Source organism: Pinus tabuliformis, chromosome X, assembly GCF_031772625.1.
Source record: "Pinus tabuliformis cultivar Carrire ecotype Pingquan chromosome X, CPIR1, whole genome shotgun sequence".
Taxonomy (NCBI): Eukaryota; Viridiplantae; Streptophyta; class Pinopsida; order Pinales; family Pinaceae; genus Pinus; species Pinus tabuliformis.
In genome coordinates this window covers 1143297925-1143370013 of record NC_142308.1, presented here as the reverse complement: position 1 = coordinate 1143370013, position 72089 = coordinate 1143297925, and positions in this window count along the sequence as shown.

The following is a 72089-nucleotide window of genomic DNA, read 5'->3' as shown; positions in this document are numbered from 1 at the left end:
AATTTCATTGCTAGTTACATTGTTTTCTAGCATTTATCCTACTATGTATATTTTTGTATCATATGTTCTACTATGCTAACTAATTTGTAATATATTTTAATTAATCCTTTAACTCATAGAATAGGTAAAATAATATAAATAATAGGTTTATATTAACTGTAGAATAGTGATAAGATAAACCACTTGTCTTTTCCTTCGAAAGAGGAAGAGATGAAAGGATAATGGAGCCTTAAAACCAATCGAGAATCACCACCCCAAACAACTTGGGCTATTTAAAGAGCTCTGGTCTAGGTCACTTCTCCTTTCTTGACAAAGGTCATAAAACCTACATCAACAGGCCTGTAAGAGGAGGCTCATTCTTCCATGATTGAAATTTATACTTGTACATGTGGAGGAGTGAACTCTTAGTAGCGGGAGGAGGATTCCTGGATTTTGTAGTGCATACAGGTTCTTCCTCATTAAACCCCCTCTTGATGGGAAACTTCCCCTTTGTAAAATTTTTCATGCTGCCTGAGCATAATGGAAGGATCAAGAGTAGTCTAAATGGTCCAACAGAGGAATATATAGCTAGAGTATTTGAGGAGAGGGAGAGAAGTTGTTCAGGGCCACAACAAAGGAATTCTAAGAGAATACCAATATAAAATATTGTGGTTGATAAGCAATGAAGGAAGTGCAGTAACACACTCATCGGTAATTAGGAGAGCCCGAGTCCAGTTCTGAGTTCTATTGAAAAGGATTACAACTAAATCTCTTCCCATAAAGGGAAACATGCAACAATGAGATATAGAGAGGGGAAATGAAATGAATATCCTTAGCGTGGGGGGGAATTAAGATTATCACGACTTGTGAGATGATTCCCAACAAAATTATGATTACTCAAACTAAGATGGCACAAGATGAAAGTGAATAATTGAGCCAGAGACCAAATTTCATAACCTAGCAGAAGTGCCAGTGAGATGACCTTCAACATCCTCGATATTGGTTTGGGGAAATAAAATGCATGGCACAACTAAAGTAATCCCGAACCAATATGGGGGATGATGTAAACAAAGACTATAAAATAGAGCAACTAAGAATGTAATGAACAAACAAATAGTCCACAGGTGATACCAAAGTTCTCACCACTTTTTGGATTCTTTGTACAGGCTGGGCACCACTAGATTGCCTTGTAGCCCTACTAGAGAGGAGGTCGAGCATGAAGAGAAGGATAGGCTGGAGAGAGTGCTCTACTAGCAAGGATGAGCTAATGCTTAAAGACAATAGAAAATCCTCCCGAGACAGTTTCCAAAGGAACAAGTACTAACAAAGGGAGAATTAAAACATGAATTGTATTATTTTTGCTATGATTCTAAGCCCCATCCTCACACTTACAAATGTATTGAGAACTTTTTGTATTATTCCAAATTAGAAGGCTGACTAGATTTTGAGAATTGCTTGGCTACTACTCAATGGTTCACAACAGGAGTTGCATATAACCAGGTGCCGAGGTGACTACAATACATTTTATTCGCTCTCCATCTAACCAGTAAAATGGATCTGACATTGACCTTCTTCAATGCATAATTGATTGGTTTCATTGGGATGGGATGGTAGGGAGTCTTGAGTCACACGTCTATCAAATCTCCCTAGACTGTCATTTTCTTGCAAGCGATGGAGTGTTATGTCACACCGATGCACATTAATGACTTGGAGGGGCGTGGTGTCATCCCCTCCCATGTTATTGTTGGGTGGGGTGGTGGCACCATGCCCCTCCTCATGGCTGGCACATGTCACCCCATCTAGGAGAAAGAATTGTCCTTGTTACTAAAATTATGGATTTAAAATAAAAATAAATGGATGCTTGAAAAATTAGTTATGTTCTTTAAAGAAAAAGTACAAATTACAATGTCAATTAGATTTCTATAATAACCTTTAGACTTTATGTTTCAAAATTAATTTTATTTTTTTGATAAATGCATTTCAAATCAAATAAAATTTGTCATTTCATTGTCATTATCCAACGAAAATAATTGGAATATAATATTTAGAAATTTTGAAAAATATTTTTAGCATTATTAAATATTTATCTTAATACATGTATATTTTAAAACTATTATAAAATCATGGCAACAACTAATTTAAAGTTAAACCAATTTAACTTTAAAGTAATTACAATGTGCCTGTATAATAAGCTTAAAAATATTTTAATAATAGAGAATTTAGTGAAAGAAAAACATTGCATTAAAACATAACGTAAGATGGACATTAAAAATGAATAAAGGAAACCATGATAATTTTTTTTTGAACATATAAATGTACAAAGAAAAAGGTTTATACATAATTTATAAACCAAATACTGATATTTTTGTGTTTTTAGATAGAACATGGAACTCGTTCTTCCTCTATTATGTAGGAAATTGATACACCATAAAATGGTTTTGGTTTATTGAACGATACCACCCAATCCCTAGATCTTTCCCAAATTATGAATAAAACAACCACTCTCCCAATTCCAAATATCACTCCTATCCCCAATGCTATTAATGACATTTTTTCATCCACGCGATGTAGCCATCCCACTTTAACATTTTTTTCCCACCAACATCTTCCACTAATCCTATCTTATAACCTTTGCACAATCGACAAAGGATCCCCACACAAGCACTTATTCCTTTGAAATGAAGTTATAGGGAAAGTAGAAAACAATTTTCCTGTTGGTTAGTAAGCCACATAGGTTATTAGATGAAAAATTCACAATGAATAACATGGATAATTTAGAGAGGTTTGATGGAATCCATCCACTTAAATTATTTTTGGCCAAGTCTAATTGCTCCAAAGTAGATATATTACCAAGAGAAGTAAGAATTTTCCCTTCCAATTGGTTCCAAGATAAATTTAGTAATCGCAAGCTACTCAGTCTTCCTATATTAGTAGGGATTTCACCTATAAAGTTATTGTTAGACAAATCAAATATTGTGTTGGTAGGAAACTCAGATGATAGATTATACTCTATTCCTTTTATGCCAATTAGCATGTCATTATATAATGTGTTGTTTGCATATTGATCCATGAAATTTTGATTGTTCCATGATGCATTTATTGCAAATCCTTGAAGTCTCTCAATATTAGATAGTATCCTTCCAATGAATTTGTTGTTAGATAAATATAACATATATAGTTGGGTCAAATTTGTGATCCAATGAGTAATACTACTAGAGAGTTCATTATAACCAAGGTTTAGAGCTTGTAATTTGTGAAAAGATGCAAAATACTTAGGTATCTTACCAATTAATTTATTTCTTTGTAAATTCAATAATTTAAGTTGAGTGCAATTGATTAAAGATGAAGGTAAATGACCTAAAAAATTATTAGAATGAGCAGATAAAGCTAACAAAGACATTGGGTACACTATGTCTAGATGTCCACTAAATATGTTGTTTGACAAATCAAGGCTAGTTAATGAACCATATTTATGTAGGATAATATAAGGAATAATACCTAACAATTGGTTGTGATTCAAACTGAAGTATTGCAAATTAGTACAGTTTTGGAGAGTGGGAGGAATTTCACCATTTAGTAAATTATGAGAAAAATCAAGGTATGTTAGCTTAGCACAATTACCAAGAGTGGAAGGGATGTGACCATTGAACAAGTTGTATGTTAATAAAAGCAGTTCCAACTCAACTAAACGACCAAACTTTGTTGGTATGGTACCATAGGTATAGTTATTCGAAAAATCAAGGTAATATAGCTTGGTATAATTACCTAGAGTGGGAGGGATGGGACCATTTAGTGAATTATGATAAAATACTAGGGAATTTAACTTAGTGCAATTACTGAGAGTGGGAGGGATGTGACCATTGAGTAAGTTGAATGCCAAGTGAAGATGCTCCAACTCAACTAGATGACCAACCTCTAGTGGTATGGAACCTGTAAAGTAGTTATAAAAAATACAAAGGGTCGATAACTTAGTCCAGTGGTCAAGGTTTGGAGGGATCCCATTGGTCAAAGAGATGACTCCCAAGTCAAGCACTTCCAACTTAACTAGATAAGAAAAATTAGTTGGTATGGTACCTATGAAGTTTTCAAAAATGGAAATTCCTTGGAGGTTTCGGCAATTAGACAATGAATTTGGAATGGATCTAGTAAACATAAAATTAGAGCTCAAGTAAAGTACTCACAGTGCTTTAAGATGCCCAAATCTAGATGAAATTTATTCCACAAATCTGTTATCAGCAAGGTCAATACATTCAAGGCTTGTGTAATTAGAGAGAAATTTCAGAATAGATCCCGTGAGCCTATGAAATCTCAAATTAATTCCCATTGGCGAAAGAATATAATGAATGCTCAAATCAAGCACTTGCAACTTTTTAAGCTGTCCAAATTCAGGTGCAATTTCCCTGTCAAAGAATGTCAAGAAAGATTCAGATTATGCAATAAGAAGAGGTTGTTAATCGCCGACAAAAGAGTACCTATGAGATTTAATCTAGGAAGGATTATGAAAACTACCCTTTTATTGTGTTATCTGCAGGTAATACCATACTAGGAGCATGCCTCCTCCCATTTATCAGTTTTCCAGTTGGAGAGCTTTCTAGAGGGAACTTTGATATGTTTCTATTTTATTGTTCAACAACCCCCCATTTATTATATTAATAGTTAGTATTAAAATAAATAAATGGGGACCCTTTAATTTTTTTTTCAAAAAACTTAGCAAATAAGAGCTTGCCTTTTGAAACCATTTGGAATAAAACTTTGGATAAACTTAAGATATCAAACCAAGTCACTTTGTGATTAGGCATTCCCACTTTATCGCAATTCGCAGGATCCCAATTAACAAAGGATAGTCGTGAGTCAGAATCTGCGAAATGCAATAAAAGAAACCCCATAAAATACACAAAGATAGTATTTGAAATTTTTATAAAATATAAGGCTTAAGATATTCCTTAAAAGTATTCATCGCAATCACATTACGACTTTTACAAAGGGCGTAGATATGCAAACCATAAAAAACTACGAAATGCGATGAGGTCCGAACTCGACAGAACAATAAAGATTGTTATAATTTAAATAAAGTCCAACCTATCGCAAAATAGCTATTTCAGTTAAATAATCATTTGTTTAAGAAAATGCGCTTGATAAAGTAAAAAGTATGCCGCTTGTCGCAAATCACAAAATATTAAAACAACTTTAAATTGGTCTACTCCTGATTTGCGATTTGCAATTTGCGATCTTTCGGATATTGTGATTTTCAATCTTTTTGATATTATGATTTGCGATCTTTCTGATATTGCGATTTGATATTTTTCCGATATTCTGATATTGCAATTTGTGATATTGCGATTCATCGCAATCGCAAGATCGATATCGCGCATAACACACCAATTTGAAACATCATTTTGAAACCTGCGATGCGATATTTTGACAATACATAAATGAAATCTTGTATAGGCCTTAATGCATAGTTAATGAGGTTTAAATGCATTTATTCATTTAACGGCTCGAGATGATAGATATATTTTATTCGTGTTTGAAATAAAAGCTCCATTTTTACGTTCTTTTAGAATTTATTGTGCTAATTGTGTTTCCGCTTGCATTTACCGCTCAGCGTTTTTATCCTCTTTTCTCCATTTGCCCGAATTTTAGGAATTTTTGGAAGAAGATAACGCTCGTAGAAATGGTTAAGAAAGGAAAAAAGACCGCAAAGGCTATTTCCTTTGAGGAGTCAGACGTGCAACCACTCTTCTTTGATACCACCTATAACAAGGACGATATGACTACATCTTGGGAGGCAATGTATAATTTACTGGAGGAAGAAAACCCAAGGCCCCTGGAAACTAAAGCAACAACAGATGCCATGGATTCATCCGACGCTTCTTACTTCAAAGAAGCATGTTCTTTCCTACATAGGATAGCTGCAAGGCCGAAAATCTTACCATACACGGATATGGTAAGATGGATTATTGATAATGTGGATATTTTGGATAGAACGTTCAGAAACTCCAGGAAAGAAGTCATGGGGTCATTCAAACCAGACAATTTGAGCCAAATGTACCACCTACCATAGCCACAAAAGATCTATGATAAAGCCTTTATTGAGCATTTTTCCAAAGAAAATGAAGACCCAATGGACGTTATGTATAATTGGAGGTCTGGCTCCAACAAGTTTAGGTGGGAGAAAACCGGTATGTACCTTATTGCACCTCTGTCAGCCCCACACAATTTTGTAGCTGCAATGTTTTGTAGGTTATTCGGAAAAGCTGATACCACCAAGTTTTCTATTGAATGGGTTCCCTTGATTGATGAAATTGTAAATGCTATGATTATGAACTAGAGTAATATTTTGTCAGACAATCTGGCTATGGCCATTAGAGAATACAGGTGCAATAGAATTGTCTCCACTCGGGTTATCCCTCCCTTTTACATGAGTGATTATGTCATGGATGCTATATGTTTTTGCTCACATTTTCCAAACATGGGCTAGAAATGGACTTTAAAGGATCCTACACCCATCCATGTTTATCATAAAATTTTGTGGGAATCACAGTTTGGCTCCCATTTTTATAAAAATTTTCATGGCATCATGTTGCCAATTTATCAGACCATTTTTAATAAGAAATCCCCTAAGCTTTCAGAGGAAGCAAAGATAGACATATTGTCAATGGCAATATGGTTTGGTAAGGAATTATTTAGTTATATCAGAGTTTTTAGGAGTATTCCAACTCCCATGTTCTTCCATATTATGTTCTAGATAAATTACTAGCAAGAGAGATTGCTTATTAGACAGTGGGTGATGGTATAACAAAAAATCTTAAAGAGCATAAGAAATCCATCTGGCCAACCTTCCTGTTGCAATGTGGCGCTTTCACATTACATGATCTTGGGCATATGACACAAGAAATATAGAACATCATGTCTCTAAATCTGGCTACCATGCCAGGCATATGATATGACCCTAACAAGATCACCAAGAGTTTCACTGATATGGTCAAAATCAGGCAACTCATTCATGAGGATGATGATTTTCATGATCTCTTTGAGCAAGCTAAGACATTTTCACAATTTTTACATTTAGCATCAATAAAACTAGACCCAACGGACCTCAAATAATTCCACATATAAATAAATAAAAGGCTTGAACAGGTCCCTTTGAACCTTTTACAAATCAAAGAAGTAAGAGAACCTACTCTCAACGTAAGCCTGGAGGGGAGTTCCAAGCACAATTCTGATGAGGAATCACAAGAAAAGTTAGTTCAAGGTGCATAAGACTCTGAACACAAATCTGAGAATAAAGAAGGAAGCCTTGAGACAGACCTTGAATAGAACACATAGGAAAATATTGAAGAAACAAATGAAAAGGTCTCAACTGAAGAGAACATAGAGACTGGTTCCACACAAGTTCAAACAAAAAAGATGCCAGTTGTCAATATGGAACAGGAGTGGGAGAAATTTAATAAAAAGCTCCAAACAAAGACTGACCTTAAAGGGACTTTTGGATTCTAGACTCCACAACAAACTCAGCAGGTTATAAATCTAGAAACAATGATACAAGAAATTGTAACTACTCAAGATGTCAAAGTCATCCTGGCACACCCAACTTCAGAAATGATTTTGAAGATTGAGGAAATACCACCAATGGACATATTCTACAACCCAACACATAAGGTTGTAGTAAAAAGGCAAAGGAAGAAAAGAAAATTGAATTTATCGGTAACAGCAACTCTTGGAAGTGAATCAATGGAGGTAGTGTGGAAAGACACCCCCATTGATCCATCAGAAAATCTTACAAAGCTATCACAATTTGTAGGTGCCTATGCAACTGCAACAATTGATAAGGCAGTAGAAGTTCGACTTTTGCTTAAAGAAAAAGAAGAAAGAGTTCAACTGCTTGAACAAAAACTTGAGCAGGAAAGACAGAGCACCAATAGGCAAGTAGAAATACAAATGGCACAACTTCAACAAGATTTTGAGCAAATGATAGTACAACATCAGACAGACATTGCAGAGAAGAATGCATAGATTCACCAAATGTAGGCTATACTAGATAAATTCAAAGATAATCCTCAAACAAATGAATTCATTAAAGAGGCACTTGAATTAAATTATCTTTTGGCACAACAACATGAAATATTCTATCAAAGAATCTCATTGATCAATCCCTATTGTGAATCAAGTGATAAATTAAACAATCAAGTGATTGATCAAAGATTAGAATATGAAGAGCTAAATAAGAGGATATCAGAATTCATTTCTTGGCAAGAATCTGAAGAAGGAAAAAAGGCCGATCTACCAAAGATCGAGGAGTCCCACAAGGACATCTTATTTGCAGATTGGGACATATAGTTAAAACAAGCAGAAAGGGCAGCAACAAGAGCAGCTAGTACAACAAACAACATCATTGAGGTTGTCAACAAAAACCTCCACACTGCCAATATTATCAAAGAATGCAGGCCAAAATCTCTCCTAAACATTAAACAGTTAGAAGAATAGTGGAAAGAAATTGCCAAAACAAATGCAGAGGCAATCAAGCAACTGTCTAAGCTTGACTGGGAAACCTGCCGACGATTTTTGATAAAACCACACAGTCATTGGATGACTCTACATTGTTTAACCAATTCTTCTCAAAAGATGGTGCCACCTCTCACTGATGTTGTATTCATGGGACAATTGAGATCTAAAATTGGCTAGCCTCCCCAGGTTAAGCCAATGATAGACATCTGTGAGCTCAAGGAGCGAATGGTTTAATAGGACCATTCAATTTGAAGAAGCTTGTCATCATTTTATTTTTATTTTCACTTATTCCAAGGAAGGTTGTTTGAAACCACCTCAGCCTTTTATGTAATAATCTATATTTCATACATATATGTATTATTTAAACTTCTCGTGCCTTTAGAGAGAGGTCCAAAATTTTATCAAAAACACTTTGCAAGAGCTCACATTTTTGTAATTTTATGACTGTTTTGATGAGATAATTGGAACAAGATCTAATTTTCTTAGAGAATGAAGCATACTCTACTGAATTTGCATTTCTGTACTCTTAGAGTATATTTAGTTGAAAAGAAACAGATCAATATTACTAATCTCATGAGTAGGACCTTACATATCTGGTACTTCTATACTTATGATTGTGTTATTTTTATGAATTAGCAGTAATCTTTCTTATATTGTGTTATGTATGAAATCTGAGTTATAGTTAAACATCAAAGAACTTTTGTATAAATGTTTCAGCTGTAATTCTTTATTGAATACATGATCAATTGATATATGCGATATATTTTCCATAATTATTTTTCCTAACTATTTAGTCAAAATAATTATCTTTAAACAATGTCTTATCTTATAACAATTGAATGATCTTTCTTACCTTTTGCTTTAAGACATCTTTGTAGATCACATGATTTGAGTTATTCCGGGGTATATAATAAGATAATGTTAGAATCGATAGATGCAAGTGTTTTAATGTTTAAATAGATCATTTTAGTTAAATCATTTTTCATTATATATTATATCATCCCATTATCATCATCATATCAATTCTTGCTAGGAAACTGGTCCCATTATCCCCAATCGGAGCCACCACACCAAACGGAAAAGGAGCTACTTTCAAGGTCCAGATCGGGTGGTTATCCCCCATGTTGTGCAATGGAATTCTGAGGCTTCAACATTTTGGTGTTAGAAGGAGGGCCATGACTATGAATGGCAAAGATAATTGATTATAAAGCAAAATGCCATCTCAAGATTCGTTCCCCCTCTAGATCTCCTCCAACTTCTCGATCCCCATCTAGAACTCCTATCTCAAGATTAGAAGTTGAACAAAATTCTCTGAAATATCCCAGTGAATCTCAGAGAATACCTTCTTCAGGATACAACCTTGAATCCCCATAAGTTCAGACTTTGATAGAGAAGTTAGAGAAAATCTCTATTTCAGCTAAAAAACCTACAAGTTCTCAGTCATCTGAAGGAATAATTTCCTCTGTTCTACAACCAAGATGAATCTTGACTCATTTTCAAAGCGAGAAGACTGGAATTACTCCTTTTGAATTTCCCATTTATTATTTCCGAAATAAAACCAAGAAATACGAATCACAAACATCCACTAGTGAGGTTTTGTCCAATTCTCCACCTCAAACCCCTTCATTACCTCCACTGATTCCAACAACTTCCATTCCAACTATTGGTGCTATTTATTCTAATCCAAGCACCCAACATGCCTCTTCTTCAACTCAAACTCCATCCACATCATCATTCACTCAAACCCCTCTTATCATCTCATCCACTCAAAATCTCATCACTGGACAACAACCACCATCGCGAGTACACCCATGGAATAATCCTAGTGCTGTACAAATGGAAGCTCCTCTTCACCCTCTTCCTAAGCATCCTGAAAGATGGTTGCCCAAATTTAATCCTGATGATGGACTACCAACTAAGGAACATCTCCATAACTATATGTTGGCCATCAATTTAAATGGAGTCGATGAAGAAGACTGCATCATCAGATTATTTCCATATACTCTTACAGGATCAACAAGATCCTGGTACTTTTCATTGCCTCCTCGCTCCATAACTAGCTGGGATATGTTCGAAGAACAATTCCTAGCTAATTTTGGAGATGATAGAACCATTGCATCGCTCATTAATGAATTGTCCAATCTAAAGGCTAAAACAGAAGAGAAGGTCAAAGATTTCAACTCTAGATTCAACAAACTACTCAATAAAATTCCAACTGCATCAGCCCCTGGTGTTGATGTTCAAATTGAGTGGTACATATCTTCCCTCCTTCCAATATAGCCCTTTTTTTAGATAGAGCGAATTTGGCCACATTAGCCAAGAACATGAAGGAAGCCCTGTCTGTAGAGAAACACATAATTTCTCTTGAAAAGAAGACCTCTCAGGAAGATAGAAAATCTAAAAAAGTTACTTTTAGAGATGACTCAAAAAAGAAAGCCCCAAAAGATCCTTTTGATATTGAAGGCCTTCAGAAAGTACTGAAAACCATGTCTAACGAAATGGTTGAAATGAAGAAACAAGTTGCTGAATCCTCTTCTGCTAAAAAACCTTTCAGATCTTTTAGGAGGAATCAGTCTTCTAGTTCTTAGCCACCAAATACCATATCTAATGCTGAGTCCGACTTAGAAGAAGAGGAAGAAGAGAACACTATGACCGATGAAGAAAATGAAGAAGAAGAGAACACTATGACCGATGAAGAAAATGAAGAAGAAGAAGTAGTCGAACTAAATGGGATGTGGGACTTTATCCTTCCAAATGAAGAAGAACAAGAAGCTTTTCCCATTAGCACCAGAAGTAAAGGGCCTACTGATACAACTCAATCAAATCAAAAGCATAAAACTTCAACTCCTGCTGCTAAGGAAAAGGAAATCAGCAAAAAGTATTCTCCTAAGGCTTCACAGCCAAATCCATCTTCATCAAATCTTCCATCTACATCAAAGACCCTAGTAGTTACTGATACCATGGAATATAACATCGTGGAAGACATGAAGAAGAGTAGGGCCAATATTTTGCTAGATGAACTTAGCAAACTGAAGCAACAACAAATTTTTTTGCTTAGAGAACTAAATGCAGTTCCTACTTCACCCCTACCTACTACTATTGTATCTCAAGCTACTAGAGGCATGGGTAAACTCCCTATTCCTTCAAACAAAGTCGACCCTACAAATTTTATCCTTATCAGTGACCAATCTCTCTCACACATGCCTCCTTTCCTCTTAACTTACAAAATTTTCAATAGGAACCTTCACAATTGTTTGATTGAATCAGGAGCCTCTTCTAATATAATGCCAGGAACAGTTTGTGCTAAGTTGAATGTCACTCCTCAAAAGTATTTTGTTCACATAGTACAACTTGACAGAACTAAGGTAAAGGTCTTAGGGGAAATAAATTCAGTTAGCATTCAACTTTCCTCAAATCCCAAAGTCTATCAAATAATTGATATATTGGTCGTTGACATTCCTATATTTTATGGTCTAATTCTAAGTAGAGACTCATCTAAGAAAATCCATGGATACTTTTCTATAGACTGGTCTCACATGTGACTGTCATATAGTGGAAAGCCAAATCAAATTCGAGTTGATCGAGAGAAACACATGAAATAAAGAATGACTGAATTTGAAGGTGATAATGAGCCGATAGCATTCAATAAGAACATTATTGGAAACTATTCAACTGAGTCCTTTTTGGGCAACTTTAAAGCACTTGAGTCTCCCCTTTTGGATAATGTTTTCACCTCATGGATTGAAAATTTCTCACAGACAGATACTTCCAAGTGTAAAATTTTTGTAAATAAACATGTAGCTAATACTTTATTTTGGACTTTATACTTTGATGGTTCCAAATCTAATGATGGTGCAGGAGATGGTTGCATATTAATTAGCCCAGAAGGAGAAAAAACCATGCTAGCTTACAGATTAGAATTCAAATGTACAAATAATACTACATAATACAAGGCACTGGTTCAAGGATTATACAAAGAAATTGGCCTCGACATCAAATATCTATTGGTTTTTGGAGATTCAAAAATTATCATGTAAGAAATACTATTCACTGCCTTTCTGGACATCTTAAGCATTATCAATCATTAGTCCAGGATCTTACATCACATTTTTTGGCATTTAATATTTCTCTTGTACCTAGAATGCAAAATGCCAGTGCAAATTTGTGGCTAATGTTGCATCAAAACTCATACCATCTGAGGATTATAGTCCTGATAGGTTTTCCATTGAGTTAATTTTTAGACCATCCATTCCTGATAATGTCACTAATTGGCGAGACTTGAACGACGATTATGATATTGTAAATTTTCTAACATCAGAGGGTTCCTGCGATGACCAAATCATAGATGAAAATGAGCATGACCTTCAATTAAAGAAGAAGGCTAAGGAAAATCCAATACCTAAATTTGTAGTCAAATTAGAAGATCTTTATGATCTCAAAGACATATTTAAGAAGCTAACTAATGCCAAAATCCAAAGCTCAACCCTAAGATTTGAATTAGTGAACCTTGGAACTGATGACAAGCCTCAGAACATTAATCTAGGTCTCGGTCTATCCTCTGATGAAAGATCATCATTCATTCGATTATTGAAGAAATACAAAGGTATCTTTGCCTGGGATTATAATGATCTCAAAACTTATGATACTTTTGCCATACAGCACACCATTCCTATGATCTCTAATGTTAAACTAGTGTAGCAGAAACTAAGGAAGATTCATCCAAACCTTGAAAGTCAAATCAAATTGGCGCTGAATAAACTCCTAAAGGACATAATCATATTTCCTATTAGGAATTCAAAATTGGTGTCCAATTTAGCGCCTATTTGAAAAAGAATGGTGACATTCACATATGCATAGATTTCAGAAATTTGAATAAAGCATGTTAGAAAGACAACTTCCCATTGCCAACCATGGAACAAGTGCTGCAGTCAGTAGCTGGTTTTGAGCTCATGTCTTTTCTTGATGGGTTTTTAGGATATAACCAAATCTTGGTTCATCTAGATGATAGATTAAAAACCACGTTCAAAACTAAATGGGGAACATATGCTTATAAAAAAATTCATTTTGGTTTGATTAATGCAGGTGCCACATTTCAAAGAGCTATGGATATATCCTTTAAATGACTCATTAACAAATCAATTGTTATTTACCTTGATAATATCACTGTCTATTCCAGGAAGAGAAGTAGCCATTTGAACAACCTCAAGCAGATCTTTGAATGATGTAAAAATATGGGATTTTGCTCAATCCAAAGAAGACTTATTTTTCCTTAAGCAAAGATAAACTTTTAGGATTTGTCGTATCAAAAAAGGGTATGTATATTGATCCATAAAGGATTAAGGAAATTGAAAAAATCCCCTTACCCCATAATAAGAAATCCATGCAGTCCTCATTGGTCAAATAAATTTTGTAAAAAGATTTGTCCCTGACTTCTCACAGATAGTTTTACCTTTACAATCTATGATTAAGAAAAATTCAGTTTTCAAGTGGGGTCACAATGAAAGAGAAGCATTTGATCTAATCAAATAAGCTATTATCAACGCTTCCTCCCTGAAAACTCCCAATTTTTCCAATCATTTCATTTTGTATACATTTGCATCAGAAACATCATATCTGCCATTTTGACAAAACTCAACGATCAACAAATTGAAGCACCAATTTCAATTTTTAGTTCAAATATACAAGGTGCCGAGTTAAATTACTACTATGAAAAGACAAGCCTTTGTTGTTTTTAAGTCAATAAAGCACTTTAGGCCTTTTCTCCTTAAAACTCACACCAAAATCATAGTTCCATTCCCAGGAGTAAGCCAATTACCAGTCCAAAGGGAAGTAGGAGAAAAAAGGGCCAACTGGGTAACCGCACTACAAGAATATGATGTCGAAATCAGACCAGCTAAAATTGTTAGGGGTCAAGTTTTTTGCAGAATGTTAGCTGGAGCATCCAATTAACAGGAGAAGAAGATTCAAGTGATGATATACAAATACCCGAGGTAAGACTCAACGATACTGAATCTCAATATGTTGATCTCATCTTTTATTCAAAAAATGCATATGCCCCTATGCAGCTCAGTTACAAAGAAAAAGGGCTTTGAGATTAAAAGAAAAGCAATACGAAATTGTCAATGATGTTTTGTTTAGAAATAATTATGATTATTTTTTATTAAGGTGCCTTGAAAAATCTAAGGCAAAAAAGGTTTTGCAGGAACTCCATGATGGACTAGCTAGTGGACATTTTGGAGGAGGCACAACAACACATAAAATCTTGCATGTTGGCTATTACTGGCCAACGTTGTTAAAAAATGCACATGAATACGTAAGGAAGTGTAAAACATGTAAAACTGTTGCTAGAAGACAAAGGAAACCCACATTTCCATTACAACCGGTCAACATTGAACAACCATTTGAGCAATGGGGACTGAACATAATAGGTGAGATCATTCCTCACTCTTCAAAGCAACATAGAAACATCCTTACAATAACCGATTACTTTACTAAATGGGCAGAAGCAATTCCACTAAAGGTAACCAATTTTGAGAACATTATCAAATTTATTGATAAATTTATCATTACCAGATTTGGCCTATCAACTACCCTGATGTTTCACAATACATCTTATTTCATAGGCAACACTGATAGAATTTGCTCTCAAAAGAGGTTTTAAACTTAAGTATTCTGCTAACTATTATCCTCAGGGAAATGGTTTAGCTGAATCAACCAATAAAAACCTCATTAGGATCATTAAATGAACTATTGATCAGAGTCAAAGAAACTAACATAAATCTCTAACATTTGCTCTATGGGCAGATCAGATAACACAGAAGGCCTCAATAGGCACTTCTCCATTTAATTTGGTCTATGAGAAAGAAGTTGTCCTTCCTACAAATGTAGCTATTCCCTCTCTAGCCCTAGTTCAATTTATTGAAGAAACTCCTTCTTCTTTGCAATTAAGGCAATCACAAATCCTCAAACTCGAAGAAGAAAGAGAGAAAGCCAAAATCATACATGCCCATCATCAATAGTTAGTTAAATCTTCCTTTGATGCAAATTCTATAAGTCCAAAATCGTTTCAACTTGGAGACCTTGTATTGAAGTGGGATAAAGCACATGAGGAAAAGGGTAAGCATACCAAATTCCAAAGAATGTGGCTTGGACCATTTCAGATTGCAGAACAAATCGGCCCATCAACATTTCTATTACAAGATTTAATAGGCAAGAGAGATTCTCTGCTTGTGAATGGGCATATTTTGAAGAAATATTTTTCATAGGAGATAACCTCTTCTATCCCTTGTACACTATCACCTTTACTTTTCCTAGGAAAATAAAAGTTAAATAGTATTTACTTTTGGCCTTACAATAAAAAAATCTCTTGAAATATTTTGATTGTTCGCTTTTATAAGTAGAGATTTTTAAGGAAATAATTATAACATTTGAAAATTAACTAGGTTTTGTCTCTCTGAAATCTACTTGTTTCCACCAAAATCATTTATTCTTTGAGAAACCTCCAACTTTATAAAGAGAATTTTGTTCTATTATCAGTCAAGAAAAGTATTTTTAACAAAGTAAAGACTCTTCGCAGATAAGCATCTTCAACTTTATAATTGTCATCCAGAACTCTCAAGGAGTCAATGAATCTCCTCCATCCAATAAAATTTTCTCTTTTTAGAGTGTAATTGTAAAATATACTAAAAATTAAAAGATAAGAGGTCTCATCAAGAGCCTGCTTACCATCTTGATAGGGAAATAATAGACTAACATTACCAATACTGCATATCAAAACAAGGTAATGGCTTGAGATTATTTTAATCAAAAGACAAGGGGTCTCATCATGAGCCAGCTTGTTTAGTTGAATTACAACCAATGAATGGCATTGTCACTATTTGGCCACCAAACCAAGATAATGACTTTTAAGTAATAAAAGAGGAAAAAAAATTGAAAAATTAAACTGTTTAAAAAATAAAAAATGAAGAGAATAAGTATATGATTTTGAATTTATCTCTAAAAATTGCACTCTTATCTGGATGGGACACTAAATCATTAATGGTTAAAAGGTAACCCTGTCAAGGCTATGGAAGCTTGCTGGCCACAGAGGCTCTACCTGTTAGTGTCAGTCTTTGCAGCCTTCCTCCAGTGATAAAAAATGCTCTTACACAAGTGATTTTAAGGTGTCAAGGTCAAATTTTGTCATTTCAGTGAGTCTTCAAGCAAAATTTGGTCACTAGGCATTAGGTCTAGGGTTTGCTTACACTCCTTTCAAAGTTGTCCAGATGTCGGTCTATGTCACTATTCAGCTGAGTCTACCATCATTCAGAGGGTTGTCATCATCATTTCAAGTTCCATTGGGTCATTTCACACCTTGTTCATGCTTCAGTTGTGCCGAGGCAAGGTTCATTTCCCTCTCCTAGGGTTTTGAAAGATAATTTCTCTTGGATGGTCAAATCATCGGAAAAACTTGTATCCTGAAGTTCATACACATTCCCCTATCCATAATGTACCTTATCAAACTCTTCCCATCACTGAGATCCCCCAAATTCCTCATTTTCGCACAAACCCTAGTTTCTTGCTACAACCTGGCAATTTTCTATGGTTGGGCCTGTGTTTTGTCTTTTTGGACCCCTTCCCCTCACTCAATTTTTGAGATTCCACTTTCCCCTACTTTGTAACATCCCTCCATACTTCCCAAAATTTCTTCAAGAATTTAGAAGCTCCCTATCCCCTTCATTTCGCTTCATTTCGGCAAATCCCTTGTCCCACACATCGGGATATGTTTCACTCAAATGATGTTTCTGAGCAATCAAAGATGAATTTGGGAAAACTGAGAGAGATTTTTGTCCAAAATAGACCAAGGAAGAAAAATCTCCTTCACTTTTTACACAGGTGTCATGGTTTTGAAGAAACGTCAAAAATACAATTGCCTCGGGACAATTGATGCACCTCTAGAGCGACCTCAGGAAAATCACGTTTTCTCCTAGATGGGTTGGCCAAATGACTTACTTTATAATCCAAATGATAACTAGAGACAGGTAGCTTTCCAATGAGCTATCATGAGCTCAATTTGGAATTGATGAAGGCATTCAAAAGTTGACTGTAACATCACTCTGCCTTTAGGCAGCCTCATTTGGCACAGTTCGACCAGTCTTGGGAGATTTGATTTTTGACAAGGAAAATGAACTCCAAATTGAAAAATTCCAGTTGGGTTGGAAAGTAGACAGGACAGGCTTTCCAATGAGCTATCAAGAGCTTAATTTGAGATTGATGAAGACATTCAAAAGTTGACAGCAACAGCACTCTGCCTTGAGGCAGCCTCAGTTGTCACAGTTCGACCAGTCTTAGGATATTTGATTTTTGATAGAGCAAGTCAAATCCAAATTGAAAAATTATAGTTGGGTTGGATAGTAGACTCAAATAAATTTCCAACAAGCTATCCTGCGCTCAATTTGGATATCGGGAAGGCCTCCAAAAGTCACCTGGAAAATAGCACGACGCACAGAAGGAGGAGCGCAGCCGTTTTATAAATATTTTCACTCCATATGGTAAGTTATACAAGTGGCAAAGGGTCACCCAAGCCATGTGTCATGTTTTTGGTGCTGCACCTGTAGTTGATGCTTGCCTCTCCACCTTCATTTTGTGACCCTTGGATGTTCCATCTCTTCATGGCACATTCTATATATTGTATGCAAACCATTTGCAAAGCAATTTGGGTTGGTTGGCTTGTAACTTCTAGGAGACTGTGGGAAAGAAACTTTGTTTCTTCACTATGTATTTTTGATAGAGAATTAATGAAAGGCAGCAGCTCTGTTTCATGAGATTCTTGTGGTTGTGAGTGTAGCAAGTGTATTTCTTATGTGTTCATATGTATTTAGTTATGTTTCATAATTCATTTCATGCTCATTTCCAGTGAATTTTTTCGAATGAGATTAGGTAGAATTCAATTTTATTGCTCTACCTGTGGAAAAATTTCATGTTAGTGTTCATTCTTCTGTTGAAAAGGATCCATGTGGTCCATGCCCTTTTCACCTTCTTAATCAATCTCTCCATTTCGCCATATCTTAAAACTAAATTGCTATGCTTTCCGCCTACCTTGCCTCACGAAATAATCTGTTCCTTTATGTTAAGTTCTCTGTTCATTGAGGTCCAGTGGTCCCATAACATCCCAGAAACACAGTCATTCATAAAAATCACTTCTTGTTTCCATATTCACTTACTAGCCTAAGATAAATTGTTCGTTTGAAAGTCATCTCATTCCTTTTCGTTCATCTATTCACTGAGTGTGACTCGGAGAGAGCCCTCTCCTGTTCTGGTAGGGCTAGCTACCAGACTGAGCGTGGTTTGTGGTTACCCTAATTTTTGCCTTCCTTTAGCCTAAGGTAGATTTAGGTGCTAACACTACCTATGACAAATGAGTACATCTAAAAGTTGATCTGTAAGATCCCCCTACTTTATCTTTAAACTTAGTAAAGACTGATATAGACAAGGGAATTTTCATTTTGAAGAGGATATCAAATGAATGGTAATTAGGTGAGTTTGTTTTTTTATTCAGAGAAATGTTACTTATCTTAAATTTCATGCAATTTATATTTCTTGAACTATCTTTATTTTGAAAGGTTTTAGAAATTTAAAAATTATTAGAGATAACTGGTTCTTCGAGTGAATCGCCAATTGTTGTACTATTCGACAACCCCCCATTTATTATATTAATAGTTAGTATTAATATAAATAAATGGGGACCCTTTAAAAATATTTCAAAAAACTTAGCAAATAAGAGCTTTCTTTTTGAAACCATTCAAAATAAAACTTTGGATAAACCTAAAATATCAAACCAAGTCACTTTGTGATTAGGCATTCTCGCTTTATTGCAAATTGCAGGATCATAACTAACACATGTTAGCCGTGAGTCGGAATCTGCAAAATGCGATAAAAGAAACCCCGTAAAAGACCCAAAGATAGCATTTGAACTTTTTATAAAATCTAAGGCTTAAGATATTCCTTAAAAGTATTCATCGCAATTGCATTACGACTTTTAAAAAGGGCACAGATATACAAACCATACAAAAACTACGAAATGCGATGAAGTCCCGCCTCGATGGAACAATACATATTGTTCTAATTTAAATAAAGTCTGACCTATCGCAAAATACTTGTTTCAGTTAAATAATCATTTGTTTAAGAAAATGTGCTTAATAAAGTAAAAATTATGCCGCTCGTCACAAATCACAAAATATCAAAGTAACTTTAAATTGGTCTACTCTCAATTTACAGATTTGTGATCTTTCTGATATTGCGATTTGTGATCTTTCTGATATTGCAATTTTCAATTTTTCTGATATTCTGATATTGTGATTTGCGATATTGTGATTCATTGCAATCGCAAGATTGGTATTGTGCATAACATAAACCAATTTGAAATATCATTTTGAAACTTGCGATGTGATATTTTGACAAGATATAAAGAAAATATTGTATAGGCCTTATGCATAGTTAATGAGGTTTAAATGCATTTATTCATTTAACGGCTCGAGATGATAGATATCTTTTTATTCGTGTTTGAAATAAAAGCTCCATCCTTACGTTCTTTCAAAATTTACTGTGCTAATTGTGTTTCCGCTTGCATTTACCGCTCTACGTTTTTATCCTATTTTCTCCATTTGCCCGAATTTCAGGAAATTTTCAAAGAAGACAATGCTTGTAGAAATGGTTAAGAAAGGAAAAATGACCGTAGAGGCTACTGCCTCTAAGGATTTAGACGTGCAACCACTCCTCTCTAATACCACCTATAACAAGGATGGCAGGACTACATCTTGGGAGGCAATGTATAATTTACTGGAAGAAGAAAACCAAAACTAAAGCAACAACTGATGCCACAGATTCATCCGATGCTTCTTACTTCGAAGCAACATGTTCATTTCTACACAAGATTTCTACAAGGTTGAAAATATTACCATACACAGATATGGTAAGATGGATTATTGATAATGTGGATATTTGAGCTAGAATGTTTAGAAATTCCAGGCAAGAAGTCATGGGGTCATTCAAACCAGACAATTTGAGCCAAATGTACCACCTGCCAGCCACAAAAGGTCTATGATAAAGCCTTTATTGAGAATTTTTCCAAAGAAAATGAAGACCCTCTGGACGTTATGTAGAATTGAAGGTTGGGCTCTAATAAGTTTAGGCAGGAGAAAACCGGTATGTACCCTATTGCACCTCTATCAACCCCACACAATTTTGCAGGTGTAATGCTGTGTAGGTTATTCAGAAAATATAATACCACCAAGTTTTCTATTGAATGGGTTCCCTTGATTGATGCAATTGTAAATGCTATGATTATGAACTGAAGTAATATTTTGTCAGGCAATCTGGCTATGGCCATTAGAGAATACTGGTGCAATAGAATTGTCTCCACTTGGGTTATCCCTCCCTTTTACATGAGTGCTTATGTCATGGATGCTATATGTTTTTGCTCACATTTTCCAAACATGGGCTAGAAATGGACTTTAAAGGATCCTACACCCATCCATGTTTATCATAAAATTTTGTGGGAATCACATTTTGGCTCCCATTTTTATAAAATTTGTCATGGTGTCATGTTCCTAATTTATCAGACCATTTTTAATAAGAAGTGCACAGGCTTTCAAAGGAAGCAAGGATAGACATCTTGTTGGTGGCAAGATGGTTTGGTAAGGAATTATTTACTTATATCAGAGTTTTCAGGAGTATTACAGCTCCCCATGTTCTTCAATATTATGTTTTGGATAAATTACTGGCAAGAGAGTATCAGACAGTGGGTGATGGTATAACAAAAACCCTTAAAGAGAAGAAGAAATCCATTTGGCGAACCTTCCCGTTGCATTGTCCTGCTTTCACGTTACATGCTCTTGGGCATGTGATAAGAGAAATACAGAACATCACGTCTCTAAATCTGGCTACCATGCCAGGTAGACAGTATGATCCTAACAAGATCGCCAAGAGTTTCACTGCTATGGTCAAAATCAGGAAATTCATTCATGAGGATGATGAGTTTGATGATCTCTTTGAGCAAGCTGAGACATTTTCATAGGTTTTACATTTAGCATCAATAAAACTAGACCCAACGGACCTTAAAGAATTCCACATATAAAGAAATAGAAGGCTCAAACAGGTCCCTTTGGACCTATTAAAAATCGAAGAAGTAAGAGAACCTACTCCCAGTGTAAGCCTGGAGGGGACTTCTAAGCATAATGCTAATGAGGAATCACAAGAAAAGTTAGTTCAAGGTTTAGAAGACTCTGAACACCAATCTGAGAATTAAAAAGGAAGCCCAGAGATAGACCCTGAATAGGACATAGAGGAAAATCTTGAAGAAATGGATGAAAAGTTCTCAACTAAAGAGCACATGGAAACTGGTTCCACACAGGTTCAAACAGAAAAGATCCCAGTTGTCAATTTGAAATAAGAGTGGGAGAAATTTAATAAAAAGCTCTGAACAGAGTCCAACCTTGAAGAGAATTCTAGATTCTAGACTCCACAACACATTCAGTAGGTTATAAGTCCAGAAACAATGATACAAGAAATTGTAACTACTCAAGATATTGAAGTCATCCCGGCACACCCAACTTCAGAGATTGTTTTGAAGATTGAGGAAATACCACCACTGGACATATTCTACAACCCAACACATAAGGCTATAGTAAAAAGGCAAAGGAAGAAAATAAAATTGGATGTATCAGTAATAGAAACTTTTGGAAGTGAATCAATGGAGGTAGTGTGGAAAGACACCCACATTGATCCATCAGAAAATCTTACAGAGCTATTGCAATTTACAGGCGCTTATGCAACTACAACAATTGATAAGGCAGTAGAAGTTCGACTTTCACTTAAATAAAAAGAAGAAAGAGTTCAACTGCTTGAACAAAAACTTGATCAGGAAAGACAGAGCACTAATAGGCAAGTGGAAATACAAATGGCACAACTTCAACAAGATTTTGAGCAAATGACATTACAGCATCAGTCATACATTGTAGAGAAGAATGCACAGATTCACCAAATGCAGGCTATATTGGATAAATTCAAAGACAGTCCTCAAACGGATGAGTTCATTAAAGAGGCACTTGAATTAAATTGTATTTTTGCACAACAACATGAAATATTCTGTGAAAGATGTTGGCATTATGATTCTAGTTTGGCTCTATGGTACAGGTGTTGTACTTGATGGCAACTCACTCAAGTGGCAAAACTCTGTTCAGGCTCTCAAAATGATGAAAATTATGAGGTTCGCAGGTGAATGGTTCAAAAGGTGCGGACCCGCAGGTTCGTCGTTCATGAAGTGCGGTCATACTCGCAGGTTACCCGTTCAGAAAGTGCGGTCCCCCAGTTCACTCACTTCAAGGCAGAGAAGTGCGCTCTTGTGGGGTTTCTTATGTTTGGCCCGTGGTATTTAGCCCGTCGTTCATGATCCTATGGTTTTGGCCCGTGGTATAGGATCTAATTTAGCCCCGGTTTGGATCCCTTGTATTGGTTATTGATGGTTTTGTCCCATGGTGTGAATAAGGGTTTGACTATAAATAGGGAAGGAGATCACTTGGCTGTTACATCTTTGAAATTTGAATATCTTAAGATCTGAATTTTGGGTTATCAGTTTTAAAAGCTAGATCTAAATCAAGGTAAAATTTAAAGGCGAATCTATTGCTAAGTCGTGATCTCTCGGACACATGATCAGATCTGTGGATCTGACTGTTTATGGTACATTGGAGGACTGTTAATTTGGCCCTAATCAGAGGTTCGCAGGCGATCTACAACGTGAGTACGGGGGTACGCAGTACAGAAGAAGGCGCAGTGCGGGTATACGCAGCGCAGCTGAAGGCGCAGTTCGGGGTCCGCAGTACAGAATAAGGCACAGTGCGGGTATACGCAGCACAGCTGAAGGCACAGTGCGGGGTACGCAATAAAGAAGAAGATGAAGTGCGGGTATACGCAGCACAGCTGAAGGTGAAGTGCGGGTATCCGCAGGCTTATATTGGTGAAGTTGCGGACCTGTTTTGAAATATTTGTTGGCTGCCTATTTTCTATTTGCTGCTGTGTTCTAGGTTTAGGTTACTGGTGTTGGTTTTCTATTTACAACATTCTGAGAAGTTTGGGTGGCTGATTGGTTTGATTGTATAAGGAGATTGGTTGATTCACATGTACTTGATGTTTATTTAATGTTCTTGGATCCAGTCTGAAAATTAATGAAAAGTGGTCCTTGAAAGAAAAGAAGTAGGTGGTTGTACCTCCCTTCCAAGAGAGACTGGAAAATGAGAGAGAGTTGTGGCTCTCTGCAGGTTGCAGCCTGCATACTGGTAAAGGACTGCACCAGTACAAAATCATTGTAAAAGGAGTTTCTAATTGAAAGAAGATAGAAACATATTGCAGCAGGTGGTTTTCACCCACATTGGGTTTCCACCTTATATCTGGTGTTCCTTGGTGTGACTATCTGTTTTTCTTGTTCATGCTCATTATTTTATGGTACTGACATACAATATCTGAAGAATAATTCAAAGTATGAATATATTGAAAAGAATTTAATAATACTGATTCACGCCCCCCTCTCAGTATTATTTCCAACAAAAGAATCTCATTGATCAATCCCTATTGTGAATCAAGTGATAAATTAAACAATCAAGTGATTGATCAAAGATTAGAATATGAAGAGCTAAATAAGAGGATATCATAATTCATTTTGTTATAGATTTGATCTGAAAATATATGAAAATACAAATGTACCCAAGAATAATAAGATCTGAATATAGATAGAAATGCTTCTTTATTGATCAAACCCTTAAGGTAGGGTAACACCATACATTCACTCCTTAAGGAAGGAGAACACTCCACAAGCCATATGCATGTTCATACAATAATCCTTGACATCTCTCAATGGGGAGTCTCTAGCCTCTATATAGGCCTCATATATACAATACCATGGGTCATTACCATGGTTCCCTCAATACCGTCTATCTAATACAATGGGCTTATTACATTATTGCTAACTACTTGTGGTCCCTTACATGATACATGTTAACCACTTTATTTATTACTATGGCCCATCCCATTATTACATTATTCCCTTGGGTACCTCCCTCTGTACCCCATACTATCCCCCCTAGGTATACTACATTCCACCCCCCTTAAACATGTTTCGTCCCCGAAACATAAGAAGAACACAAATAATAAGATCTACTCAAAATAGTAGTCCATTGGTACCATGCACGTGCATCTAGCCATCCAAGAGAAAGGTGAACCCTCGATCTAGCTGGTGCCTCACTCGCTTGAGATGGAAGTTGACCCTGGCGGCTCTTCTGTGTTGTTGTGTTGTGGGTGGATCGTCGCCCCTCTCTATCTGTCATGCGGGGGTTGTTTTCCTTGTTGCTGATTTGTTGCCATCGTGTTGGTTGTTTTCTTGCGAGGTGATGTGGGTGGTGATATGCTGAAGTTTTAGCCAACAGTGTATCCTTCTTTAATTCACCACCTAATGGAGCCTGATTTGTATCTGGTACATGTTGTGGTGCCTGTTGTTGTTTCTTATCTTCTAATATTACTTCAACCACTGAGTCCTCATCTGATATATCAGTACCTGTAACATTTTCTGATTCAGCCTCCTTAGACACTCCCTGTTTTTCTGGTGCCCGATTTGATGTTTGTGTTTGATTTTCAACCATCAAAGGCTCATCATCTAACATGTCAGTGTCATTAGAGCTTTGTGCTTCTGCCTCCATAGTCTCTGCTTGGGTCTTAATGGAAATATCCTGCAATGTAATTTTCTTCTTTTTATACCAGAGCTTCATGAATTTCTTCTGCACATTAATATTGATAGTACCCACAGATTCCATCCAAGGATATCCCAAAACAACATCCATGTTATCCATATCTAAAGGATAAAAATAACAATGCAACACATACTTATCCATAGAAAGATTCAAATCTTTATAAACTTGAACATCCTCATTATCAACCTGTGTGTTTTCAATGTGTTTTGCTGGAACTTGCAATTTTTTTGCCAAATTAACATTGATAAAATTATGCTTGCAACTAGGATTTATAGACACAATGATCTTCTCCTTTTGAATCAATCCATGAACCTATAATAAGGAGATACTAGTAGAAAATTATCCTTTATGTTTCTTGGTTTCCTTCTTTCCCATAAAAATAAAATCTTTGCTAGGCTTTGTGGTTTCCTCATTTCTAGTATGAGACCATTTGTCCAAAAGTAGTTTTTCAAATTCTTCATCTGAAAAATCGAACTTCTGGGTGCTAAGTGAGTACCACCATATGGCAACCTAGTCTTTCACATTATGCCATAAGAAGCTTCTCCAATATTTCTGATGGTTTTCCTTAAGATTTTTTATTAATTCTTCAATAGTAGGACCATTATCTTTCCCTGTAAAAAATTGCTTTCTTGAAGCCATGAAGAGGGTTTTGGAAAAAAAAAATTCACTTGGCGAAAATATAAAGTGGCCACAATTTAGTCAATATTGCTCAGAATCCCTATTATGAACTATTTTCGGAAATGGAACAACCATTCTGCATCTTCCCATGGGATAGAAATCCCGATCGAGGCACTGAAATTCATATTCGTGTTGCAACTGTCCCACCGTCGCAAAAATTTATGAAAAAACGCTGATTTTAAATCAACAATATCTCCCTCATCCAGACTCCTATTCGACGGATTTTTTTTTTGAAATTGGAATTTTTTTGGCAAGGAATCCAGATCTACAATTAGATTCTAAAAATGTTGACCCAGAACATATAAATTGGATCTACAAACTCGTTGCCCCGAAAAATGTCTGCAACACAACTGATTTTTAAATCGACGATATCTCCCTCATCCAGACTCCAATTCGGCTGATTTTATTTTTCAAATTGGGTAATTTTTTTTTTTGCAAGAAACCTAGATTTGCAGTGAGATTCTGCAAATTTTGCACCAAAACGTACAGATCTAATCTGCAAACTCACCACCAAAAAAATCCTGCAAAAACAAAAAAAATTCCACTTTTGCCCAAGAAAGTGCTCTGATACCACTTATTATAGTTCTGATCTAAAAATATATGAAAATACAAATACACCCAAGAATAACAAGATCTACATATAGATAGAAATGCTTCTTTATTGATCAAACCCTTAAGGTACGGTAACACCATACATTCACTCCTTAAGGAGAACACTCCACAAGCCATATGTCTGTTCATACAATAATCCTTGACAACTCTCAATGGGGAGCCTTTAGCCTCTATATAGGTCTCATATATACAATACCATGGTTCCCTCAATACCATCTATCTAATACAATGGGCTTATTACATTATTGCTAACTCCTTGTGGTCCCTTACATGATACGGGTTAACCACTTTATTTATTACTATGGCCCATCCCATTATTACATTATTCCTTGGGTACCTCCCTCTATACCCCATACTATCCCCCCTAGGTATACTACACATTTCTTGGCAAGAATCTGAAGAAGGAAAAAAGGTTGATCTACCAAAGATCAAGGAGTCCCACAACGGCATCTTATTTGCAGATTGGGACATATAGTTAAAACAAGCAGAAAGGGCTGTAGCAAGAGAAGATACTATAGCAAACAACATCATTCAGGTTTTCAATGAAAACTTCCACACTGCCAAACTTATCAAAGAATGCAGGCCAGAAGCTCTCCCATACATTAAACAGTTAGAAGAATAGTGGAAAGAAACTGCCAAAACAAATGCAGAGCCAATCAAGCAACCCTCTACGCTTGATTGAGAAACCTACTGGTGGGTTTTGGTAAAACCACACAGTCATTGGATGACTCTATGCTCTTTAACCAATTCTACTCAAAAGATGGTGCCACCTCTAACTGATGTTGTATTCACAGGACAATTGAGATCTAGAATTGGTCAGCCTCCCCGAGTTAAGCCAATGATAGACATCTGCGAGCTCAAGGACTGAATGGCTGAATAGGACCATTCAATTTGTAGAAGGTTGTCATCATTTTATTTTTATTTTCACATATTTTGAGGAAGTCTATTTGAAACCACCTTAGCTTTTTATGTAATAATCTATTTTTGGTACATATGTGTATTATTTAAACCTCTCTCATGCATTTAGAGAGAGGTCCATAATTTTATCAAAAACACATTGCAAGAGCTTGCACTTCTGTAATTTTGTGACTGTTTTGATGATATAATTGGGACAAGATCTAATTTTCTTAGAAATTGAAGCATACTCTACTAAATTTGCATTTCTGTACTCTTAGAGTATATTTAGTTGAAAATAAATGGATCAATATTGTTGATCTTATGAATAGGACCTTTCATATCTGGTACTTCTATCTTTATGATTGTGTTTTGTTTATGAATTAGCAGTAATATTTATTATATTGTGCTATGTATGAAATCTGAGTTATACTTAAACATCAAATCACTTTTTTATAAATGTTTCAGCTATAATTCTTTATTGAATACATGATCAATTTATATATGCGATATATTTTCCATAATTATTTTGCCTAACTATTTAGTCAAAATCATTATCTTTAAATGATTTCTTTTCTTATAGCAATTGAATTATCTTTATTACCTTTTTCTTTAAGACATCTTTGTAGATTGTATGATTTGAGTTATTCCCGGGTATATAGTAAGATAATGTTAGAATAGATAGATGCATGTGTTTTACTATTTAAATAGATCATTTTAGTTAAAGCATTTTTCATTATATCTTATATCAACCCAATATCATCATCATATCAATTATTGTTGGGAAACTGGTCCCATTATCCCTAGTCGGAGCCACCACACCAAACGGAAAAGGAGCTTCTTTCAAGGTCCAGACCGGGTGGTTATCCCCCATGTTGTTGCAACGGAATTCTGGGGCTTCAATAGTTTCTTAAAACACAAAAGAGCCAAATTAAAACATTGAATACCTATATCATGAAAAGTAAAGGGAAATGGGAGGGGAGACAAGATAGGGAAGGGAAGCGGATACATGGGAGGGGTAGGACTAGCAATTATTAGAGGGTCAATCATTGGCATGAATATGGAATGGAAATAAAAATAATTAGTGAGAATACTTAAGTCAACCATGGGCATCATTAGGGGATAGTAACATACCCACCAATTCCATTTAAATTAGTTTTCCCTTCGCCCAAAAGACTAGCCTTGTTGGTGATGGGATCCACTTAGAAGTTTAGGATTCTAAGAATACGAAAGGAGGATGAATTAGTGAAATATTGAAGGATACCTTTGATTCATTGAAACATCAAACTTAGCATGTTATCTTTTGGATGAGAGTTGGTTCTCAGGTGTCAGATAATAAGGAAAGAGTCTACCATAATGGTAATTTCATCGACACTTCGGTGTTGAGCTATTGATAATCTCAAATAGAGCCCATACATTTCTGCCTAGTTCCTGGATTTCCTACCAATTCCCCATGAGAATTGGTCCACAATGATTCCTTCAGGATTTAGAAGAATCCCTCCCCCTCCTGTGTAATATCCATAACCCGGAATATTCCTCAAACCCCGGCAAAAACTCCAATCAAATATGTGCAAATGATATAATAACCCAGAATGACAAAATAACAGTGGTACAACATATAATAATGTAAACAGGAAATATAAGCAGATACTCAAGAAATGCAGCGAGAAATGCTAAGCCATTTTATTAGACTGAGCAATAAAATGAGTACAAGAGATGATTAGATAGATGGCACCTTGACTTGCACAAGGCAAGTGAAGAAATACTCTCAGAATAACAAGGAATGGCCTCTCTACGTGGATGCTACTAGAGAACTGTCGTGCTACTGCTGCTACTAGAAAACAAATAATGATTTGGGGCTACTCACCTCCTCAGAAAATGCTAAAACTCTGGAATTGGGCTTTACTCCAAAAACCCAGAAAAACCCAGAAAGCTCTCTTGGAATAGCCGACCCCATAAAATCACCCCCTTGGGGTTCTGCGCAGTTCCTCAATGCTATGCGCTGCCACTGAAGGAAACCCCTCTAAACTCTGCCTGAAACTCTGCCAAAATTCCTCCAATAGGCAAGGGCTGGTCCCCTGCTCAATCACCCAGCATGAATCCTCCTGCAAAACCCCAATCCAACACTGCTGCCAGAAAGAACTGCATCCCTCTCCCAATGCTGCGCAGTCCTCCAAAACGCTGCTGAAACTGTTGCTGGAACACTAATAAAACTACTGTTGAACTGCCAAAGAAAACACCTTTCCCGAGTAGGCACTCGAAGTCCCCCGGGGCTAAGGGTGAGATCTCTGAACGGAGACACTCAATGCACTAAACAGTGCTGCAGACTAGCTAAACAACCAGCGTGCTCAGAAGTCGAAATGACTGGCTCGAAATGAACATAACTGAATGATGCAAAAATGAGGGGGCTCTTCTCTTTTTTATAACCTCTACCTCTCACAATCCCTAGGCTCACCTCCTCCTGCGTGATTCCCCTCTTGCACAGTCCCTCCATGTGTCTGCATGGGCCCCATTTCTGCGTCTTCCTTTGGGCCCCTTGGCTCCCCCTTTAAGTCACAACGTTGTGTTACTAGGAAGTGACTTTTTATTCTTAAAGTGAGTTATGTCCCCCATCCTCACTTTTTTTATTCATAAATAACTATAGAAAGCAAAAATTGGACAAAATCAAATATTCCAATTAGCCATGGCTAATTAGGAATATACAGTCTCCCTCGGCAAAATGTTGCTTGTCCTCAAGCAACTGAAGTGATGGATGCTGCAAGATATTCTCACTCTCCCAAGTGGCATCCTCATCCGGCAAATTCTTCCACCTCACCAAGAATTGCCAGACCGTCCTGCTCCGCAACTGCCTCTCCCTAGTATCAATGATAGCCTCCGGCTGCAATACCAAATGCCCCTCGTCATCCATGGGTGGTAGCTCATCTCTCACTGTCACCTGCTACCCAAATGCTTTTTTTAGGCATGATACATGGAAAACATTATGAATCTTGCTGCCTTGGGGCAGCTCTAACTCATATGCAACCTGTCAAACCCTACATATCACCCTGTACAACCCATAAAAGCGGGGCTTGAGCTTCTCAGCCCCCTTCTGCTTTAGTGACGACTGTCAGTATGGTTGTAATCGTAGGTAGACAAGGGGTCTCATCATGAGCCAGCTTGTTTAGTTGAATTACAACCAATGAATGGCATTGTCACTATTTGGACACCAAACCAAGATAATGACTTTTAAGTAATAAAAGAGGAAAAAAAATTGAAAAATTAAACTGTTTAAAAAATAATAAATGAAGAGAATAAGTATATGATTTTGAATTTATCTCTAAAAATTGCACTCTTATCTGGATGGGACACTAAATCATTAATGGTTAAAAGGTAACCCTGTCAAGGCTATGGAAGCTTGCTGGCCACAGAGGCTCTACCTGTTAGTGTTAGTCTTTGCAGCCTTCCTCCAGTGATAAAAAATGCTCTTACACAAGTGATTTTAAGGTGTCAAGGTCAAATTTTGTCATTTCAGTGAGTCTTCAAGCAAAATTTGGTCACTAGGCATTAGGTCTAGGGTTTGCTTACACTCCTTTAAAAGTTGTCCAGATGTCGGTCTATGTCACTATTCAGCTGAGTCTACCATCATTAAGAGGGTTGTCATCATCATTTCAAGTTCCATTGGGTCATTTCACACCTTGTTCATGCTTCAGTTGTGCCGAGGCAAGGTTCATTTCCCTCTCCTAGGGTTTTGAAAGATAATTTCTCTTGGATGGTCAAATCATCGGAAAAAATTGTATCCTGAAGTTCATACACATTCCCCTATCCATAATGTACCTTATCAAACTCTTCCCATCACTGAGATCCCCCAAATTCCTCATTTTCGCACAAACCCTAGTTTCTTGCTACAACCTGGCAATTTTCTATGGTTGGGCCTGTGTTTTGTCTTTTTGGACCCCTTCCCCTCACTCAATTTTTGAGATTCCACTTTCCCCTACTTTCTAACATCCCTCCATACTTCCCAAAATTTCCTCAAGAATTTAGAAGCTCCCTATCCCCTTCATTTCGCTTCATTTCGGCAAATCCCTTGTCCCACACATCGGGATATGTTTCACTCAAATGATGTTTCTGAGCAATCAAAGATGAATTTGGGAAAACTGAGAGAGGTTTTTGTCCAAAACAGACCAAGGAAGAAAAATCTCCTTCACTTTTTACACAGGTGTCATGGTTTTGAAGAAATGTCAAAAATACAATTGCCTCGGGAGAATTGATGCACCTCTAGAGCGACCTCGGGAAAATCACGTTTTCTCCTAGATGGGTTGGCCAAATGACTTGCTTGATAATCCAAATGATAACTAGAGACAGGTATCTTTCCAATGAGCTATCATGAGCTCAATTTGGAATTGAGGAAGGCATTCAAAAGTTGACTGTAACAGCACTCTGCCTTTAGGCAGCCTCATTTGGCACAGTTCGACCAGTCTTGGGAGATTTGCTTTTTGACAAGGAAAATGAACTCCACATTGAAAAATTCCAGTTGGGTTGGAAAGTAGACAGTACATGCTTTCCAATGAGCTATCAAGAGCTTAATTTGAGATTGATGAAGACATTCAAAAGTTGACAGCAACAGCACTCTGCCTTGAGGCAGCCTCAGTTGTCACAGTTCGACCAGTCTTAGGATATTTGATTTTTGATAGAGCAAGTCAAATCCAAATTGAAAAATTATAGTTGGGTTGGATAGTAGACTCAAATAAATTTCCAACAAGCTATCCTGCGCTCAATTTGGATATCGGGAAGGCCTCCAAAAGTCACCTGGAAAATAGCACGACGCACAAAAGGAGGAGCGCGACAGTTTTATAAATATTTTCACTCCATATGGTAAGTTATACAAGTGGCAAAGGGTCACCCAAGCCATGTGTCATGTTTTTGGTGCTGCACCTGTAGCTGATGCTTGCCTCTCCACCTTCATTTTGTGACCCTTGGATGTTCCATCTCTTCATGGCACATTCTATATATTGTATGCAAACCATTTGCAAAGCAATTTGGGTTGGTTGGCTTGTAACTTCTAGGAGACTGTGGGAAAGAAACTTTGTTTCTTCACTATGTATTTTTGATAGAGAATTAATGAAAGACAACAGCTCTGTTTCATGAGATTCTTGTGGTTGTGAGTGTAGCAAGTGTATTTCTTATGTGTTCATATGTATTTAGTTATGTTTCATAATTCATTTCATGCTCATTTCCAGTGAAATTTTTTGAATGAGATTAGGTAGAATTCAATTTTATTGCTCTACCTGTGGAAAAATTTCATGTTAGTGTTCATTCTTCTGTTGAAAAGGATTCATGTGGTCCATGCCCTTTTCACCCTCTTAATCAATCTCTCCATTCCGCCATATCTTAAAACTAAATTGCTATGCTTTCCGCCTACCTTGCCTCACGAAATAATCTATTCCTTTATGTTAAGTTCTCTATTCATTGAGGTCCAGTGGTCCCATAACATCCCAGAAACACAGTCATTCATAAAAATCACTTCTTGTTTCCATATTCACTTACTAGCCTAAGATAAATTGTTCGTTTGAAAGTCATCTCATTCCTTTTCGTTCATCTATTCACTGAGTGTGACTCGGAGAGAGCCCTCTCCTGTTCTGGTAGGGCTAGCTACCAGACTGAGCGTGGTTTGTGGTTACCCTAATTTTTGCCTTCCTTCAGCCTAAGGTAGATTTAGGTGCTAACACTACCTATGACAAATGAGTACATCTAAAAGTTGATCTGTAAGATCCCCCTACTTTATCTTTAAACTTAGTAAAGACTGATATAGACAAGGGAATTTTCATTTTGAAGAGGATATCAAATGAATGGTAATTAGGTGAGTTTGTTTTTTTATTCAGAGAAATGTTACTTATCTTAAATTTCATGCAATTTATATTTCTTGAACTATCTTTATTTTGAAAGGTTTTAGAAATTTAAAAATTATTAGAGATAACTGGTTCTTCGAGTGAATCGCCAATTGTTGTACTATTCGACAACCCCCCATTTATTATATTAATAGTTAGTATTAATATAAATAAATGGGGACCCTTTAAAAATATTTCAAAAAACTTAGCAAATAAGAGCTTTCTTTTTGAAACCATTCAAAATAAAACTTTGGATAAACCTAAAATATCAAACCAAGTCACTTTGTGATTAGGCATTCTCGCTTTATTGCAAATTGCAGGATCATAACTAACACATGTTAGCCGTGAGTCGGAATCTGCAAAATGCGATAAAAGAAACCCCGTAAAAGACCCAAAGATAGCATTTGAACTTTTTATAAAATCTAAGGCTTAAGATATTCCTTAAAAGTATTCATCGCAATTGCATTACGACTTTTAAAAAGGGCACAGATATACAAACCATACAAAAACTACGAAATGCGATGAAGTCCCGCCTCGATGGAACAATACATATTGTTCTAATTTAAATAAAGTCTGACCTATCGCAAAATACTTGTTTCATTTAAATAATCATTTGTTTAAGAAAATGTGCTTAATAAAGTAAAAATTATGCCGCTCGTCACAAATCACAAAATATCAAAGTAACTTTAAATTGGTCTACTCTCAATTTACAGATTTGTGATCTTTCTGATATTGCGATTTGTGATCTTTCTGATATTGCAATTTTCAATTTTTCTGATATTCTGATATTGTGATTTGCGATATTGTGATTCATTGCAATCGCAAGATTGGTATTGTGCATAACATAAACCAATTTGAAATATCATTTTGAAACTTGCGATGTGATATTTTGACAAGACATAAAGGAAATATTGTATAGGCCTTAATGCATAGTTAATGAGGTTTAAATGCATTTATTCATTTAACGGCTCGAGATGATAGATATCATTTTATTCGTGTTTGAAATAAAAGCTCCATCCTTACGTTCTTTCAAAATTTACTGTGCTAATTATGTTTCCGCTTGCATTTACCGCTCTACGTTTTTATCCTATTTTCTCCATTTGCCCGAATTTCAGGAAATTTTCAAAGAAGACAATGCTTGTAGAAATGGTTAAGAAAGGAAAAAAGACCGCAGAGGCTACTGCATCTAAGGATTTAGACGTGCAACCACTCTTCTCTGATACCACCTATAACAAGGATGGCAGGACTACATCTTGGGAGGCAATGTATAATTTACTGGAAGAAGAAAACCAAAACTAAAGCAACAACTGATGCCACAGATTCATCCGATGCTTCTTACTTCGAAGCAACATGTTCATTTCTACACAAGATTTCTACAAGGTTGAAAATATTACCATACACAGATATGGTAAGATGGATTATTGATAATGTGGATATTTGAGCTAGAATGTTTAGAAATTCCAGGCAAGAAGTCATGGGGTCATTCAAACCAGACAATTTGAGCCAAATGTACCACCTGCCAGCCACAAAAGGTCTATGATAAAGCCTTTATTGAGAATTTTTCCAAAGAAAATGAAGACCCACTGGACGTTATGTAGAATTGAAGGTTGGGCTCTAATAAGTTCAGGCAGGAGAAAACCGGTATGTACCCTATTGCACCTCTATCAACCCCACACAATTTTGCAGGTGTAATGCTGTGTAGGTTATTCAGAAAATATAATACCACCAAGTTTTCTATTGAATGGGTTCCCTTGATTGATGCAATTGTAAATGCTATGATTATGAACTGAAGTAATATTTTGTCAGGCAATCTGGCTATGGCCATTAGAGAATACTGGTGCAATAGAATTGTCTCCACTTGGGTTATCCCTCCCTTTTACATGAGTGCTTATGTCATATATGCTATATGTTTTTGCTCACATTTTCCAAACATGGGCTAGAAATGGACTTTAAAGGATCCTACACCCAACCATGTTTATCATAAAATTTTGTGGGAATCACATTTTGGCTCCCATTTTTATAAAATTTGTCATGGTGTCATGTTCCTAATTTATCAGACCATTTTTAATAAGAAGTGCACAGGCTTTCAAAGGAAGCAAGGATAGACATCTTGTCGGTGGCAAGATGGTTTGGTAAGGAATTATTTACTTATATCAGAGTTTTCAGGAGTATTACAGCTCCCCATGTTCTTCGATATTATGTTTTGGATAAATTACTGGCAAGAGAGTATCAGACAGTGGGTGATGGTATAACAAAAACCCTTAAAGAGAAGAAGAAATCCATTTGGCGAACCTTCCCGTTGCATTGTCCTGCTTTCACGTTACATGCTCTTGGGCATGTGATAAGAGAAATACAGAACATCACGTCTCTAAATCTGGCTACGATGCCAGTTAGACAGTATGATCCTAACAAGATCGCCAAGAGTTTCACTGATATGGTCAAAATCAAGAAATTCATTCATGAGGATGATGAGTTTGATGATCTCTTTGAGCAAGCTAAGACATTTTCATAGGTTTTACATTTAGCATCAATAAAACTAGACCCAACAGACCTTAAAGAATTCCACATATAAAGAAATAGAAGGCTCAAACAGGTCCCTTTGGACCTATTAAAAATCGAAGAAGTAAGAGAACCTACTCCCAGTGTAAGCCTGGAGGGGACTTCTAAGCATAATTCTAATGAGGAATCACAAGAAAAGTTAGTTCAAGGTTTAGAAGACTCTGAACACCAATCTGAGAATTAAAAAGGAAGCCCAGAGATAGACCCTGAACAGGACATAGAGGAAAATCTTGAAGAAATGGATGAAAAGTTCTCAACTAAAGAGCACATGGAAACTGGTTCCACACAGGTTCAAACAGAAAAGATCCCAGTTGTCAATTTGAAATAAGAGTGGGAGAAATTTAATAAAAAGCTCTGAACAGAGTCCAGCCTTGAAGAGAATTCTAGATTCTAGACTCCACAACACATTCAGTAGGTTATAAATCCAGAAACAATGATACAAGAAATTGTAACTACTCAAGATATTGAAGTCATCCCGGCACACCCAACTTCAGAAATTGTTTTAAAGATTGAGGAAATACCACCACTGGACATATTCTACAACCCAACACATAAGGCTATAGTAAAAAGGCAAAGGAAGAAAATAAAATTGGATGTATCAGTAATAGAAACTCTTGGAAGTGAATCAATGGAGGTAGTGTGGAAAGACACCCCCATTGATCCATCAGAAAATCTTACAGAGCTATTGCAATTTGCAGGCGCTTATGCAACTACAACAATTGATAAGGCAGTAGAAGTTCGACTTTCACTTAAATAAAAAGAAGAAAGAGTTCAACTGCTTGAACAAAAACTTGATCAGGAAAGACAGAGCACTAATAGGGAAGTGGAAATACAAATGGCACAACTTCAACAAGATTTTGAGCAAATGACATTACAGCATCAGTCATACATTGTAGAGAAGAATGCACAGATTCACCAAATGCAGGCTATATTGGATAAATTCAAAGACAGTCCTCAAACGGATGAGTTCATTAAAGAGGCACTTGAATTAAATTGTATTTTTGCACAACAACATGAAATATTCTGTGAAAGATGTTGGCATTATGATTCTAGTTTGGCTCTATGGTACAGGTGTTGTACTTGATGGCAACTCACTCAAGTGGCAAAACTCTGTTCAGGCTCTCAAAATGATGAAAATTATGAGGTTCGCAGGTGAATGGTTCAAAAGGTGCGGACCCGCAGGTTCGTCGTTCATGAAGTGCGGTCATACTCGCAGGTTACCCGTTCAGAAAGTGCGGTCCCCCAGTTCACTCACTTCAAGGCAGAGAAGTGCGCTCTTGTGGGGTTTCTTATGTTTGGCCCGTGGTATTTAGCCCGTCGTTCATGATCCTATGGTTTTGGCCCGTGGTATAGGATCTAATTTAGCCCCGGTTTGGATCCCTTGTATTGGTTATTGATGGTTTTGTCCCATGGTGTGAATAAGGGTTTGACTATAAATAGGGAAGGAGATCACTTGGCTGTGACATCTTTGAAAGTTGAATATCTTAAGATCTGAATTTTGGGTTATCAGTTTTAAAAGCTAGATCTAAATCAAGGTAAAATTTAAAGGCGAATCTATTGCTAAGTCGTGATCTCTCGGACACATGATCAGATCTGTGGATCTGACTGTTTATGGTACATTGGAGGACTGTTAATTTGGCCCTAATCAGAGGTTCGCAGGCGATCTACAACGTGAGTGCGGGGGTACGCAGTACAGAAGAAGGCGCAGTGCGGGTATACGCAGCGCAGCTGAAGGCGCAGTTCGGGGTCCGCAGTACAGAATAAGGCACAGTGCGGGTATACGCAGCACAGCTGAAGGCACAGTGCGGGGTACGCAATAAAGAAGAAGATGAAGTGCGGGTATACGCAGCATAGCTGAAGGTGAAGTGCGGGTATCCGCAGGCTTATATTGGTGAAGTTGCGGACCTGTTTTGAAATATTTGTTGGCTGCCTATTTTCTATTTGCTGCTGTGTTCTAGGTTTAGGTTACTGGTGTTGGTTTTCTATTTACAACATTCTGAGAAGTTTGGGTGGCTGATTGGTTTGATTGTATAAGGAGATTGGTTGATTCACATGTACTTGATGTTTATTTAATGTTCTTGGATCCAGTCTGAAAATTAATGAAAAGTGGTCCTTGAAAGAAAAGAAGTAGGTGGTTGTACCTCCCTTCCAAGAGAGACTGGAAAATGAGAGAGAGTTGTGGCTCTCTGCAGGTTGCAGCCTGCATACTGGTAAAGGACTGCACCAGTACAAAATCATTGTAAAAGGAGTTTCTAATTGAAAGAAGATAGAAACATATTGCAGCAGGTGGTTTTCACCCACATTGGGTTTCCACCTTATATCTGGTGTTCCTTGGTGTGACTATCTGTTTTTCTTGTTCATGCTCATTATTTTATGGTACTGACATACAATATCTAAAGAATAATTCAAAGTATGAATATATTGAAAAGAATTTAATAATATTGATTCACGCCCCCCTCTCAGTATTATTTCCAACAAAAGAATCTCATTGATCAATCCCTATTGTGAATCAAGTGATAAATTAAACAATCAAGTGATTGATCAAAGATTAGAATATGAAGAGCTAAATAAGAGGATATCATAATTCATTTTGTTATAGATTTGATCTGAAAATATATGAAAATACAAATGTACCCAAGAATAATAAGATCTGAATATAGATAGAAATGCTTCTTTATTGATCAAACCCTTAAGGTAGGGTAACACCATACATTCACTCCTTAAGGAAGGAGAACACTCCACAAGCCATATGCATGTTCACACAATAATCCTTGACATCTCTCAATGGGGAGTCTCTAGCCTCTATATAGGCCTCATATATACAATACCATGGGTCATTGCCATGGTTCCCTCAATACCGTCTATCTAATACAATGGGCTTATTACATTATTACTAACTACTTGTGGTCCCTTACATGATACATGTTAACCACTTTATTTATTACTATGGCCCATCCCATTATTACATTATTCCCTTGGGTACCTCCCTCTGTACCCCATACTATCCCCCCTAGGTATACTACATTCCACCCCCCTTAAACATGTTTCGTCCCCGAAACATAAGAAGAACACAAATAATAAGATCTACTCAAAATAGTAGTCCATTGGTACCATGCACGTGCATCTAGCCATCCAAGGGAGAGGTGAACCCTCGATCTAGCTGGTGCCTCACTCACTTAAGATGGAAGTTGACCCTGGCGGTTCTTCTGTGTTGTTGTGTTGTGGGTGGATCGTCGCTCCTCTCTATCTGTCATGCGGGGGTTGTTTTCCTTTTTGCTGATTTGTTGCCATCGTGCTGGTTGTTTTCTTGCGAGGTGATGTGGGTGGTGATATGCTGAAGTTTTAGCCAATAGTGTATCCTTCTTTAATTCACCACCTAATGGAGCCTGATTTCTATCTGGTATATGTTGTGGTGCCTGTTGTTGTTTCTTATCTTCTAATATTACTTCAACCACTGAGTCCTCATCTGATATATCAGTACCTGTAACATTTTCTGATTCAGCCTCCTTAGACACTCCCTGTTTTTCTGGTGCCCGATTTGATGTTTGTGTTTGATTTTCAACCATCAAAGGCTCATCATCAAACGTGTCAGTGTCATTAGAGCTTTGTGCTTCTGCCTCCATAGTCTCTTTGGGTCTTAATGGAAATATCCTGCAATGTAATTTTCTTTTTTTTATACCAGAGCTTCATGAATTTCTTCTGCACATTAATATTGATAGTACCCACAGATTCCATCCAAGGATATCCCAAAACAACATCCATGTTATCCATATCTAAAGGATAAAAATAACAATGCAACACATACTTATCCATAGAAAGATTCAAATCTTTATAAACTTGAACATCTTCATTATCAACCTGTGTGTTTTCAATGTGTTTTGCTGGAACTTGCAATTTTTTTGCCAAATTAACATTGATAAAATTATGCTTGCAACTAGGATTTATAGACACAATGATCTTCTCCTTTTGAATCAATCCATGAACCTGTAATAAGGAGATACTAGTAGAAAATTATCCTTTATGTTTCTTGGTTTCCTTCTTTCCCATAAAAATAAAATCTTTGCTAGGTTTTGTGGTTTCCTCATTTCTAGTATGAGACCATTTGTCCAAAAGTAGTTTTTCAAATTCTTCATCTGAAAAATCGAACTTCTGGGTGCTAAGTGAGTACCACCATATGGCAACCTAGTCTTTCACATTATGCCATAAGAAGCTTCTCCAATATTTCTGATGGTTTTTCTTAAGATTTTTTATTAATTCTTCAATAGTATGACCATTATCTTTCCCTGTAAAAAATTTCTTTCTTGAAGCCATGAAGAGGGTTTTGGAAAAAAAAAATCACTTGGCGAAAATATAAAGTGGCCACAATTTAGTCAATATTGCTCAGAATCCCTATTATGAACTATTTTCGGAAATGGAACAACCATTCTGCATCTTCCCATGGGATAGAAATCCCGATCGAGGCACTGAAATTCATATTCGTGTTGCAACTGTCCCACCGTCGCAAAAATTTATGAAAAAACGCTGATTTTAAATCAGCAATATCTCCCTCATCCAGACTCCTATTCGACGGATTTTTTTTTTGAAATTGGAATTTTTTTGGCAAGGAATCCAGATCTACAATTAGATTCTAAAAATGTTGACCCAGAACATATAAATTGGATCTACAAACTCGTTGCCCCGAAAAATGTCTGCAACACAACTGATTTTTAAATCGACGATATCTCCCTCATCCAGACTCCAATTCGGTTGATTTTATTTTTCAAATTGGGTAATTTTTTTTTTTGCAAGAAACCTAGATTTGCAATGAGATTCTGCAAATTTTGCACCAAAACGTACAGATCTAATCTGCAAACTCACCGCCAAAAAAATCCTGCAAAAACAAAAAAAATTCCACTTTTGCCCAAGAAAGTGCTCTGATACCACTTATTATAGATCTGATCTAAAAATATATGAAAATACAAATACACCCAAGAATAACAAGATCTAAATATAGATAGAAATGCTTCTTTATTGATCAAACCCTTAAGGTACGGTAACACCATACATTCACTCCTTAAGGAGAACACTCCACAAGCCATATGTCTGTTCATACAATAATCCTTGACAACTCTCAACGGGGAGCCTTTAGCCTCTATATAGGTCTCATATATACAATACCATGGTTCCCTCAATACCATCTATCTAATACAATGGGCTTATTACATTATTGCTAACTACTTGTGGTCCCTTACATGATACGGGTTAACCACTTTATTTATTACTATGGCCCATCCCATTATTACATTATTCCTTGGGTACCTCCCTCTATACCCCATACTATCCCCCCTAGGTATACTACACATTTCTTGGCAAGAATCTGAAGAAGGCGAAAAGGTTGATCTACCAAAGATCAAGGAGTCCCACAATGACATCTTATTTGCAGATTGGGACATATAGTTAAAACAAGCAGAAAGGGCTGTAGCAAGAGAAGATACTATAACAAACAACATCATTCAGGTTTTCAATGAAAACTTCCACACTACCAAACTTATCAAAGAATGCAGGCCAGAAGCTCTCCCATACATTAAACAGTTAGAAGAATAGTGGAAAGAAACTGCCAAAACAAATGCAGAGCCAATCAAGCAACCCTCTACGCTTGATTGGGAAACCTACTGGTGGGTTTTGGTAAAACCACACAGTCATTGGATGACTCTATGCTCTTTAACCAATTCTACTCAAAAGATGGTGCCACCTCTAACTGATGTTGCATTCACAGGACAATTGAGATCTAGAATTGGTCAGCCTCCCCGAGTTAAGCCAATGATAAACATCTGCGAGCTCAAGGACTGAATGACTGAATAGGACCATTCAATTTGTAGAAGGTTGTCATCATTTTATTTTTATTTTCACATATTTTGAGGAAGTCTATTTGAAACCACCTTAGCTTTTTATGTAATAATCTATTTTTGGTACATATGTGTATTATTTAAACCTCTCTCATGCATTTAGAGAGAGGTCCATAATTTTATCAAAAACACATTGCAAGAGCTTGCACTTCTGTAATTTTGTGACTGTTTTGATGATATAATTGGAACAAGATCTAATTTGCTTAGAAATTGAAGCATACTCTACTGAATTTGCATTTCTGTACTCTTAGAGTATATTTAGTTGAATAGAAATGGATCAATATTGTTGATCTTATGAATAGGACCTTTCATATCTGGTACTTCTATCTTTATGATTGTGTTTTGTTTATGAATTAGCAGTAATATTTATTATATTGTGCTATGTATGAAATCTGAGTTATACTTAAACATCAAATCACTTTTTTATAAGTGTTTCAGCTATAATTCTTTATTGAATACATGATCAATTTATATATGCGATATATTTTCCATAATTATTTTGCCTAACTATTTAGTCAAAATCATTATCTTTAAATGATTTCTTTTCTTATAGCAATTGAATTATCTTTATTACCTTTTTCTTTAAGACATCTTTGTAGATTGTATGATTTGAGTTATTCCCGGGTATATAGTAAGATAATGTTAGAATAGATAGATGCATGTGTTTTACTATTTAAATAGATCATTTTAGTTAAATCATTTTTCATTATATCTTATATCAACCCAATATCATCATCATATCAATTATTTTTGGGAAACTGGTCCCATTATCCCTAGTCGGAGCCACCACACCAAACGGAAAAGGAGCTTCTTTCAAGGTCCAGACAGGGTGGTTATCCCCCATGTTGTTGCAACGGAATTCTGGGGCTTCAATAGTTTCTTAAAACACAAAAGAGCCAAATTAAAACATTGAATACCTATATCATGAAAAGTAAAGGGAAATGGGAGGGGAGACAAGATAGGGAAGGGAAGTGGATACATGGGAGGGGTAGGACTAGCAATTATTAGAGGGTCAATCATTGGCATGAATAGGGAATGGAAATAAAAATAATTAGTGAGAATACTTAAGTCAACCATGGGCATCATTAGGGGATAGTAACATACCCACCAATTCCATTTAAATTAGTTTTCCCTTCGCCCAAAAGACCAGCCTTGTTGGTGATGAGATTTTCTTCTAAGTTTAGGATTCTGAGAATATGAAAGGAGGAATTAGTGAAACATTGAAGGATACCTCAAACTTAGGATGTTATCTTTTGGATGAGAGTTGGTTCTCAGACCTGTGTCAGATAATAAGGAAGGAGTTTGCCATAATGGTAATGTCATGGATGCCTCGGTGTTGAGCTATTGATAATTTAAAATAGAGCCCATACATTTCTGCTTGGTTGTTGGATTTCCTACCAAGTCCCCATGAGAATTGGTCCACAATGATTCCTTCAGGATTTAGAAGAATCCCTCCCCCTCCTGTGTAATATCCATAACCCGGAATATTCCTCAAACCCCGGCAAAAACTCCAATCAAATATGTGCAAATGATATAATAACCCAGAATGACAAAATAACAGTGGTACAACATATAATAATGTAAACAGGAAATATAAGCAGATACTCAAGAAATGCAGCGAGAAATGCTAAGCCATTTTATTAGACTGAGCAATAAAATGAGTACAAGAGATGATTAGATAGATGGCACCTTGACTTGCACAAGGCAAGTGAAGAAATACTCTCAGAATAACAAGGAATGGCCTCTCTACGTGGATGCTACTAGAGAACTGCCGTGCTACTACTGCTACTAGAAAACAAATAATGATTTGGGGCTACTCACCTCCTCAGAAAATGCTAAAACTCTGGAATTGGGCTTTACTCCAAAAACCCAGAAAAACCCAGAAAGCTCTCTTGGAATAGCCGACCCCATAAAATCACCCCCTTGGGGTTCTGCGCAGTTCCTCAATGCTATGCGCTGCCACTGAAGGAAACCCCTCTAAACTCTGCCTGAAACTCTGCCAAAATTCCTCCAATAGGCAAGGGCTGGTCCCCTGCTCAATCACCCAGCATGAATCCTCCTGCAAAACCCCAATCCAACACTGCTGCCAGAAAGAACTGCATCCCTCTCCCAATGCTGCGCAGTCCTCCAAAACGTTGCTGAAACTGTTGCTGGAACACTAATAAAACTACTGTTGAACTGCCAAAGAAAACACCTTTCCCGAGTAGGCACTCGAAGTCCCCCGGGGCTAAGGGTGAGATCTCTGAACGGAGACACTCAATGCCCTAAACAGTGCTACAGACTAGCTAAACAACCAGCGTGCTCAGAAGTCGAAATGACTGGCTCAAAATGAACATAACTGAATGATGCAAAAATGAGGGGGCTCTTCTCTTTTTTATAGCCTCTACCTCTCACAATCCCTAGGCTCACCTCCTCCTGCGTGATTCCCCTCTTGCCACATGTTTCTTCCCTCTTGCACAGTCCCTCCATGTGTCTGCATGGGCCCCATTTCTGCGTCTTCCTTTGGGCCCCTTGGTTCCCCCTTTAAGTCACAACGTTGTGTTACTAGGAAGTGACTTTTTATTCTTAAAGTGAGTTGTGTCCCCCATCCTCACTTTTTTTATTCATAAATAACTATAGAAAGCAAAAATTGGACAAAATCAAATATTCCAATTAGCCATGGCTAATTAGGAATATACAGTCTCCCTCGGCAAAATGTTGCTTGTCCTCAAGCAACTGAAGTGATGGATGCTGCAAGATATTCTCACTCTCCCAAGTGGCATCCTCATCCGGCAAATTCTTCCACCTCACCAAGAATTGCCAGACCGTCCTACTCCGCAACTGCCTCTCCCTAGTATCAATGATAGCCTCCGGTTGCAATACCAAATGCCCCTCGTCATCCATGGGTGGTAGCTCATCTCTCACTGTCACCTGCTAACCAAATGCTTTTTTTAGGCATGATACATGGAAAACATTATGAATCTTGCTGCCTTGGGGCAGCTCTAACTCATATGCAACCTGTCAAACCCTACGTATCACCCTGTACAACCCATAAAAGCAGGGCTTGAGCTTCTTAGCCCCCTTCTGCTTTAGTGATGACTGTCAGTATGGTTGTAATCGTAGGTAGACCATGTCCCCTACCTCGAACTGTCTCTCCACTCGACCCCTGTCGACATACAGTTTCTGCTGGTTCTGTGCTGTAGCCATGTTATCCTTGAGAGCTCGGAGAATATCCTGACTCTCTTGGATCCAAATCTTAGCTCTAGGAGCCTTGCTATCACCAAACATCATGTTAGCAAAAGATAAAGGATGATACCCATATAAGGCATAGAATGGTGACATACCAATGGACATGTGATGTGAAGTATTGTAGCAGTACTCCCCTAGATGAAGCCACCTCAACCATGCTCGATGCTGCCCACTAACATAGTTATGCAAGTAGCCCTCTAGCCACTTGTTAACTATCTCTGTCTGCCCATCCGTTTGTGGGTGATAACTGGTACTTGATGTCAACTCCATCCCCACCAATCGGAAAAGCTCCTGCCAAAACCCGCCCATGAAACGACTGTCCCTATCACCGACGATGGTCTTGGGAAGACCATGTAGCCTGAAGATCTCTCTAAATAACAGCTCAGCCACCTGTGCTGCTATATAGTGTGCGGATATGGAAAAAGAATGTGTGTACTTCATCAGTCGGTCAACGACGACAAAGATGCAATATTTTCCCTGTACCATGGGCAACCCTGTGATGAAGTCCATCGAAATACTCACAGATTTCCCCTCCGGAATGGGAAGAGGCTGCAATAATCCTGCGGGATGGCTCATCTCTCCCTTATTCCTCTGGCAAACATTGCACACCTGGATGTGCTGGAGTACGTCCTCCTTGAGGCCCTTCCATGAGAACCTCTCCCTAATGGCCTTGTAGGTTTTGGTAAACCCCTGATGTCTTGCCAATGGTGAATCATGTGATGCCTGGAGTATCTTCTTCTTGAGTTGAGACCCCTCAGTCAAGAAGATCTGGTCCCTGTAACAGATGATCTCATCGTCCACCCTGTACCTGTCATCCGCCACCTGCCCATCTAGAACCTCACATGCAAACTTGTCCTTGGAGTACTCTACTAAGAGTCGAGCCCTCTAGTCTGTATCCAAGCTCATAAGAAACAACGTGGCTGGTCTACATGAAAGGGCATCTGCTACCACGTTGTTCTTACCCTTGACATACTCAATGTCAAAGTCATATGCTTGGATCTTGCTGATCCACTTCTGTTGCCTCTCCTGTAGCTGCTTCTGCTCCAAAAAGAACTTGAGGCTGTTGTGATCAGTCCTCACCCTGAACCTGTTACCCACCAAATACTGTCGGTACTTAGCCAATGCATGCATGATGGTCAGCATCTCCTTATCGTATATAGAATACAACTTCTCGTGCGGAAGGAGATTTTGCTCTCAAGGGCTATAGGGTGACCTCCCTGCATTAACACTATGCTGATCCCCTCTACCGATGCATCACATTCCAGAACAAATGGCTGCGTAAAGTCTGGCAACGCAAGCACTGGGCAGCTGCTCATAACCTCCTTGAGCCTATCAAAGGCTTGTTGCGTCGTATCTGACCAACTAAATGCCCCCTTCCTCGTCAAATCTGTCAGGAGTGCAGCAAGCTGCGAGAAACCTTTGATGAACTTCTGGTAGTAAGTACAAATGCCAATGAACCCTCGAAGTTCTGTCACATTTCTCGGCTCTGGCCATTCTCTGATGGCCCTGATCTTCTCCTCGTGGACTCTCACTCTGTCCACCCCTATGATGTGTCCCAGATACAACATCTCCGTCAACCCAAACTCACACTTGGAGAGTTTGTCATAGAAGTGCTGCTCCTGTAAGATATGCAATACCGTCTCAATGTGCTGGAGATGCTCCTCCCAAGTCCTGCTGTAAATGAGAATGTAATCAAAGAATACCAACACAAACTTCCTCAAGTGACTACAGAAGATGTGATTCATGTAGGACTCAAATGTAGCGGTGGCCTTGGTTAGCCCAAAAGGCATCACCAAGAACTCAAAGTGCCCATAGTGACACCTGAAGGCAGTCTTGGGAATGTCCTACTCCCTCATGCGAATCTGATGGTACCCAGATCTCAAATCAATCTTTGAGAAGAATTATGCTCCCCTCAACTCGTCCATCAGCTCATCGATCCTGGGTATGGGGTACCTATTCTTTAGGGTCTTCTTGTTCGGGGCCCTGTAATCAACGCACATCCTCAATGTGTCGTCCTTCTTCTTCACCAACACCACAGAAGAAGCAAAAGGACTTGTGCTCGATCTAATGTGCCCAAGAGCCAACAACTCCTGGATAGCCCGCTCAATCTCATCCCGATAGGCCTTGGGGTGCCTATAGGGGGTAGTGATCACTACTTGTATGCCCTGCTCAAGCTCGATGGTGTGCTCAAACCCCTTATCCAGTGGTTGTCTTGGTGGAATCTCCCCAAACACTATGGCATACCGATCAAGGATGGACTGTATCTCTGGATGTACTGTCTGCCCTGTAGTCCCTGCCTCTAATGCAAGCAGCTCCACTGCCCACTCTATGTCTCCCTTCTGGAAGACTGCCTCCATTCGATGAGCCGACACAGTCTAAGGCGGATATGTGTGCTGTCCCCATATCTTCTCATGCCTCACTGTCTTCTCATCATCCCACTCCATCTCTAGGGTCTTCCAATCCATTGTGACCTTCCCTAGAGTAATAAGCCACTAAACACCTAGTATCATGTTGGTGTCCGGGATATCAACCATGAAAAAGTGTTCAGTCAATTTGTAGGTTCCCATCGTCACTGAAAGCTCTGGAACATAATGAGCACACGTCATGGTCTGATCTCCTGGGACCAATACTGAAAACCCATCGAAGCTCTTTGTCTGAATACCTCTCCGCTCAACCATCTGTGCATCGATGAAGTTGTGGGTTGCCCCACTGTCAACCAAAACCAATACGCACTGGCCACGTACTGTCCCTCGTACGCGTAGCATCAGATACTTGGGAACTCCTCGCAACACTGCAAGGGCCCCTTTGGTGGGTGCAAAAGATGCACCACCTACTGCTGGTGGTGGAGGTGGCAAAGGTCCCTGTATGGCATGGTTATCTCCTACCTCCACATCCTCCTCGTCATCCTCTTCTCCACTGCTCTCGGAGAAGACCTCAATAAAATGTGCTTTGCCAGTAGCACATCTATGTCCCAGTGCCCATGGCTCCTGACATGTGAAGCATAACCGCTTCTTCTTCAGCTCCCTCTTGACATCGTCCTCAATCTATACTCGTCCTGGATTCCCCTTTCGAGGTGGAATCCTCACATCCTTCCCCTTAGATTGAAAAGGCTGTCTTTGGGGGTAAGGTGCCCGGGTCCTGGGTAAAACATCCTGTAAGTCCTGGGTTTGGCTGATAGCATCCTGGAGCGTGGCTAGTCTAGTGGATCGGACTAGACCCCAAAGTGGTTTTGCTAACCCCTCAACATACATATAGACCCTCCGTTTCGTGGATAGGTCTAGCACCATCACGGAGACCCTCAAGAAATCTGCAATGTAGGTCTTTGGGCTCCCTGTCTGTTTGAGCCTCGTTAGCTCAACAAAATGTTGCTCTGGATCCCTCCGATCAAATCGCTCCATTAATCTCCTGGTAAACTCCGCATATGTCATCACTATAGAGTGCCCGAGTGTAACCATCCCATGAAACCACCAATCCTGGGCCTCGCCATCCAAATGCAATGTTGCCACCTTGATGGCCTCTACCTCCGACATCTGGTTAAGCTGGAAATAAATGTCCAGCTTCTCCACCCAAGACTTCGCCAAACTGTTTGATGAACCATCAAACATAGGCAAGTGGAATCTACTCGCTGCACGATGGGTGTCAGCATCATGGTAATGCTAGTTTCCTCTGTGATGATCGCGGGGCCTACTATCCCGCTGGAGCTGAACAAAGTCTTTGAATGCAAGAGCATCCCTGAACTCCTGCCCATATGCCTGGTACTCTATAAAATAATTTCCCATATGGTCGGGCTCTGCCTCCTACTGGGCTCTGACCCCCGTGTTTGCTCCTAAGAACGTGGGCATGGTGGAGCGTGTAGGGGCATGCGAGGCCACCTGCTGTGCAGTATCACGCTGCTCGAGCAAATAATGGGATGCACCTGATCCCTCACCAATCTGGAAAACCCATGGCCTCTCACACTGTCTAGCCTCTATTGCTGTGAATCTCTGCCCCATCACCTCAATCTGCCTTGACAGATCCTGCACTGGTTTGAGGAGCATATCCGCAAATCTTTTCCCTTCCTCATCTGCCATCTACTCTGCGTCCACTACTGGCTCTCTCTGTTCTGCGTCTACCACAAGAACACAGTCTCCCTCTTCATAGGTATTCTCCAACCTACGTCCAGTGTCTTTGTATCTCCTACCTCTGTAACAAATGTAGAGTTTTTCCCCCGGTGTCATAGATTGCTAGCTCCACACGCTGAGCTAGATCTATGCTATGATACCAATGTAATATCCCTAACCTGGAATATTCCTCAAAACCCCAACAAAAACTCCAACCAAATATGTGCAAATGATATAATAACCCAAAATGACAAAATAACAGTGGTACAACATATAATAATGTAAACGGGAAATATAAGCAGATACTCAAGAAATGTAGCGAGAAATGCTAAGCCATTTTATTATACTGAGCAATAAAATGAGTACAAGAGGTGATCAAACAGATGGCACCTCGACTTGCACAAGGCAAGTGAAGAAATACTCTTAGAATAACAAGGAATGGTCTCTCTGCATGGATGCTGCTGGAGAACTATCGTGTTGTTGCTGCTGCTAGAAAACAAATAATGATTTGGGGCTGCTCCCCTTGGAAAATGTTGAAACTCTAGAATTGAGCTCTACTCCAAAAACCTAGAAAAACCCAGAAAGCTCTCCTGGAATAGCCAACCCCCCGAAAATCACCCCCTTGGGGTTCTGTGCAGTTCCTCAATGCTCTGCACTGCCACTGAAGGAAACCCCTCTAAACTCTGCCTGAAACTCTGCCAAAAATCCTCCAATAGGCAAGGGCTGGTCCCCTGCTCAATCACCCAGCATGAATCCTCCTGCAAAAACCCCAATCCAACACTGCTGCCAGAAAGAACTGCGTCCCTCTCCTAGTGTTGTACAGTCCTCCAAAACGCCGCTAAAACTACTGCTGGAACACTGATAAAACTACTGTTGAACTGCCAAAGAAAACACCTTGCCCGAGCAGGCACTCGAAGTCCCTCGTGGCTAAGGGTGAGATCTTCGAACGAAGACACTCAATGCACTAAACAGTGCTGCAGACTAGCTAAACAGCCAGCGTGCTCAGAAGTCAAAATGACTAGCTCAAAATGCACATAACTGAATGATGCAAAAATGAGGGGGCTCCTCTCTATTTTATAGCCTCTGCCTCTCACAATCCCTAGGCACTATAATATTCCTAATTAGCCATGGCTAATTGGAATATTCGGTTTTGTCCAATTTTTGCTTTCTATAGTTATTTGTGAATAAAAAAAGTGAGGATGGGGGACACAACTCACTTTAAGAATAAAAAGTCACTTCCTAGTAACACAACGTTGTGACTTAAAGGGGGAGCCAAGGGGGCCAAAGGAGGACGCAGAAATGGGGCCCACACAGACACATGGAGGGACTGCGCAGGAGGGAAGATACACGTGGCAAGAGGGGAATCATGCAGGAGGAGGTGAGCCTAGGGATTGTGAGAGGCAAAGGCTATAAAATAGAGTGGAGCCCCCTCATTTTTGCATCATTCAGTTATGTGCATTTTGAGCTAGTCATTTCGACTTCTAAGCACGCTCGCTGTTTAGCTAGTCTGCAGCACTGTTTAGTGAATTGAGTGTCTCTGTTTGGAGATCTCACCCTTAGCCCCGGGGGACTTCGAGTGCCTGCTTGGGAAAGGTATTCTCTTTGGAAGTTCAACAATAGTTTTATCAGTGTTCTAGCAATAGTTTCAACAATGTTTTGGAGGACTGCGCAACACTGGGAGAGGGACGCAGTTCTTTCTGGTAGCAGTGTTGGATTGGGGTTTTTGCGGGAGGATTCATGCTGGGTGATTGAGCAGGGGACCAGTCCTTGCATATTGGAGGATTTTTGGTAGAGTTTAAAGAAGAGTTTAGAGGTGTTTCCTTCAGTGGCAGCGCAGAGCATTGAGGAACTATGCAGAACCCCAAGGGGGTGATTTTCGGGGGTCGGCTATTCCAGGAGAGCTTTCTGGGTTTTTCTGGGTTTTTGGAGTAGAGCTCGATTCCAGAGTTTCAGCATTTTCCGAGGAGGGGAGCAGCCCCAAATCATTATTTGTTTTCTAGCAGCAGCAACAGCATGGCAGTTCTCCAGCATCATCCACGCAGAGAGGCCATTCCTTGTTATTCTGAGAGTATTGCTTCACTTTCCTTGTGCAAGTCGAGGTGCCATCTGTTTGATCACCTCTTGTACTCATTTTATTGCTCAGTATAATAAAATGGCTTAGCATTTCTCGCTGCATTTCTTGAGTATCTACTTATATTTCCTGTTTACATTATTATCTGCTGTACCACTATTATTTTGTCATTTCTAGTTTATTACATCATTTGCACATATTTGGTTGGAATTTTTCTGGGGTTTTGAGGAATATTCCGGGTTAGGGATATTACATTGTGCCACCCTTTACTTATTTATTTTTATTAGTAATAATGATAAAAAAAAGTTTTGTAATTTTATAAGAATATGGAATTGTATATTAATTTAACTGTGTCATGAAGTCGGAGAAAATCTCGAGAATCATAGGAGGCTCGATCACAGGAATCGTTCCATTGCCAAATGGATTTTTCAGAGGGAGACGACCGTGGGAGACTACATGGATGTGGATATTGACAACAATGGCTCTGTTAGATGGCTCTTCTGTCCAAATGTCAAGATTTCAATGATCTAATTTTATTGGTGAATGTTGATGGTGGGGATGGACTCATAGTGACAAAACCTGTGAGAGTTTATCTCTCCATCAAAATAATCAATTTCAATCTCCCTCACACCAAGGTCATTTCTCCCTATCACCAAGGGGAGGAAGCGGGGAAGTTGGATCAGCTTATTATTTCCAAGCCCGTTCTACCTACAAAATCACATGTAGCTAGGATTGACACCAATGAAGCCAGATATGATCACAAAATAAGAGATTTTTTATATTATGATCTATGAATTTGGAAACTCAAGGAGCGGGTCTTGGGCAAGCAGATATCTCTCAGCAACAAGAAGGTCTGGTGGGGTAACTTGGTAAATAATGAAGCCCTTTCTCTTCCTAGGATTGACAATGAATTTGAAAGAGTGGATCTATGGATAGATACACCATTTTTTGTTCGATATGGCCATGTTACCTTGAGAGCGGGTGGGAATGCCTCTCAAATATTATTTTTATCACTTTTCCATATCGATATAGGGTCTGGGAACGTGATCTGGTAGATCTATTGGAAAGATGATAAAGAGTATGTGAATACAACCGAAGGACTGATCAACAACATATTTCACTACCATACTGTGTATGATGAGATCGATTGGTGGACTTTGCGGCATCAGAGAGCCAAGGCTTCACCGCATCTGGGCCATGAACACAGACAAAGGATTTGGATTTTTTAGGAATCTTGGTCACAAAATACAAATCCTCCTCCCATCATAGATCTGTAGAACATCGTTGAGTCAATAAAACATGGAGTTTTTTCAAATCTATGGGATTTTAGGAACTATATGGATAGGAGTTTTGGGTCTTTCAAAGACAGGGAGGCTCTCAACTCCTTTCCCTACCAATATTTAGAAAACCTCTCTTGGATTCCCAATCCACCCTTGAATTTACTAGTCGAGTCTAATAAGTGGATGGATCTTGGATATTAATCCTCATATATGCTTTAAGAAGTATCGCTTCAAGTTTTTATTAAAATGATGAGTGGGAAATCTGTGTGTATGAGGGTCTGGATCTGGGATCAGGGGCAAATGCTTAAGAAAAATATTCAAGAAAAAAATGGGTATTCCAGCAACACTCCAAAATCTAGTTTATGTAGGGAAACATTGCAAGAGGACTACATGTTGTAGGACTATGGCCTTGTACGAGATTCAACCATCATTCGTAGCATGAGACTCTTGAAGATAGTCCTGGATCTAGTACCAAATGTCTAATCTCTTTCAAGGATGCAGTGAAAGGGAAGACTGATCCACAAAAAAAATTCACAACAATCCACCAATCTTACTAGTCCTTATATTGTGGAGCAGATGAAGCAGGTGCCGAATTTGATAGTCAACTTGCCTGAGGTTAATGAGCTCTACTCTGATTTCCACACAAGAGAATTTTTTTGCATGTTTAATGGCTTTTGGCCCAAAGAAGAGACTTTACATCAATGGATTTTCTCTACTTAGACAGAAAATTGTGATATCCACCTATGTTCCAGGGGTTTTTTTATTATAAAGTTTGACACAACAAAAGATATGGATTATGTATTAAACGAGGGACCATGGTTTTGGGGCAATAAGGGTCTATTCATGATTCCTTGGTTTCGAGATTTGATGCAAATACCATGGTGGTCTCCAAAATGCCAGTGTGGGTTAGGTTACATAATCTACCCCTACATTTTTGGCATCACAAAGTATTAGAAGGGATAGGGAATTCATTGGGGAAGTTCTTCAAGGTGGATGCAGATAGAGTCTCCAAAGGCATTTTTACATTTTCTAGACTCTGTGTAGAGGTAGACCTTAGTTAAGGTCTACTTGATCACATTATTTTGATTCACAACAATTTGCAATGGTCCCAACCTCTTGACTATGAGAATATGGAATTTCTATATCATATATGTCTTCAAACCGACTGGTATCTTCAAAATAAATGCTCTCAAGCAAAAAAAGATCCTAAAAGGAAAAAAGATAAGCTCAAAAGAAAAAAGCTTGATAGTTTTTAGAATCCCGGGAAGTAGAAGTAGAGGATGTAAAATTACCAGAAAACACCTCAAACATTAATGATTATTATTCTCAGGATACCACACAAAAGAACGAGGTCGAGAAAAATTCATCATTAGTTCTAATGCCTTTAGTACAAAAACAACAGACTGAGAAGATTCCATCTGAAAAAGAAGAAAGTGGATCTAAGTGAATTCATGCTTCAGAAAGTTCAAATTCTGATAAAGAACTCCCTGTAAATGTAAAAGAGAATCAAATGACTATTGTATCTTCCACTCCCAACTCTAGTGGTTGGCAGAAGGTGGAAGAAAGAAAGGTAGGAAAGAGTAGACTAGTTTATCTCTCTGGTGAGTTTTTATTGATCTTGGATACCAGGATCTAATATTATGCATATGCTTTTATAGCATCTACAATATGTAATTTTGTTCATTATGAGTAAAATTGCGATTTTTCCTTGGGAAAAAAACAACTGTGTCAAAACATTTTTTTTGTTATAATTTAAAAAAATAAAGGTATTATAAAAATAATAATAAGACAAAATATTATATTAATTAAAAAAATAAAATATGTAACTTTTTTCAATAATAAAAAAAATATTTTATAAAAACTAAAGATAAAGAAAAATAAGTTTATTAAATGTTATTATAAATATAAATTTAATGAAATTCGCCTTTTATTAAAATTTAATTGTATAACCAAAATGTTGGGTGTGTGTTATATTATTTCCAAGACTAGTTGCACGCGTGGGGGGTGATAGACTCCCCTATTCGTTGCATTGGGTGCAGTCTCGCCTATCGAGTCGGTTTAAGGGGGCGGTAGTCCCCCTGCACGGGGTCTGGGGCAACACCCTGGGAGATTTTTTTGGACCCTATATTAGGTGGGTGAACATACCTATGGTTTTGTGCATGGGTTTTTCACATGGTTTTGGGCATGATGGTTTTCTACCCATGGTATTTTGTAGATCCGGTCAAGGGAACTATGATTATGTTCTAATCCAGGGTTAATGGATTGGGGTTTATGAATGCTTCAACATGTATATATATGTATTGTAACATTGAAATGAACATAATGAAAAATCAATCTAGTAGTCCCCTTTTTGGGATCCATAGGAAAATATTTGTGTATTTGTTTTATATTCTCATCATTGTATATTTTCTGTTTTTTAAGAATTTGTTTGCAAATAATTTCTGTACAAGGTTAAAACCTACATTTGGTGTTAGAGTTGTTTCAGCTTCAAGAGGACGCCTTTACTGCTGAGTGGTTTCTCTCGGGCCTGTGGTAGATCTTTTTCAGTGGGAGATTTGCGGGATTGATTCTTGCAGTGAAAGAAGATGGCGAGCAATTGAAAGATAGAGATTAAGAAATTTAATGGTCAGATTTTTGAGTTGTGGAAGCTCAAGATGGAGGATCTGCTAGTGGATAAAGATCAATGAATCATAATAGATCTGGTACTAAACGAATGACAATGTCGACAGAAGACTAGGTGAAGTTGGATCGGAAGGCAAAGAAAATAATACGGTTGTGTATCTTCGATTCAGTATTGTTGAATGTATCAGGGGAAGCTGCATCGAAGGATTTGGAGACCTCACGACTGTGGATATCAATAACAATGGCTCTGTCAGATGGATCTTCTATCTAAATATCAAGATTTCGATGACCTGATTTTATTGGTGAGTGTCGACGATGGGGATGGAATCACAGTGACAGAACTTACAATATTTTATCCCTCCATCAACGACATCAATTTCAATCTCCATCATGCCAAGGTCATTTCTTCCTGTCACCAAGGGGAGGAAGCGGAGAAGTTGGATTAGGTTATTATTGTCAAGCTCGTTCCACTTGCAAAATTGCATGTAGCCAAGATTGACGCTAATGAAGCTGGATATGATCACAGAATAAGAGAGTTTTTATATTCAAATCTATACACATTTGGAAACTCAAGGAGCAGGGCTTGGGCAAGCAGATATCTCTCGGCATCAAGAAGACCTGGAGGGGAAACTCGGTAAATAATGAAGCCCTTTCTCTTCCTGAGACTGATAGTGAATTTGAAAGAGTGGATTTATGGATAGATACACTATTTTCTGTTGGATTTGGTTATGTTACCTTGAGAGCGGGGGGGAAGGCCTCTCAGAGATTGGTTTTCTCACTTTTCCATATTAATATAGGGTCTAGGAGCATGATCTAGTGGATCTATTGGAAATATGATGAAGAGCGCGTGCATACAATCAGAGGACCGATCATCAACATATTCGTTGTCATACTGCATATGGTGAGACCGATTGGTGGACTCTGCAACATTAGAGAGCCAAGGCTTCACCGCATCTGGGCCTTGAACATAGTTAAAGGATATTGATTTTTCAAGGAATCTTGGTCACTAAATATGGATCCTCCTCCTGTCATAGATCTGGAGAACCACTCTGAGTCAATAAATCATGGATTTTTTTTAGATCTGTGGGATTTCAAGCACTACATGGATAGGATTTTTGGGTCTTTCAATGAAGGGGAGGCTCTCAACTCCTTTCCCTACCAGTATTCAGAAAAAATCTCTTGGATTCCCAATCCACCCTTGAATTTACTAGTCGAGTCTAATAAGTGGATGGACCTTGGATATCAATCCTCAAATTTTCTTGAAGAAGTTCCACTTCAAATTTTTATTAAAATGCTAAGTGGTAAATATGTGTATGAGGTTTTGGATCTGGGATGGATTAGGTACAAATGCTTAAGCAAAAGATTCAAGAACAAATGGGTATTCTAGCAAGATTCCAAAATATGATTTATGCAGGGAAAACATTGCAAGAGGACTACAAGTTGCAGGACTATGGCCTTGTACGAGATTCAACCATCATCCTTAAAATGAGACTTCTTAGAGGTTGTCTTGGATCTAGTTCCAAAGGTCCAGTCTCTTTCAAGGATGCATTGAAAGGGAAAACTGATCCACAAAAAAATTCAGAACAATCCACCAATCTTCCTAGTCCTTATATTGTTGAGTAGATTAACCAAATGTCGACTTTGATAGTAAACCTGCCTTAAGTTAATGAGATCTACTGTGATTTCCACACAAAAGAATCTATCTGTAGATTTAATGGATTTTGACCAAAATCAGAGACTTTACATCCATGGATTTTCTCTCTTTGGACAAAAAATTGTGATATCCACCTATGTTCTAGGGTTTTTTTCTTTTGTAAATTTTGACACAACAAAAGATATTGATTATGTATTAAATGAGGGACCACGGTTTTGGGGAAATGTGGGTCAATTCATGATTCCTTGGTTTCTCGGATTTCATGCAAATACCATGGTGGGCTCCAAAATGCTCGTGTGCGCTAGGTTACATAATCTACCCTTGCATTTTTTGCATCACAAATTATTAGAAGGGATAAGGAATTCATTGTGGGATTTCCTCAAGGTGGATGCAGACAGAGTCTCGAAATGTATTTTTACATTTGTCAGACTTTGTGTAGAGGTAGATTGTAGTAAAGGTCGACCTAGTTGCATTATTCTGATTCACAACAATCTGCAGTGGACCCAACCTCTTGACAATGAGAATAAGACATTTCGCTGTCGTATATGTCTTTAAATCGACCATCTTCAAAACGCGTGCCCTTAAGAAAAAAAATATCCTAAAAGGAAAAGAAGATCCAGGAAGTAGAAGTAGAGGATGCAGAATTCCCAGAAAACACCTCAAACATTAATGACTAGAATTCCCAAGATACCACGCAAAAGAATGAGGTCGAGCAAAATTCATCATTAGTTCCAATGTCTTCAGTACAATACTAACAGATTGAGAAGATTCCATCCGAAAAAGAAGCAAGTGGAACCAAGCAAATTCATACTTCAGAAAGTTCGAATTCTGATAAAGAACTCTTATAAATGTAAAAGAGAATCAAATGACTATTGTATCTTCGACTCCCAACTCTAGTGGTTGGTAGAAGGTGGGAAAAAGGAAAAGTAAGAAAGAGTAGACTAATTGGTCTCTCTGGTGAGTTTTTATTGATCTTGGATAACAAGATATGATATTATGCATATGCTTTTTTAGCATCTATAATATGTAATTTTGTTCATTATAAATAAAATTTCGAGTTCTCTTTGGGAAAAAACTGTCATAATAATTTTTTGTTGTTATAATTTTTAAAAATAAAGATATTATAAAAATAATAAAAAAAATATTATATTAATTTTAAAAAATAAAAATATTATAAAAATAAAAATAATAATAAAATATTATATTAATTAAAAAAAATAATATATAACTTTTTCAATAATAAAAAAATATTATAAAAACTAAAGATAAAGAAAAATAAGTTTATTAAATGTTTTTATAAATATAAATTTAATGTAATTCATTTTTTATTAAAATTTAATTATATAACAAAAAATTATTCTATTGATCAGGTATTTTTGATTCATATATAAAAAAAATTATAAATATTTATAAATTTATAAAATATTTTATATTTGCTTCATATATAAAAAAATATTATAAATATTTATAAAATTATACAATATTTTGTTACACATAATTATTTGGAAAATATTATAAAACTTTTTAAAATAAATTATATAAGTTTTTTCGTTAAAAAAAAAAATATAAAAATATTATAAAGATTTTCATTTTTCTTTTATTATTTTTAATAAAAATATTTAAGAATTATGAAATTTATGAAATAATTAAAACAATATAAAGATAATTAATTATATTAATTAATAAATATAAATGTCTATGGGTTTTGGATAGAGAGTTATCTATGCACTATTAAGGTACTCTAGATGTTTAATTATTAGTTTAATTTTCTGTTTTACTTGAGTGTTATTTTTGAACATGACCATGATGTAGCTTCATTTATGTGGGTGTTATTCTTGAACATGACCATAATGTAGCCTCACCAATACTAAAATGTAAAAGAGAATCAAATGACTATTGTATCTTCCACTCCCAGCTCTAGTGGTTGGCAAAAGGTGGAAAAAAAAGAAAGGTAGGAAAGTGTAGACTAATTTGTCTCTCTGGTGAGTTTTGATTGATCTTGGATACCAAGATATGATATTATGCATATGCTTTTTTCGCATCTACAATATGTAATTTTGTTCATTATAAATAAAATTTCAAGTTCTCATTGGAAAAAAATGTCATAATAATTTTTTTTTGTTATAATTTAAAAATATAAAGATATTATAAAAATAATAATAAAATATTATATTATATTAATTTAAAAAAATAATATATAACTATTTTAATAATAATTTTTTTTTATAAAGATAAGAAAAATAAGTTTATTAAATGTTTTTATAAGTATAAATTTAATGTAATTCATTTTTTATTAAAATTTAATTATATAACCAAAAAAATATTCTTAGGTATTTCTCATTCATATATAAAAAAATATTATAAATATTTATGAAATTATACAATATTTTGTTAGACATAATTATTTGGAAAAAAAATTATATACAAATATTATAAAGATTTTCATTTTTCTTTTCTTTTTTTAATAAAAATATTTAAAAATGATGAAAATTATGAAATATATAAAAATAATTAAAATAATATAAATATAATTAATTATATTAATTAACAAAGATAAATGTTTATGTGTTTTGGATAAATAGTCATCTGTGCACTATTAAGGTACTCTAGATGTTTAATCATTAGTTTAATTTTCTGTTTTACTTGAGTGTTATTCTTGAACATGACCATGATATAGCTTCATTTATTTGGGTGTTATTATTGAACATGACCATAATGTAGCCTCACCACTACCAAATTTACAAAAAAAAGAAAAATGTTTATACACTATTATTGAGACTTACTTTATATTAATTTAATTTCACTACCTGTTTTATATAATCTTTATTATGTAATATAAAAAAAAAAATAGACATATTACTTGTTTTACACTGTCTGTTATGCAACATAAAAGAAACGACATCATAGAGATTAATGGTAGAGATAGGAATGCCATTATGACAATGTCTATCATAAAGCTCATGAAATTTTAGCATTTTTATTAAAATTTTGTATAATTCGAAGTCATCCTATTGATTAAACAAGAAGGGCTGCACGACAGCTAGTCCCTGCCTTAAGCGCAACGAGCAGGTGGTTGAGGACTGCATGCGTTGACTTAAGTCTATAGTGGTAGTACTTAACGGATGGTGGAAAGGTCGCCAAAGAGAGTGATGGAAATAAGTGTTAAACCATTCATGAGAACATGTGGATAACCATAGTGAAGGACGATGCAAGCCATATCATGATTCATTGCAAGTTCTAAGGAATTGAAAAACGTTGAAAATAATGCATTGAAATTGTTGTATGGGAATCATGTATCTAAAAGAGGATGCGGGAACAGTTGGCTCTTCTGACCTCTTCCGTCTCTCGATATTTGTCTCTCGATCAATCTGCTCAACCAGATCTGACCTTTGTGGTCTTACCGCCGAGTGTACAACAACTAAGAAAGAGAGCACTAGTACATAGCGAATTCATGCGTTTAGCCCCTGACCCGTTCAATCCAATTTCAACCCTTTTAGTTTCGGATTGACTCAAAATTATAGGGGAATGATCCAGCAACATTAGAGTCAGCTTATCTTAGCCACCAGATGTAAAGTCAATGCGAAAGAGCTCTCCGGCCTTGCTTCATTTTGAGGGCAAACATTGTATCGATGCATGAACATACATGATAAGAAAGACTTTATTTTCATTAATTAATTTCTTAATGGCGACTATTCATACCTACCTAATGACATAAATAATGTAATGAACAGTCAGATCCAGTGGTCTGTCATAGTCAGTGGCTTGGTACCATTCCTTCGTTCGAGCTGAGACTCAGGTTATCCTAGCCCTTGCACCAAGCTCATTCATCAGGTTCCTTCGCTTGGATGTCCGGTATTGATTCTTGCAGGGTGGGTTTGATCGAGTTATTGATCGATGGAGAATAGATTGGTTGGATGGGGGTGTGACCGGGCGAAGGAATAATCTATGTGGTGGGGTTGGTTGTTAACGAATAGAGAGAGAAATGTCTGGACGTATCAGAGTGGATAGATTAGGAAGGGAGGTAGGTATGAGGGAGAGACAAGAAAGAGAACTTCTCCGACCAGACACATTGACCTGCCTGGACATACCACAACGAACCTGTAAACCCCATCAAAGCACAGAACGACGACATGGATGACATGGACAGAGCACCTACCTGTTGATCAAAACTCACATGACGTGGCATGGAAAGGCACGACAAAGCACGAGATGACACACCTATAGTTCCCAATAGCCCACAGTGGAACCAACAACCCACAGTGTACCGCCTGTGTTTTCCTAAGCCCCACCGTGAGAGACAAGCCAAGCTGGTCATTATGAGCCAAAGTCAAATCGTTAGTCGAGGTGGGGTAAGTGAAATAGAAATATAGAAAGAAGTGAATTCACTCTTTTCTAAATCAATCGGTTGGTTACCCCCGAAATCCCGCGAGGAGGATTGGTCCAACCACTGGGCTAGAACGACATAGTTATATTATTTTAGTAGGATAATAGCAATAGCTGGACGTAATGAATAGAATGCCATAGAGACGTGGTTGAATATAACAAGAGACGTGGTTGAACATAACACATCATAATGCATGATTGAAACGTGGCTAAAGAGCAAGACAATGGTGACAGGTACTAGTGGTTTCAAGATTTGGTGAGCCAGTTAAGCTACACCATTCAAGAGGAACATCACAAGGAGTGGTTTTTTGGCAAGTTGTTACCTCATCTAAGCACTCTACTGCTACAACAATAGATGTTGATGCAGAGGCGTTATCATTTTCCATGCAGTTGAATCTAACAGCGGACTGGCAGAAGCTTCAGTTCTGGGGATGGCTCCAAGGCTAACATAGTTCCAGTATCAGTGGACCGCCCTATCTGAGCAGATTCAGGAACTGGCAAAGGCTAGGCTGAGTGCAAGAGAGGCAGTATGGTGCATTATTTGTAAGACAAAAAGCCACCTACAAAATGATTTCCCCCTAACCCAGAGAAACAGAAAAGCATAGTTGAACTAGAAATTCGATGGGAAGGTATGTATCGATCTTACCAATGTTCCTTAGCTTGTTTTGGTTCTGTATTAGGTGGATGTTTTTGTCCAGCCTGAAACACAGCTTGAATGACCAGTTGGACTTGTTCCAGCGTGATTTAAGACGTATGCCAGTGAGTAGGTAGCTCTCTTGTCTCTCCGCCCGCTTGTGGTGTCCCCATCCTTGATGCTGCCTTCCCCCCTCCTTCTATTCTCTCTTGCCATCTATGTGACACATGATACAAGATGGATGATTAGCAAGGAACCAGGTAACCCACCTCTAACTATGAATCTATATGCTCTGTATCCCCAAAAGGATCATCTACTATATTGAATTGGAACTACTAATGGTTAGGAAGCCTTTCCTCGCTAGTGGGGTAGTAAACTTCAAAAGACACTTAATCTGTGCCTAGAATTGGATCTAAACCTGGGATAGGAACTAATCCTGTCTTTCCTGCTGTGGGTTAGTGTATGTGTAATGGTCCGTGTTCCTGTGGTCCACAACAACGTAAGCACTATGGGTTACTATGATGAGCCTGGTTCTCGTCTTCCCGTGCTTACATGGGGCACTCTCTCTAGTCCTCGCCCAACCACAGCCTAACCACACACAGTCCTCGCCCAACCACAACCAAACCACAAACAATTGTGAGGATAGTTGGTTTTCTTCCACTGGGCACCTGCAAAAACACAGTTATGATCCTCCTGTTCTGGCCAACTACACAACTATGATTTTCTTCTGTTCTATCTAGATTGTGTCTTTTGTTCCACATCTGTAGACACCACAGCAGCATGCAGCAACGCCAACTCCAGTTCAAATTCTATTCCGTAGACACCATAGCAACATGTAGGTAGACACCACAACAACATGCATAGTAGACACGCAGTAGACACATTGCAACAGGTGGAAACTTCAAAGACATTGAAACAGGTGGCAACTTCAAAGACATTGCTGCTGGCAACTTCAAAGGCTAATAAATGCCCAGGCAAAGCCCATCAATCACAACAATTCCCGAATAGGCAATATCCGGGAGCTAGCATTTCATACGGCTAGATTAATGTTAGCATTAATTCACAACTCCGAAAATGAACCAGACAAAGGCAAGATAATATATGCTTTTAGCCTCTTTGCCTCAGGAAGAGGCCAAATAAGATGGTAAATCACTATTGACTTAAAAACTTTGATTATACTTGATGAATGGGCATTAGCAAACAACTCAACTAATATTAACTACATCTTTTTCGATTACTATAGTCCGATGGCATTGCCAGATGGCAGGGACTAAAAATGACAACACAAGACCAGTTATGAAAGATGTCTTTACAAAGATTTATGGATGTCATGAAAGATACCCTTAATAATTGGAAAAATTGAAATACAATAATAGACTGAAACTACCAAAAAAACAAAAAGTGTTTACATAATTTTAGATTTATTCCATATATGAATATGCACTTACAACTTCTTTTACATGATCTTTGTCATGCAATGGATAATGGATAATCGATAAATAGTTAAATGATAAAATAAGATCAAGAATTAAAAAATAAATATTATTAACAATCCCAATATTGTTAAAAATGAAAACATTGATCATATGTTTATATATAAAATTGATAAATAACTTTTTGTTAATAATAAATGAAAATATTAATCATACGCTCATATATATAATTGATATGTAACTGAACAATATAATATAAAAATGTTAATAGAATTATATATTTATATATATATAAATATATATATATATATATATATATATATATATATATATATATATATATATATATATGGATAGATATATTATACAGCTTGTGTGGGCCTAATGGTTAAGAGCATGTGTTTCCTCCTAAGAGGTCACGGGTTCAAAACCAGAGGGGGTAGAGTATGTATGCCTTTGTAGACTTAGTAGTCAAATCGTTGTGCAGAGGTGGGTCCCTTATCCCACAAACAAGGGGGTCTCATACACCAATTTGGTGTTTGGCTTCGCTGTGACCTTAAAATTGGATAATAATAATATAATATTCTTTTACAAAACTATAGACAAAATTAAGTTGGTTATATATAATTTATTGTTAAGATGTTTATAAAAATATTAAAATATCAACATTAAATCTTTTTTATTAAAACAAAGTTCACACAACTAGCAAAAATTACGTTGGTTATATATAATTTATTGTTAAGATGTTTATAAATAGAATTTGCACCAAATGTTGCAAAGGAAACATCGTAAGGCATAAATTGAGGAACAATCACGACATGGGAATGGGAAAACCTAAATAAGATGCATAGATGTAGCATAAATCAAATTCTAAAGCTGTATAAACTGAAGTTGATTTAAGGTGCCTAACACTATATTTTTTTATTAATTATTGAATTAATATAGCCCCAATCCCTCTTTCCAGCAAGGCACCAAAAAACGAAATGGTTTAAGCCGCAACAACCAGATTTAGTAAGCAAGTTGTGGGTATCATCCTACAACAAAAGTAGCCGGTGTTGTTCAAGAAAGGGGGTAAGAAGGAAAAATCCACCTACACACAAGAATTTATTCTTTACTATAAGAGCATATTTCTTACCCATATCCACAAAAAGAATGCAAGGTGGAAAGAATTTTGCAGAATAGAATCTCTGTTATTATAATTTGTAGTGTTGTTCCAACCAACAAAACTATCTAGACATTTTGGAAGACCAAATGGCTGTTGGCATTATGATACAGGTGTTTTCCTTGATGGCAACTCACTTGTAGAAGAACAAATCACTTGTATATGGTAACTAGATGAATCTATATAAGAGATATTAGATGTGACAGAATCCATGACAATTGTGTTTACAAATGTGACAAAATGCAGGGCAGTTCAAAAGAATCAGTTCAAAAGTAATGTACAATGGCAACTCTCTTAGATGACAGTTCACAGTAAAGCAGGTCAACAACAAAGAATTACAGATCAGACTACAAAGAATGAATAAAGAGAGGTAGACATAGGTTCACCTTGACCAAGCTGTGTATAAACGCAGGTTCACAGAACAAAAGGAGCGTATATCGTACACACACACTTTCACAGAAGGAAAACATGTATATGTTGGAAAACTAAGTTTTTGGTTCGAGGTATTTGGTCCAAGGTATTTTGATCCATGGTATTGGTCCAAGGTATTTGGTCCAAGGTATTGACCCTAGGTATTTGGTCCAAGGTATTGGTCCTAAGTGGTTTTGATCCATGGTATTGAGAAAGGCTTAAAACTATATAAGGAGGAGAAGATCATTAGGCCAAGGTGTGCAAGTATTGAATATTTGATGAAGTGTGAGATCTAGTATGCAGGTTATTGGCTTATGGTGCATTGCTTGATCTGAACCAAGGATGAACCTTAGCGGTTGATGAGGGATAAGATCTAATGATGGATCGGGATCTTAAGGCTTGAAATGAATTATCATTATGTGGTTTTGATCATGTATATTCTAGATTTGAATACTGACGCATGTATTATTTTGTAAATGTTATGATCTGGGTATAACTGAAGTCTGGAATAGCTACAAAATTATGAATTAATATTTACAGATGTATACGCTAGTTGGCTTTGATAAAAGCGCGTACACACGCTGGTTTGACACAGGGAAGTAGCGTATACCTTATGAAGAATGTTTCAGTTGTTTCTATTTGCTGTTGTAGAGTTATGGGTTCTGTTTTGGGTTCTAGTGGCTGTATTTTGATGACAATATTCTGAATGATCAGATTTAGGTTATGATGATTGAGTTTCAGTGATTGGTTGATGTACTTGATGATTGTATTGCAGCTATGATGTTGTTGATGGGTCCAGTATGAAAATTGAATGAAACATGGCTTTTAGATTGTGGTGTTGTGTTCCAAGAGTATCCAGTCTGAAAATTCATGAAACGTGGTCCCTGGTAGAAGAGTGGATTTTTCAGTAGGGTGGCACCTATGTACTAGTAAACATATTGGCTACTACAAGAGCTAGGGGGTTGTAGCTCCCTTCTAGTAGAAGCCGGAGAATGAGAGAAGGTTGCAGCCTTTTGCAGGTGGGTGCCTGCATACTGGTATAAGTCTGCACCAATACAAAATTGTAAACATATTTTCTTATTATTAAAAGAAGATAGAGACGACAGCAGCAGGTGGTTTTTACCCACATTGGGTTTCCACCTTATATCTTGGTGTTCATGTGTGTTACTTATGTGTGATGCTTTATTATGCTTTTACTGCACTATCTAATAAATCTCTGATATACTGGTTAAAGTTCAATACATGATAAACTGCCTAAATCGAAATTTCTCTGCATATACATTGGTTGCCTTAAGTACAGTCGCATGTACATGCTAGTTCACTCAGATGAAGTAGCGTATATAAATCTGTTTGGGAAATTAAATTATTGATCTGATAATACTGATTCACCACCCTCTCAGTATTATTTCCAACAATTGGTATCAAAGAAGGCACTTCAGAAGAAGTTTGATTGCTTGAAGGGAGATCCATCATCATGAGTAATCAAGAAAGCGTGGGATCCATCAGACCGCCAATCTTTGATGGGAGCAACTTTGTTTATTGGAGAATAAGAACCAAAACCTATCTACAATCACTTGGAATGGATGTCTGGGAAATTGTGGAAGGAGGATATACATTTCCAACAACAATTCCTACAGATACGGCAGGTAAGAAGCAATATGAAACCAATGCCAAAGCTGTCAATACCCTATTGGGAAGTCTATCATAGTCAGAGTTTGTCAAAGTCATGCAGCTCAAATCAGCTAAAGAAATATGGGACATAATCGTTTTGAGCTACGAAGGAGACTCTCAGGTAAAACGTGCTAAACTTCAAACTCTCAGAATTCAGTACGAAACTCTTAAGATGCACAGTGATAAAAGTATAACTAGTTACTTCCTACGTGTAGATGAGGTTGTTAATTGTATGAAGAATTTGGGTGAAGATATAAAGGAAGTTACCTTAGTTGAGAAAGTTTTGAGATCCTTGTCTGCTAAATTTGAATCAAAAGTGTCTGCCATAGAAGAAAAACAGGATCTGTAGACTATCACTATGACACAACTTCACGGAATATTAACTACCTTTGAGATGAGAAAAGGAGGTCCATCAGATATGAGAGAAGCCGCATTTAAAGCTTCAACAAAAGGAAAGGAAGAACACAATGAATCAGGACATATTTCAGAAGAAGAAGATGAGGTAAACTTTGTCAAGAAGCTTCAACGGGGTTCCAGAAGATTTAGAGGTAAGCTACCCTTCAAATGCTTTTCTTGTGGCAGAGTCGGTCATTATGCTGCCAAATGTCCTCATAAAGATAAATATGAAAAAGGGAAGGAATATGCAAAATGGAATAGAAAACAAGTTGTAAATAAAATAAGTTACTATACTCATGAAGATAGCGATGGTTTATCAAATAGTGATGAAGATGAAAATAGTAATGACTATAGACTTCTAATGGCTTATGATGATGATAATTTTTGGGATGCTTTAGAAGAAGATGACCTTCATGAAGAAATTTCTAAACTCAAAATCTGTTTAGAAGAAAAGAATATGATTATAGATACCTTGACATACCAACTTGCTGAAAAAGAAAAACACAATGAAAAACTAGAATGTGAAATTGTGGGTATAAGAAAGGATCTTGAGAAAACGAAATCTCTCAATCTTAGATTTGCTAAAGGATCAGAAACCTTAGATGAAATTATCAAAGTGTAGCGTTCTCCTCTAATAAAGACAGGTCTTGGATATACTGAAGAATCATCTCAATCACAGAAGCTGTCAACCTCCACTAAAAGCTATCTTGATGCAGCAAAGACTAGTGAATAGTATGACAATCGTCAACAAAGGCATAAAGTAGACCACTGGGTAAATCAGAATCAATTTATTCAAAGGATGAATAGAAGCCACAACCAATCTCAGGTAAATCATACGCAATTTTCTCCAAAGATGAATATCAACAGAAACTACAATCACCAGGTCAATAGATTCGATAGTTACAGGAACTTCTTTAATGGGCAATGTTTTTAATGTCATAATTTTTGACACAAAGCTACTCAATGCATTTCTTACAAAACCATCATGACTAGATAAGCATGAAATCAAAGGAGTGTAACAGGGGTCAAGAAAAGTTCCTATAATAACTTTTCTCTTCTTGAAAATGAAATAGAATGCTTAATATGTAACAACTTTGGTCATGAAGAATATGAATGCAGGAGAAAATTTCGGCAATCATCTCAAAAGGAGCAAAGTCCATTAAATCCCAAGATATGGAGAAGGAAAGAATCTCAAATAGAAAGATGTGGTATAGCCTTGTATGCAGAAGGACAAGAAAATTAGTGGTACATCAACAGTGGATGCTCAAAACACATGACAGGTGACACAAAAAAAATTCATTCATATAATGCCTTAGAAAAAGAAAAGAATGTCTCATTTGGAAATGACACTCCTGCTATCATAAAAGGTAAAGGATCTGTTTTCTTGAAAGAAAAGGTTAAAGCTGGAAATGTTATGTATGTAGACGGTTTAAAGCATAACCTGTTGAGTGTCAGTCAAATGTGTGATCAAGGAAATGAAGTGGTGTTTTGATCAAATGGATATGTTGTTTGTGAACTTGATACAGGGGAGACCGTGATAAAAGGTACAAGAACTCCAAACAACTTATACATACTCAAGGGAGGACAACAACAATGCTATCTAAGAAAAAATGATGAAAATTGGCTGTGGCATAGAAGATTGGGACATCTAAGCTTTTCTCAAATAAGAAAAGCATGCAGATTCAAGGTTGTTCATGATCTTCCAGATATCAGCATCCTTGAAAATACAATATGAAAACCATGTCAATTCGGTAAGCAAACTAGAGCTCACTTCATTGAAAAAGAAGGGTCAGCTAGTAAGCCTCTTGAACTTGTTCATACTAATTTACGTGGATCATCAAGGAAAAATTCACCTCGTGGAGAAGAATACTTTATTTTGTTCAGTGATGATTTTTCCAAAATGTGTTGGATAGGTCTGCTAAAGAATAAAGATGAAGAATTTGGAAAGTTCCAAGCCTTCAAATCTTTGGTTGAAAATGAAACAGATCAAAAAATCAAATGCCTCAGATCTGATCGAGGAGGGGAATTTACCTCGGATGAATTATTTGACTTTTGTGAACAACATGGAATAAAAAGGCAATTCTCCACCGCAAGGACTCCTCAACGAAATGGAGTAGTAGAAAGAATGAACAAGATTGTTCAAAAAATGGCTCGAGCTATGCTAGATGAATCTGGAACTCCTGCAACCTTCTAGGGTGAAGCTACATTTGTCGCCATAACTATTCTCAACCAAGCAAATGTTTGGGTAAATAGCACTCAAACTCCTAATGAACTTTGGTATGGTGAGACTCCTACTGTAAAATACTTTAACGTTTTTGGAAACAAATGTTATATCAAAAGGACTAATGAAAAACTTGGTAAGTTTGAGCCCAGAGCAGATGAAGGTATTCTTCTTGGTTACTCTTCTCGAAGTAAAGGATATAAATGTTATAATAAAAGACTTGGGAAAATTGTTGAAAGTATTGATGTTGTAGTTGATGAAGCATGCAAAAATCCAAAACAAACAAAAACATAAGATTATGACAATGAAGAAGATGGGGAGTATTTTCCCACATCAAATCACGATGATATTGAAGAAAAAACCAATGAAGCACCAGAAGAAGAGATAACGGTAGAAGGAAAGACTCCATCCAGTTATGTTTAGAAAAATCATCCAGAAACTCAAATTTTAGGGGAAAAAGAGGCAGGTGTATAGACAAGAAGAACTATTACAGAATCCTCAAGCTATCTAGCATTACTATCCTCCACCGAACCTCAAAATGTAAATGAAGCATGCAAATATGAATGTTGGGTCAAGGCCATGAATGAAGAACTTGAGAAAATTGAAAAGAATAATACTTGGGAATTAGTTCCTTGACCTCATGATAAAAATATTATTATAACTAAATGGATATTCAAAAACAAGCTGAATGAAAATGGAGAAGTCATTAGAAACAAGGCCAAACTTGTTTGTAAAGGGTATGCTCAACAAGAAGGTATAGATTTTGAAGAAAATTTTGCACCTGTTGCTAGACTTGAAGCCATAAGGATGTTTCTTTCTCTTTCTAGCTTTCAGAAATTCAAAGTATACCAAATGGATGTAAAATCTTCTTTCCTTAATGGAGATTTAGAAGAAGAAGTTTATATTGAACAACTAGAAGGATTCATTCTTGGAAATGATGCAAAACTTGTATGCAGACTCAAAAAGGCTCTCTATGGTCTGAAACAGGCTCCAAGGGCTTGGTATTATCGTCTTGACAAATATCTACATCAACAAGGTTTTTCAAAAGGTTCAGCAGATATCAATCTATATACAAACATTGACATTGATAAATTGCTAATTATTATTTATGTTGATGATATCATTTTTGGTAGCAATGAAGAATCCATGAGTCAAAATTTTGCTTCAGTAATGCAGCAAGAATTTGAAATGTCCTTGCTTGGTGAACTTACCTATTTTCTTGGTCTACAAGTTCAACAGAATAAAGATGGTATTTTTCTTTCACAAACCAAATATCTCAAACAAATCTTGAAAAGGTACGGCATGGAAGATTCTAAACCTGTATGTACCCCAATGATAATAGGATGCAGTCTCAGCTCAAATGATGAATCAACAGCAGTACATCAATCAACTTATAGATCCATGATTGGTAGTCTGCTTTATCTAACAGGTACCCGACATGACATCATGCGTGTAGTAGGAATAGTTGGAAGATTCCAAGAAAATCCAAAGGAATCACACCTTTAGGCAGTCAAAAGAATTTTCAAATATCTTTAAGGAACATAGAATTTTGTTTTATGGTATCCTAGAGATACAGATCTCACTCTTCATGCATATAAAGATGCAGATTGGGCAGGAACTATTGATGACAGAAAAAGCACTAGTGGTGGTGCTTTCTATATGGTTCCAAGTTAGTGTCTTGGTTCAGCAAGAAACAAAGTTCAATTGCACTATCTACAACTGAAGCAGAATATGTAGCTGTTGCATCTTGCTGCACACAAATACTTTGGATGATGTAAACCTTGCAAGACATTTGGATCACATGCACTCCACCCTTCTCCATTCTATGTGATAATACAAGTGCCATCGGTATTTCAAAGAATCCAGTTATGCACTCCAAGACCAAGCACATACCCATCAAATACCATTTTCTACGTGAACAAGTGCTTGAACAAAAGGTCAAATTGGAGTATGTTCCCTCCAAAGAACAGATTGCTAATATATTCACTAAACCATTGCCCAAAGAGACATTTTAATATCTTAGACAAAAGCTGGGAGTAGTTGCTGCATCATCCTGCTGTTAAATCCATTTTTTTTTTTGAAAAAGGATATTATACGCATGTTTCATGAAGTCGAGTTGCATACACATGCAGGTTTCTATGGGTAAAGGAGTGTATATGTGTTTCAGACAAGAAAAATAGTGGGGCAGGATCTGATATGGGTGCTCTGACTGATATTGATGATTAATGTCTACATGCTCTGTTCATTAATTTTATCTGACTGACAAAGATGCCTTGATCATTTAACAATGCACAGGTAGCACAGGTTCAGGGGGAGCATTAGCCTTCATGCACATTCAGCATTGTTGGCATTATGGTTGCTAAGTCCAGCTATGGATTCAGATATTTATACCATTTGTTACTCAAGTCATGTAAAAGTCTAGGAAGTGATATGAGTCCTCTTGGACAAATGATGTAATTTGTATTCCCATTTTACATGGGATGGATGATGTAATATTTCTTGTTTCTGTCATGTATAAACAATTGATGAGTCAAAATTGGTGTATCCCCACTTGGTTGGGAGATTGATGTAGGTATGAATCATTGGTGATAGGAAGGTCATACTCACTTGAGTTATAGATTCCTATTATTCTTTTGAAAAATATTTTTGTAGACTCTGCATGTGCTCAGGGGGAGCATGGACGGTTTAGTGCATCCCAGCATGTACAAAGGGGGAGCATGGACAACATAATGTATATCAAAGGGGGAGGATATCTTGGTCCGCCCTTTGCCCTTGATGTCAAAGGGGGAGAGTGACTTGGTGTTGTTGTTGCCATCAAGTCCAAAGGGGGAGATTGCTGGCATTATGATATAGGTGTTGCCCTTGATGGAAACTCACTTGTAGCAGAACAACTCACTTGTGTATGGTAACTAGATGAATCTAAAGAAGAGATATCAGATGTGACAGAATGCATGACAGTTGTGTTTATAGATGTGACGAAATGTAGGGCAGTTCAAAGGAATCAGTTCAGAAGTAATGTACAATGGCAACTCTCTCAAATGACAGTTCACAGTACAGTAGGTCAACAAC